Raw genomic sequence first — 60,948 nt, 5'->3', positions numbered from 1 at the left:
CTGTGAGGTTCAGCTTGTGCATCCTCACATGTATTTTCTTTGGGAAATGCAGTTGGTCTACTTTTAGATTGCACTGTGTCTCTCAGCGTCCTATAGATGGACATATACTGTATGTGACACATGGAAAGGGAGTAGCAGGATAGTTCCTGAGTGGGAGTGTGGCAGGAACAACAAAAGCTGACTGGGACCAGTTCACCACTAAGTGCTCATTCACATTCATTCATACCATCTGTATGAGCAGCCCCTTCTTTTTCATTTCTCTGGGTGTCTTTCAAACAACTGCGTCACAGTTTCCTGTGCAGTCCTTTTTCTTCCCCTCTCAGCTCGCAGTTAAACTGTTTTCCAGGGAAAAAGCATCGGGATTCCCAGACTTTCACAGGCAGAAAACAGTTCAACATAAAGAATGGCTCACTAAGCAAACACTGCGGTGCCTCACGTCCACAGGTAAGCTGTCACTTTCAGCTCTTTTCCTTTAGTTTCTACACTGGGATTCAATTACTTGTACTTTTTTTTTATTTACTGGAAGTAAGTTGAAGTATTTGACGCCGTCATCCAATAGATGTGCTGCTGAGAAGACAAACACAGCATTCATTTTTCTCTGTATTTTAAATAATGAATATGAACTGATGTGAAGCTGCTGACAGATAATGAACAATAATCCGTGTATCTTTTCTACTCGCTCTGTCTGATGGAGGCTCAAAGACTCACTTTTATCGCAGCATTTGCACATACTGGCCGACAGGGGGCGCTTCAAGCCTTGGTATTTAGCGGAACCAATGGGATTTGAAGAAATATTTTATTAAAGCCCGACTTTCTTCTCCTCTGTCCAGCTTTAGAACAATAAGCAAGTATGTTTCCTCTATGCACATTTATCTTCATCTTTAGCACACGGATTCTCATTTCTTGTGATTAATCTAGTCACAACAGAAATTGACAAAGCTTTTCACACATTGCAAAAATAAGATTTGCATTGGACGGTCATCGATAAAGTCATACAGCGCGATGGCCTTGGTCTTTCCATTATCAACAGTGATATGTGTTATCACAGTTCAGTTATGGTGCTTGGTAGTAATGAGAATAACTGACAAAAGGACGTTGCATTGGCCGGGAATCGAACCCGGGCCTCCCGCGCGGCCGCCGAGGATTGTTCAGCTAAACGGCCCTAAACCGTTTCCCATTCATTCTCTATGGTAGTGCTAAACCACTACGGATGTAATGCGCCTTCCCGCCACTGACCCTTTGTGGCGCTGTAACAGCTTCATTCAGACTGTCTAACAAAGGTAAGTGACTTTTTGACACATCATGGTTGGATTGTAAGCTTGTAAGATTGGATTGATAGTGGGATTTGATTTAATGTTTAAGATGTGGAGGTTTTAAAGTCGAATGAAAGATTATTTATTTTTTATTACAGTAGTATTAGGCAATATAAATAGACATATTATGTATGGCCTTTTAACAAAAATCATACTGATAGGTTAACATTAAATAAATAAATACATTCACATTTTATTTTATATTATATATATTCCCAAGGTTAAAAATGTTTTTAGAGATTTCTCTATATTCTAGTGGTTCCCAAACTGGGGTACGTGTATCCCTAAAACAGGGGTCTGCAACTTGTGGCTCTGGAGCCTCATGTGGCTCTTTGACTCTTTTGCAATGGTTCCCTTTTAGCTGTAAGAACATATTAAAATAATGAATTGTTATTTCTTACACAGGGTGTTAATGATAAATGACTGACACTAAATAAAATGGTGATAAAACAATTTGTCAACCTAAAAATAATAATAATAACTTTCATCAACCATAATCTTGCCTTGCACCTGTGGTTAACCTTACATTTTAAATCCCTGGTAAGATAACTAAACCAACTAAAAGACCCATGGAAAAAAAAGGCCCATATGAGTGTTATAAGTTTCTGAACATTAGTGGGAACAAATATATTAATAAAGTGAATAAATAAATGATGAAATGTAAAGTAAATAGAGTTTATTGGTTTTAATTGAACATATATACATTGATCTTTTCAGGAACCCTCCCACCTCCTGAGACCTCCTCTGCCCTTCATACACATGAGCCAACCAACACACAGTAAGATGTCTTCATAACTTTTTGTTACTGTGCCGCAAATGTGTCCTTTACTATACTGTCTATAATACCCAAATTTGTCCTTGACTGTGCCTATAATAAGAAGAATAAAGTGTGTAAATATTATGACATTTTATTTTTCATCCTTGTTCTCTCTGCTGGTCCTTCTGTTGTTGTTCCCCCACTGACACACAGACCAGACCCTCAGACACCTGAGACACCACACAGTAAGATGTTTTTTATGACTATTCTGAAGATGTAACTGTGGTCAAAATATGTTTTAAGTTATTATGTAATCTGTGATGATAATAAAAGATGTGAAAATGACGACACGTCACTAATTATGTTTTTGTTTTTCATCCTTGTTCCGTCAGCTGGACCTTCTGCCATTGTTCCTCCACCGACATGCAGACCAGCAGCAACAAAAACCCAAACCGACAAAAAAATGTCTCTCCTGTGGGCAGCCAAAAATCCCGCTACCAAAGTGAGGTATCATCAGTTCATCAGCAAGGGCCCATTAGATACTACTATTGCTCCACAAAGGTGTTTAAAGCCTATTCTGCAGAGGGCCTGACAAATCCTAGAATGGCCTTTGAAGAGTTTGCACAGACTGATTTCTTTCAGCGTGAACTTCAGCTAACAAAGCACAGAGTGGAGGAAAAAGCTGAAAAAAAGAGGAAACTCCCAGACCCTCAACCTCAGGGAACAATGTGCCGATTCTGTCGCACAGAGCTAAAGCAGGGCCCAAACAGCAAACATGTACACAAAGGGTTTCCAGGAGTTTCAGGAAAATACATTTACTGCCCACCTATAAGTCCTCGCCTTATATAAAGACAGAGGCATGACGAAAGAAATGACATGGAGGGAATTTCAAGCCTCATCATTCTATGGCATGGAAAAGGAGAGGTGGGCAGTAGAAGGAAAGAAGTAGTAATGCTGACGTTTTATGCATACACCTAATACATTTCATATTTTAATCACCCACTGTTCTCAAAACTCAAACTATGGTACAATTGGTGCATAATACTAATGCAGGCATAGTGTCAGGTGTCTAAATTGTGTACTGATTACTTTAATAGATTTAGTGTTTTTTTTCTTTCTTGTGTATATACAGTATATCGAATTGATGTTGTTTTTTGAGGATTCAATTCAATTGAACTGTATTTATATAGTGCAAAATACAACAAAGTCATCTCAAAGCGCTTAACAAAAAAAAAAAATGGAGTTCATAGTAAGAAAGAAAGAACCCAACAAGATCCACATGAACAAGCATTTGTATATTAAAACTGATTGTTATTACTCATAAACTTATTTTTATACTTGCTTGTTTTTACTCTCTCTTGTTTTACTCAGTATTCTTCTTGTTGCACCAAGTTACTGCAACTTCTGCCCAGTCCCATTGCTTTGCAGCAGCTACAATTTCCATAGTTTTCCTGTTCTTGTTTTTTTACCCGTTTATACTTGTTTTAGCTTTTAATACTGAAGGCTCATGTTTGAGTATTTTTAATAAAACACTGATTTTAAGTAAAGAACTTGTTTCACTTGATTCCATCTTCAAAGCACTGGTCAGCTTATTTTCAATATGAATAATAGGTCAAATAGGTTGTTTTTAATTCATTTCTGAATGGAACAGAAAATAAATCTTGATTACAGATATGATTTTTGCAGTGTAATATTACATATTATAACTAAATTTAGAAAAGTAACAAAGCAGTTCAGCACCATTGACAGGAAAAGTAAAATTCAGTACCAAGGACCGCGGACAAGAAATGCTGCAATCTGATTGGCTGTCAGTGTGGTACAACTATCCACGGCTGGCCCCCGCGTGGCAGGCGAGAATTCTACCACTGAACCACCAATGCTTGTGAAGTCATGTGATCCTGATCATGTGACAAATTACGTACGAAGAGTACTACCGATGCTTTTTCAATTCAACGGATTTTTTTGGGTAAATAATCTAGTAGTAATATATTAAACGCATGTTATATTATATACAAGACTAGTAAAGCAACTCTTTCAGTTAATTAGCTTACTAGGATATTAGGGTTGAAAGGTTTGAGGACCTCTGATCTGAGAGACTTCATCCATCCTGAGGGATATGGATTTACTTTATTGGCTGCTTTCATCAGTTTTGAGCAGCATAGCCTCTGTCTGATGTTGTATAGTATTGTTCACATATATAGTGTGAAAATGCTTTATTGTAATCTGAGTCCACAGCTAAGCAGCAGCTTGTAGGACAATCTTTACCGTGAACAGGATCACTGGTCAAAGCACTGGAACTGTGGTAGAGCTTTGTAGACTGGCTCTTTTTTCTCTACTATTATTAAATTTAGGTTTTGAAAAAATATGAAACCAGAGTCGTGTAAATTTCAGCAGCCCATAACCCGTGATAATCTGGCCTTTTGTCTGCATCTTTTCCAGTATCATTCTTGAGCTGACTTGTATCTCCCATATGTCTTGCTATCACAAACTTGTGCTTTTATTTTGTTGTAATTTATGCTAGCTTTTAAGTACTAGCCACTATCACAAGCTGGGTGAAATACACCCACACCCACAATTTCCACCCACTGCTTCCAATCTACTTTAGAGGTAACCTCCGCCCTGACCACCCTGAAAATGGTAGATGCCTAATGCACTGGTTGAACAGATTAATGTTCTCACACCAGACACAGAAAGACGTCAATGTATCATACATCACACCGCAACGGTGCATTCATCTTCAAGGCTTGGCAGTGGGCTTATGTTGTGGCGACTGTGTGGTTAAAAACCAAAATGCCAAATGAGATAAAGGAATGTCCTTGTGCTAAACTTGTGTTCTGCCAGCACAGCATGTTGTGAAATCTTCAGTGGCAATTCAGAATGTTTTTAGAGATAGCAACACAGTTGAGAGGACAAAGAAAACCTTTAGACAAAACTTCCCATTTAAAAAAAAAACAAAAAAAAAACACAGCAACTCCTCCATGGTTCAGAGAATGAGCTGGGAGAGTGTCACATTACCATGACTTCACTGTACTCCATGGTACATAAAGCCGCTACCCACAATAACTTTTATTGGATAAAATCAGAGTTTATGCCCCCTTGATCAATGAATCAAACAATAACTGCTTGAAAGTTTTTTTTTGCTCTACACTTGTTGTCATTTTCAGAAAAGTTTCACGGATTGCATTGTGGGATGTGGAGTCCCATGAACGGATGCATAGAAGTGTTTTTACCTCATTCTTACTGTAATTTCATATGTTTTTTTGCCAGACAAGAAATACACCTCTCTTGACATTTTTTGTTCTAGTTTGTTCCCAGTATTACCTGTAATATCAAAATGATGTAAACACACTTAGTTCTATGCACCGGTTTCCATGACATCACATCCCACAATGCAACTCGTGAAAATGTCAACAAGCAGAATGTTTACGGTGGAGATGAAAAGGTTTTTCAAGCAAATGATCTTAGATTTAGTGATTAATAAGGCCTATACTATGGATTTATCTAATAAAAATTAGTGTCCATCTGCTTTAATGTGGAAATACAGAAAAACTAAATACTAAAAGGTTGGTCAATAAAAAAAATCACTGAGGGGCTGTCCTGTACTACGAAGCTGGCTTTCCTCTTAAGGGGGCTTTTTTTGTCTGTTCCTGTATAGTTCGTAAAGTAGGCTCCTCTGCATGGTTTCCGTGTTTGTGATTGGTCAGATGCAACGATCCCCGCCTCTTTTATGTCTGTGCACGCATGGTTTAAGTTGAAGTGTTAAAAATCTTCTTTGTAGTACAGCTGCTCTGGGATTGTGAATGTTTGGTTAGGTGAAGCCCGCTAATGGAAAGATATCCCGAATATTATTATCCTGCTTTGTAGAACAGGCTCTGAAAGTATTCTTCAAAAACTCACGCACTGCCATATTTATTTTGCAGTAAAATATATTTTAGTGAATCCCAAACCCTTTCTGTTCTGCCTCCTTTGATGAATGAAAAACGGTCAGCGCCCCGATCGCAACATTTAAACAAAATGGGTAAATTTTTTCTTATTGTTTTCTGAAAAGATAACATTTTTTACTATTCTTCTTCAAAATCTAGAAAAATACCATAAAATGTGCAATCACGTTTTGTATTTTAGAATGCCCTCTTAATGAACAATGATGTCATGCTCTCAGATTGGGAACTACTAATATACTGTATTTCATACAGTGCACCATGTTTGGAAAAATAAGACAAACCAAAGTGTCAAATTTACATTAACACAACATTAATACTTTGTGTTTATTGGCAAATAAACTTAAAACCATTATAAACCAATTCTTGGAATAAAACCTTATTTTAAGTGAAAAGCCATGTCTAGAATTGATTACTATGTCTGTATATTTCTGGAGGCATAATTGTGTTGATTTGACAAGTTGTCTTCTCTCTCATGAAGGCTGAAGTCAGCCTGTATCTCAGAGTGTTGACAGGACACGTCACCTTAATACTGGGGTTTAAGAGCTGCCTCGGGGTCGGCCTCTGAAAGCTGATACGCTGCTCATCCAACAGGGTGTAATATTGGTTTTAGAGTATGGAGCTGACAATTGAGCAGTGACTTTCACTTTTTGCCTTCTTGACCCTTTAAACCTGGGAAAAGACCAGAGGCTGAAGGAATGAAGGAATTTTCTGAGCGTAGGTGGTAAAGGTTATAAGGAGCTGTGGAATAATGCACCTGAATGTCTGAGCATTTGTTGTCCGTGAACATGCAGAAAAAAAAAAGAAAGTGTATTTAAAATATGAAAGAAGAACCTGCAATATTTCTAATAAATACCCAACATGCATAAACCTATATAGTTTTAAATGTTTTCCTAGACTCTGTGGTCATAAAGTTTGATGTGGAGTACTTTGTTGTTAATGAGTTAATGCAGCTTCTTTAATTCCTGTGGTGACAGGTAACACAGGTAAAATTGTGAAATTAAAGAAAAGCAAAAAGCTTTATAGAGATAAAAATTTGACTCCTATAACATGCCATCCAAAAAGTCCACCAGTGTCTCCAGTAAAGTCTTTAAAATTAGCTCTTCTTAATGTTAGATCTCTTGTTAACAAGTCACTAATAATTAATGATTTTATTTTGACACATCACTTGGACTTTTTATTTCTCAATGAAACATGGTTGAATGATGGTATCAGTAATACTATTCTCAATGAAAGTGCACCACAAGACTTTATTTATTTAAATAAGTGTCGTACTTGCAGGAAAGGTGGTGGAGTTGCTGCCATTTTTAAATCAATATTTCAGTGCAAAGAAATAACATTTGGTGATTTTATCTCCTTTGAATATATGTCATTCTTACTGAAGGGTGATTCAAGAGTTCTGTTTTTAGTCGTTTATAGACCCCCAAAATATTCTGGAGAATTCATGGATGAGTTTGCTGAACTGCTGTCAGTTGTATGCACTGAATACAACTTTTTAATAATAACAGGTGACTTAAATATTCATGTAGACAATAACATGGACAATACTGCCAAAGAACTGTATGCTTTAATGGATACTTTTGGTCTTACACAACATGTGACTGGTCCGACACACACTCAAGGTCACACTTTGGATCTGGTTATCTCTAAAGGTGTTGATATCTCTGCTGTTGATGTAAGAGACTTAGCTCTATCTGATCATTTCTGTGTCTTTTTTGACCTAGAGACTGTAACATCTGTTCCCCCTAGTTATGTGTGTTTAAAGAAAAGGTACATAAATGAGAACACAAGTGCACAGTTTATGGAAGCCATAGCAATGACACCAACATTGAGTGCTGAGACAGTTGATGATCTTCTGGATGAGTATAATAGAAACGTCTGTAATGTCATAGATGTGGTGGCTCCAATCAAAACTAAGAGAAAACCAAACACACAGAAAACACCTTGGAGGAGGACTGAGATAATGCAGAATTTGAAATCTGACTGTAGAAGAGCTGAGCGTAAATGGAGATCAACAAAACTCCAAATTCATCTAGAACTGTACAAAATAAGTCTGCGGAAATTCAATGATGGCTTGTTCAAAGCAAGGCAGCAATACTTTTCTGAAATTATTGCCAAAAATGTCAATAACTCTCGCACGTTGTTTTCTGTAATTGAAAAGCTCACAACCCCCCCAGATCAGATAGCCCCTGAATTACTGTCAGCTGGAAAATGCAATGAATTTGCTGTATATTTCAATGAAAAAATACAATCAATAAGATCAAACATCAGAACAAACCAGCAAAATCACAAAAAGCTTGAACAGCTTCAACCACTGAGGGATGAGTCAACTACAATGTTAGAGTTTATTACAGTGAACCCAAAAACAATAGAGGAGACTGTTCAGCAGCTGAATCCATCAACGTGTTGCCTTGACGCAATACCCTCAAACTTCTTTAAAACTGTTGTAAAGTCAATTGTCACTGATTTGTGTCAGATAATTAACTGCTCATTCCAATCAGGCACCGTACCAAAATCCCTGAAAGTAGCTGCTGTGAAACCGCTGTTAAAAAAGAGAACACTGGATGCCTCTATACTGGCTAACTATAGACCAATCAGCAACCTTCCATTCATGGCCAAGATCATTGAGAAGGTGGTCTTCGACCAACTGAGTCAATTCTTAACATTCAACAAAATATTTGATAAATTTCAGTCAGGTTTTCGTTCTCATCACAGCACTGAAACTGCTCTTATCAAAGTGATCAATGACATAAGGTTGAACACTGATTCAGGAAAAGTATCTGTTCTCATTCTGTTGGATCTAAGTGCTGCATTTGACACTGTAGATCATACAATTTTGTTGCACAGATTGCAAACATGGGTTGGACTAAATGGAAAAGTAATGCAATGGTTTAAGTCATACTTGGAGGAGCGAAGCTATTTTGTAAGCATTGGAAACTTTGAATCTGACAGATTACCAATGTCCTGTGGGGTTCCTCAGGGATCTGTTCTTGGACCCCTTCTGTTTAACCTTTACATGCTTCCTTTAGGACAAATTTTACAGAACTGTAAGGTTGATTATCAGAGCTATGCAGATGACACACAACTATATCTATCACTGAACCCAGATGACCATGGTCCCATTGAGGTGTTGTGTGACTGTTTAGAAAAAGTAAACTGCTGGATGAGTGAAAACTTCCTTCAACTAAACCATGACAAGACGGAGGTGATTGTCTTTGGTAACAAGGAAAAGAGGACTGCTGTCAGCAATTATCTTGAGTCTCGATCTTTAAAAGCTAAAGACCAAGTCAAAAACCTTGGTGTTCTGATTGACTCAGATCTTACATTCAGCAGTCAGATCAAATCTATCACAAAAACAGCCTTCTACCACCTAAAGAACATCTCCAGAGTGAAAGGTTTAATGGCTCAGAAAGATCAGGAGAAACTGGTCCATGCTTTTATCTCCAGCAGACTGGACTATTGTAATGGTCTTCTGACAGGAATCCCCCAAAAGAGCATCAAACAGCTACAGCTGGTTCAGAACGCTGCAGCTCGGGTCTTAACCAGAACAAAGAGGTCAGAGCACATTACTCCAGTTTTAAAGTCTTTACACTGGCTCCCAGTCAGCCTCAGAATAGACTTTAAAGTTCTGCTGCTGGTGTATAAATCTGTGAATGGGTTTGGTCCAGAATACATCAGTGACATGTTAGTCAGGTATGAACCCAGCAGGTCTCTCAGATCTATGGACACAGATCAGATAGTGGAGCCCAGAGTTCACAGTAAACATGGTGATGCTGCTTTTAGTTGTTATGCTGCAAAGAAGTGGAACAAACTGCCAGCAGAGCTGAAGTCAGCATCCAATGTGAACATTTTTAAATCAAAGTTAAAGGCACTTTTTTTCTCTACTGCATATGATTGAGAGAGAGATTTTTTGTCATGTTGTTGATGTCATGATGATTTTACTGATGATTTTAATTGATTTTACTGATGATTTTAAATGTTCTTATTGATTTAAATGTTCTTATTGATTTTAAACAATTGAATGTTTTATCATGTAAAGCACATTGAGTTGCCTTGAGTATGAAATGCGCTATATAAATAAATTTGCCTTGCCTTGCCTTGTTCTTGTTAGGTTTTTGGATTCAGTTTAAATCAAGTTTCATTAGATTTCCATGCATGTTTCTTCATATGTTTCAGAGGTTACATTCTTGCAGAGGTGGCAAAAGTATTAGTTTTCAGTACTCAAGTAAAAGTATAGATACTTGAATACAAAATTACTCTGGTAAAAGTTTTAACGTTGCTCCCTTACTTGAGTAAAAGTAAAAAGTACATGCTACTGAATGTACTTAAAGATACACCGTGGACTTTGTAACCTAAAGAGTTGATCCATATGAGTTATTTTAAATGATTCCTCAGGCCAATATATAGCACTTGACAGTATCAATGCTCTGAGCGGGGCTTCCCTCTTGAAATACCGTAAGTTTGGAGAGACGCACCATCTTTCACCAGGTCATGTGACCTGGAGAATGCCTGGAGAACGTTTCACTTTACGGCAGTCAAGTGATCACAGGCTCGGATATACAGTATATCGTTCCCATGTGACGTCACAACATAGGGGCATTTCCCGACACAGCACCATTGCTGTGGGAAGCTGAAACGAGTTAGCCTCTGTTTACAGCCAAAGAGCACAATATGGTAGTTTTGTGTTAGTACAATGGTGCACTAATCGCCGCGATAGTTCAGGTAAACATGGATTCTTTAGTAAGGGAAGTCGGCAAGTCAGATCTGTAACTTCGGGATAATGATTGGCTCTTAGGGCTGGGGTGCAAAGCGGAGCTTGAAAATGTTAACCATTAAACTAAGGGACCTGCCTAACAGAAAAAAGCTCAAACTACCAACATTTTGTGCCTTTTTATGTCACAACGTCATCTTCGATGGTCTTAAAAGAAACAAGCTCATTTTTAAAATGTAAGGAGTAGAAAGTACAGATATTTCTTTTGTAAAGTAAGGAGTAAAAGTAAAAAGTTGCCAAAAAAATAAATACTCAAGTAAAGTACAGATGCCAGAAAAAACTACTTACCAGTAAGTACAGTAACTTTATTTAGTTATTTGTCACCTCTGCGTTCTTGTAAACATCAGTCATTGCACAAGTTCTTTCTAAGATGGTCACAAGTCTTCAGGAAGAATGGCCTTTACAAGACCTTGAAAGGTTTTGAATGTGTCTCTGAGAAAAGCAGCGCAGTGTCAGATCTATTGGCTTCCTGTAGACCTGATGTGGTGAATTATGATTTTGATGTCTGGGGTTATGTGACTTCCTTTCTACGTCTTTCCAAGCCTGTTGAGTGATAAAACGGTCTAAAAGTCAGCAAAGAAATGCTTTATGGAGAAGAACAGCTTCAGCACATTGTGTCAAAAGAAAAAAGACCAACATTTAAAAGGTACATTTACTGTAAACGCTGCACAATCACAGACACACAAGCACTCAACAAGTTGCTTTTAAATGACTCAGCCTAACAAATGAGGAGAAAACAAGTACGTGCGAAAAGCCAACACACTTGCATTCCTCTGAAAGACTGTTGTCACTGCGGTTTGAACTCACTATCACCATGCTGTGAGCTTAAATACATCATTTAATTGGTGGTAGAATACTGATGCACTATAAAGTCAAATGTAATATCAAGGATGGCTAATCTGTTTCCAGGAAACTCTAGTTTTCTATCTGCATTGTGAACGTAGTTTTTTGTGTTGAAGTAAACATTTTATAGGGCAGCACCACTGGTCCACATACCGTGGAGTTCTTGAATTCATGTGGCTTCCTTTAACTGTTGTTTTGGTGTTTTGAGTTGTTGCAATCCCACATTCACCCTCCCATCACATGCATAATCTGTTTCCCAAATTGTGAATTTGGTGAACTGCAGAAACTGAAACATACGAGTACGGGTAATTGCAATTGTAGAAATCTATAATTCAGTTTTGACATTCTGAATCAACAAATCCACAATGTAATATTGACTGTTGCAATTCTAATTCACAATTTCACAGTTCTATCCCCACTGGTCATAATGTAAATTTTGAATAACAACAAATTAATTATCACTGATGGAAATGTCCGGTTTGACATGTCAATGTTATTTCCACTCATGAAAACTGAAATTGCAACTATAAGCCCTACTGATTAAATGTTAAAACAGTTTTGCCATTTTTTAAAAAAAAAGAATATATTACTGATATATATATATATACAGTATATATATATCTGTGAATCAGTTCTGACTAGTTAAATTGTAATTACTTCCGGTATATGTGAAAATATATTGGAAACACGTGCAAATTGTTTTCCAGATATCTAAAATTAACATTTCAAAATGGGTTTTACATTTTGACATGCCAAAATGTCATTTCGACTAGTGAAAACTAAATTGCAACTTGTAAGCTCTACTGATTAAACCATTTTTATTTATTTTTCTACTGATTAAATAATAAAAGGACGTGCCATATCGATGCAACACTGAACACAGTGAAGTGATGCATCCGTGAGGCCGCAAGCCACACTTTGAGACCACTGCTGTAGTAAGTGAGCTCATTGCTTTCCAAACTTTTTTACCATTAGGCTTGACATACAATAGAACTGCATCATACATACAAACCGTTACATAAAAGCAGAGGTGGAAAAAGTACAGAAATATCCTACAAAGTGTAACTAAACCCTTTGGTTTTTGTTAACCTGCCACTAGGTGTAAATAATAATAAAAAAGACTTGTTTATGGAGCAGTTAAGACATGCCTAATCTATACTATAAAATCTCCAATGAACAATCTATGCTATATATACAGCATTTCTCTATTCACTCTTCTCTTAATCCAACCTACTCACCACAGATTGAAGAGCACACAGGTGCTAGTTTTTATAAAAGGGGTGGGGCTAGCAGTGCTTGTTTGTGACGCAAGATGGTCCAAAAACGTCACATGACCTTGTTCCCAGCCAATAGCAAAAATCAATTGCAGTAGCTGGGTTCAACCCATAGAGGACAGTCACTCTGACATTTTACAACAAAATACGCCAAATTTAAATACTTTGACTAAAATGTTGAGAGTTAGACCAGGATCAATCAACAGCACTACTTCATACCCAAATACATTGGTTTTCAGCAGAAAAAAGTTTGTTTTTTTTTGGGGGGGGGGGTTTAATTACTCTTTAAGTAATAGTAGCACTACTTGGTTGAACATTTACAAGCAAAAGTACCGGTCTAAAAATGTACTCAAGTAAAAGTTCTCATCTAATTTTTTTTTTTTTTTTAAAGTACAAGTACACAACAAATCTACTCAATTAGATAACACGAGAAATTGTAACTCGTTACTTTCCACCTCTGCAATGTAAAGAAATGACAAATAACAGTAATAAAGTGGAAGTAAAAAAAGCTCAGTGTTTATTCAAATAAATATGTAAATAATAAAAATGTGCTACTAATTCACAACAGATCAGACTGAGTAGTAGTAGTAGTAGTAGTAGTAGTAGTAGTAGTAGTAGTAGTAGTAGTAGTAGTAGTAGTATTCTCTGACATGGAGAGTGTTGGACACGTTCATGAAGAATCAAGGACTTCTTTGTGCGTGTGCGTGCGTGCGCATGCGCGTGTGTGTGTGTCCTCATCAGCCTTCAAACCTCGTGAATATTCAGCCACTCTCTGACAATAAACAAGGAGGGCTGAATGGCTGTCTGAGGATGGGGGGGTGGGAGGTGTTGTTGGGGGCAAATCCAAAGAAAAGTTGGGGGGGCAAACAACCCGTTACCATGGCAACAGGTCCTGCCTCTACCGTCCGCTGTAGCGGGCTGTGTAGAGTGTGAAGGCAGGAGGGGTCTGTCTTCCCCCTTGTTTCCCGTCCTTTCCCCCCCTCTCTGTCGGTTGCGGTTGGACAGACATGAGACGGAGTGTTGGGCTGTGAGTAGCGGCTCAGCCACAGCCTATAAGCATAAGCTAGCCTATCCAGCGGGACTCACAAAGGGACTTTGTACAGGGATTGTGCTCTGAAAGTGACATTCACCATGGATGTAAAGGGAAACTCGAAGGTAAAAAAAAAAAAAAAAGCCTTTTTTTGATAACTTGCAGACTGTGTGGAGAAGTTTAAATAGTTACATTGTTACAAAGCGGCTTCTGGAAACAAAAGGGTTATTAATGCAAAACAGTTCTCAGTGTGGTTTTTTTAATGTCTATGTGACCATATATGGTGATCGACATGTTTGACTGAAACACTCGAAACACTGAAACGTTTTCTGCCGCTGACCCTTTGAATGACGGACAGACTATACACACAGTTATTAGCAGAGGGCAAAGTAACGGATTACAAGTACTCACGTTACTGTCATTCAGTTGCGTTTATGGGTACTTGAACTTTTTTTTTGAGCATATCTCTAAATCAGTATTTTTACTTGTACTTAAGTACATTTTGAAGTAATTCGTTACATTTCTACACCTAACCGTTACTAAGTAAATTATATTTTATATATATATAATATATATATAATTTCCGTTTCATGACCTCTTCATAAACGTTTATAAATGTAGCTATACTTAAAGCCTGATCATTTTTTATTATTATTTTGAATTGAATTAATTGGTCTTATTTAATTTCATTTATTAAAGAATTGTCCATTTGACAAACTTTTTATTTTATACAGATGCCTTTGTGGAAAATAAATTAAATTCCAAATGTACAAGATTTGGTCTCTTCCTTATTAAGTTTATACATGAGATGTTTACTGTATGCAAGGGAACCGTGGCAAGATTTATTGCCAAAAATAAAAGTGGGGAGTGAGGAAGTGTATTAAAGCAGTAACTTGGATTACTATTTAATTGAGCTACTTTTAACAAATTTTTTAGTTGTACATGAGTATTTTATGCATGACTTGTCAGTGATGTCCCTAAAAAAAAACTAGAAAGCTTAAAAAAAAAAAGTAGAAGGCTAAAACGTGCAACGAGAAATCACTGCGGCAACGCCGCCGCTGTGCGCAGTAGGCACGCAACAACTAGGGGGGTCATTTTCCCCCGGAAAATGATGCTAAATGGTGCATTATATTAGTGTAATTGTGTTTTTTCTTCTATTTTGTAGCACTTTTCTTAGCATGATGTATTTTCTCACCTAGTTTTTGTTTGCACGTTGCATTTGCAAGTTAAAATCTGGTATCTGTGATAATGATGACAAAGAATTAAGCATCATTGTCAGTTTACCTATTTCCAGTTTAAAATGTACCAACTTATAGTATACCAGTAGTATGGGCACTTGGTCTCATCCTCTGGAGAATGCTGTCTGGCACTGTAACATATCTGCATGATTAATATCATTTTTGTGTGGTTTCTTGTAGTTCGTTTTGGTAACATATTTAGTTGTATCAATGCACATTAATATTCATAATTTATCTAACACAAGCACATTAATATTGATGTTAATATATCTGACATGGTCACATTTTAACGAAGCACAGAAGTTGATCATGGATATTTAAAGTCTGTGTAAAGGAGAAATACATTTGTGTTATGAGTTTGAAAGTAGAAAGGTCTGCTCTGCCCGAGTTCGAATGTGTATTGCTCCCGGGTAGAGTCAGAACTGCGCCCGCGAGAGGCAAAACACACAATCGCGGTGCAAAAAAAGTTTAATGGAAAATGTAGCACCAGCGGACGCGTTTTATTACCCCGAGTTCGAATATGTGGTTTGTTATCTGCTTGGGGTGGAATTGCACCCGCTGGAGGCCGCGGAAGTTTGGTGTTCTTCAGCAACAGGGTCGGGTTTATGCTAATGATGGCTGATGGGAGAGGCATGTAAAGCTGCTACTTTGTAGCCTGGAATCCATCCTAATATCCTTGTATTATTCATAGAGGCGATTAGTCTGGAAACGCTCAACAAGCGTTTGAGTTCTGGTGGTTGAGCAGAGTAACCAATCAAGCGTTGAGTGGACCTGGCCACAATAGCGTAGTTCGTTCTCCCTAAAAGGAGCCACCAGACAAAACCGCGTGTAGTACGGTACAGACTTACAGTTATAAAGCCTCTTCTTGTTGTGGTTTCAACAATATATCCAGGTCTTTTAAAACAGAGCCGAGCGTAGTTTCGAACGTCTTCTCCGTGTCAGCCGCCATGTTTGTTTTGATACAGCTTGGCACACGGGAAATGACATTTTTTCCTGTTCGGCTTGAGAAACGACGGCATCGCCAGACCCACTTCCAACAAGTAAGGAGTGGGTGTGGCTTCGCCAGGCTGGCTGCTTTATGAAGCTTGAGATGAACTCTCACGAGACATTGCGCAAGATTTAGAAAATGGCCACAGAAACAGCATTGCAAAAGTGGCTCAAAGTGTGGAAAAGTTCAATCTTGCATGGATTTTAACAATTCTTTAGGTGCGAAAGAGGTACGGAATCATTTATGAACATGTTTAAGAGTAGAAGGTGGCCAGAAAGAGAGTAGTAGGCGATTCCGCCCACCGCCTATGCTTGTTGACATCCCTGACTTATACTTGAGTACAATTTCAATCAAGTCACAGTACTTCTACTTGAGTAGAATATATAAGTACTTTTTACACCTCTTGTTATTAGCACACATTAGGGAACAGACACAGATTGACTAATCTCACGGTGTCCTGTTTCTGGTGAGGTTAAGATGAGATTAAATATTGGGTTCAGTTTTAAGTGTGCTAGAAAAAATAGGCTGTTTGTGTGTCATATACCTGTTATGGAACATTTTATTAATATGATTTTATGTAGTGATCTAATGTCAGTTGTGTGAAACATCTGGAACCTGGTCCACAACAGTCCACCTACTGCTCTACATTGCAAAGTTAATAGAAGATATTAGGAGTGTCCAAAATCCGATACAACTTTTTAACTTCCAACACGATACCTATTTTGTAGCCTTGAGTATTGGTCGATATCAGCATGAATCAATCATACTTTTATTACTTAATTTGTTGTGTGGAATGTTACAAAGGCTTGGTCAATGGATATTACAATAGTCAGCAACAGTAGTTATGAGAAAAACTCACCCATTTATTATCCAAACGGTTAAATACATTTAAACCTTAAACATAATAATTTACAATTGAATAAAATGAATACAAAAATAAATGAGAAGACCTTGAAAATATCCTCAATAAAAAAAAACAAATGTATGTATGAGAGTGCTTACAGGTACATTGAGATTATAGATGCAGGCTGATATACATTTAGATAATACATTAATTAAGCTTCTGTCCACCTTATTCCTGGCTGTGCTACTTTGGATTTTATTTTATTTATTGATAGTGAAAAACTGATATGTGCTTTTGTTTTAGATAACATATTAAAAACAAATATGGCACTTTTTCTATTACAGAAGTTGAATTATTCTTATTTGTGGAACACATCCTGTGGGGCATCACATTAAAAGTTGGCTTAACCTATATATAACCTCTATAATGTAACCTAAAATTTAGACTGGGAAGAAGGGGGTCAATGTATATGTTAGTATCAGTTCATATTGAAAAATGAAACTTTATTGTTGACAATTTCGAAAATCGGCAAAAAGCTAGATAACTGATCAATACAGAAGTGTAGACTACATCTGGGGCTTTTGTAATGAATGTCTAAAAGTGCAAGTTCCTGGCAGTGAGTGAAGAGAGTTAAGCTGGTGTGCTTCTGTATTTGTATTTTGTTATGTCGTGCTCTTGCACACAAAGGAACATCCATAAATAGGAGGTAGTGGCGACAGGAATAAGTAAGAGAGTAGCCATTGTTTATTCATTCTACCATAGTTTGATGCTTGTGTTAAAGAGCCCTGCAACAACCACATAACATTAACCCTTTAACATTAAAGTCAAAATGGATTGGGGGTTTTGCAAAACATTCCCATAAACATGTAACATCATACTTGTCATGCTCCCTGATATTTTAGCAATCTTATTACCTCACCTCTTACGGGTGCTAGTTTGAAAAGTATTAAGGTAATTTCAGCAGCTTTTTTTTTTAACCTGGAGCCGACATTGTTGGGTCAGTGTTAACCTCAATATTAGTGACTCAAGCCTTTGATTGGATGATTCTTGCTTTGAATTCTTGCTTCTAGCAGAAGAGCTTGTTGGAACAGGTGAAATGTCCTACCTGCCTCAAACACAGCATAGCAATGGAGGTCTATTTCAGTTACCAATACAGCATTTCCGGCACCATTGTTTATTGCTAGTAAGTGATCTCTTGGGAACTGTTACACTGAAACATGTCGAGACTGTTGTTTTACATTTCTCACTTAATCAGGTATTCTTCGTCGTAAGATCCTTAATGGTCTGTCTGCAAACTTATTTCTATGTGGGATGGAAGACCACCAGTTTATATATACTTTTATCTGAGACAAGGACAAATCTCACAGTGTGAACACACCTGCATAAGCAAACACACATTTACTTCAATAAGAAATTGATAGATTCCAATTATACCATCATACATTTGGCTCCAAAGCATATGTTCACCATTAAACTGACAAAAGATTGCTTTCATTGAGAATAGAGTAACGTTCTATTCTGGAACTTGTGTCTTAGATATTTGTTTACTAAACAAACCACAGCTTGAATTTCTAGTAGGGCCTATATTATCTCATGATATTTAAAACATTTTGCATCAACAACATTTTTGTCAGAATCCATTTAGCCTTCAAACTCTTTCTATTGTGTCAATCGAACAATGACCTTCGCCTTTCACTGGAAGAGACTGTCAGCACATGGCTATTGAGGAAGCTCTCCTCTGTTCCCTATTCAGTTTAGGAAGAGGGAATCTGGCTTTTTGCCATCTGCTTTTAGTTCAGAACGTTTTGCTCTGTCATCTTTGCAGTAAGTCTCTTTCTCCTCCAGATATTTTCTGTTGGGGTTTGCTGACGTTAGTCAGTGTACAGTACAACGTTGAAGAAAGTGAGGAGCCGATTTGCTCTAAGAGCAGCTCTGAAAAGCCTCATTCAGTATTGTACTACAGCAGCGGTTCCCAACCTTTTTTGTCTCATGTACCCCTGAGTCTCTTTTCAAATGATGAGTACCCACTCATCAACACTTGTAGGCTACCACTTGTTTGATTTACATGTTAACATGATGCCAGGCTAAGTTTCTTTTGCAGCTGGAACAACATAGTAACTCATACATGTCAACATATTTGTTTTACCCTCACCTAGTGGGGATTCTTGTCATTCCCATTGAATACGAGCATACTGGTAAATTACTACCATGTAATGACTTTTAAAGTAAAACTTTTTCCCAATGATTTATAAAATAAATGTTCTCAAGCATTAACTACTGTATCAACAATGTTGATCTTACATTGGTGTGTAGAATGCTAAGGTGGAAATGGCACTCTTTCATTGGTTGAGAAATTAGTTGAAACTGCCGAGTAGCCTTCTTGCATTTTCTAACATTTTGCGGCTAAATATTAATCATATTTAGGGTGATGCAACTTGTATCTACTTGTAAAACTAATGAAATGACTATCAAGTGTGTATTAATAATGTAAATAATTGCATGCATTTGATTAAATATTTGGTGAACACTGTCTGGGATTCATAAATCTTTCCAAGTACCGAGGTGTTCAAGTATCAAGTACCAAGTTTCCCAACCAGGGGTACACATACCCCTGGTTGGGAAACACTGTACTAAAGGTAAGACACTGTACTAAAGGGAAGACACTGTACTAAAGGGAAGACCTATAAGATTAGCAGATATCACATAAAAAAATAATAGAAATCCCAGTGTCATCTGATTTGCAAAGTACGGATGTACATGGTCTATTTTGCATGTGGCAGCGATGTTCAGTTGCAGTCCAGTGTTCTGCTGTTCCAGGGTTCAGTGGGTTTCATTAACATAACCCAAAGTTATGAACTTAAGGTTTAATTTCTATTGTAGATTTATGTTAAGTATGTAAACCAAAAAGGTTTATTGGTGTACCAATGTTGTCCACAGTCAGACATCCACGTAAAGACTATCAGATCCCTTGCATGTGATGGGATTATGATAGTGAGGATGTTATATTTCTTTCACTTCTGTGTGTGACATTGCAAAGGCTCCTAAGTGTTGCATGTGTAAAATCCTAATATCAGACAATTTGTTTTAATGTCAACTAAAACATTTGGACAAGATATATACACCTCTCTTTCTAGACTGATGTAAACTGTACTGGGTAAAATCTAAATAATAATCCATGTAAACACTGCAGAAAATGTACAACCCATTATATGGTTATTTTTGTACATAATCTTACAGTTTAAATAACACTTTTAATGAGAATTTTATCAATGTTTAACAAGGTAAAAGCCTTCCATTTTGATTTTACAACTAGGTGTTGAATATTTGAGAAATATTACGAAACGTTTTCTGGTTTCGAATGGCAGAGGAATTTGGACTGTTTTTACTGATTTCACTGTACAAGGGTCTCAGTCTTCTTGGACTCTTTTTTTGAACTTTTTTTTAATTACCTCAATTAGTTTTATATGAACCACTATACTTTCTTAATTTTTTTTCTCTTAAATTATCCTTGTACAGTATTGGCAAATTCCTAACTTTAGGTCTGATTCAAAGTGTTGACAGTCAGATTAATAAAAACTAGTTTAGTCTGTCTTAAATTTGCTACTTTTTAAATCTTTTTTGGGGGTTGAATAAGTCAAAGACATCTGTGTCAGAGGTCAGTTCTGCGACAGAAACCCAAAGCCCCCCTACTGCCGCTCGGATGGATGTAAGCCTGTTTTCCACATGCCTGCCTCTGCAGCTGTGTGTGCTCATATCTAGGTTACACCAAAGGTTTTTTCTTGATCCTTCTACAAAGAATAATATGTCATTATTACCCTGTAAAAACTAAAATGGCTAAAAAAGGAGATGAAAAAAGTTTCAAAGTACTGGTTCCACCTGGTCAAATGAGATTTATAATGGTGGTGTTGCGTACCATGTGGTAGGGTAATTATATAGGTATGGCTATGTAGAACTGCCAGTAGCATTGACCTTAGTGGTTTTCTTTTACATGGACCCATAGAGGCTTTCAGATCTCTGAAGTGATCTCCAGGGAGTCTGTATAGAAACAAAATACATTCACACTGCAAAGCCTAACAATATATAACACACCTCAGGTTTCTGGAGGGAAAAGTTGCTTTATTCAAAACACTTTTTCCAAACTAAACCTAACAGTATTAGTGTACTGCACGTAGAGACATGTATTGATAATGTGTCTAAAGGGAAACCTTTGCTGCTCTAACCCGGATCGAGTCTGTTTTTTACTCACTTAAAGAAAACAGGTCTTTTTGCAGGATATTCAAATGAAAAGATGGTGTGGATTACTGTGTGGGCTAATAATCTTGTGTCTAGCAGTAAGTTATGATGTCTGGGACAAGATGAAGAATTGGAAAATAAATGTAATTCTTTTTTCCCTTCACTTTCTGGCTGTCTGTGTTGGTTTCTAGAAAAACCTTGAAATCAGGTTGCCGACCAGCAGAAAAATGGGACTGTGTCCACAGAATCACCCAGAACACAGAAAAAGTACAATATTAAGCCTTAATTAGTTATGCTGCTGTTTTTTCCCTGATAATTATTTGATTATAGTGACTTTGTATACTTAACATCTTCAGTGAACTCTGTATAGACTTCTGCTGAGTGTACACACAGTGCAGAATCCTTGTTGAATGAAAACTAAGCTCTTGTCATTGGCTCCAGGTGTTTCAGCCTTTCTCTGCTTTTTTTTAACCTTCTAAAAACAGTCTTTAAGTTTGAACGCTACCATGCACTGATGGAGTGGGCAAATATTAGTACATTCCTACATGTGTGGTGAAAGCGGCGTATCAGATGATCTGTCAAACTTGACACTGCAAAGGATGTGTGGACTTGAACATATTATACCTGCCACGGACTTTCCTCCCTTCTACAAACTCACCCTCCCCACACACATTCACACGTACACACTGATAAAATGCTTACTTTTTAAACCATCTATCCCTCTCAAGGATGCCATGAACACAAAGGGCTCTTTTATTCCAGGCCAAGCTGTCTAATGGAGACACTGTCATAGCACTGGTTCATCAGCAAGCTCTTGTTCTAGAGGAGAATATTAGTCTTTGATATGCTGCCAAAGTATTTTTTTGGGGACATTATCAAAGCAGGGAATGTTTGAAATGGCTAAATTAGATTGTTGCAATCGTAGCAACTAAATTACATTAGTTATTGTTGTGAGTTGGATTTCTGTCAAAACAGAAGCTTTTATAGTTACTTTTCAGAGCTAAGTATGTCATGTGATAGGGATCTGTATTAAATTAAGGAGCAACAGCACTTTGTAGAACCAACAAGCCAATTAGAAACTCTTCAAAGCAGTAAGCGATGGCTACAAAACTACATTTTGCAGCAAAGAAACTAGTCAAGCTACTGGTGCAGTAAAGGATGACATTGTATTGTTGCTTTGCGGACCACTGGGGGTTCATTCGTTTCTCCTTAGTGGTTTGTGAAGCTAACTCTTAGTCTGCTCAAAAAGAACTTCACGCCTTATAGTGATGTCCACTAGCATTTATTTTCTCACAGCATTTTAAAACCATTGTGGAACAAAGTGAAAACTACAAAAGATCTATGTTGTGTTTCTCAAACTTCACGTGTTGTTGGTATAAACTTATCTGAAATGTTTGAATTTTTTGAACTTACAGTTTTGGAGAAAATCAGTTGGCATCTTGGTCTTATAAGGTTGAGAAACATTACTGGCAGCATTAATGGTAAGTTGGGGTCCTGGATGTGATGACATGCTTGAAGGAAAAATGATGTGGTTGAAAATGGATGCAAGTGCTTTTCAGACTTGGCTCGCTGTCATTACAAATGTGTTTCGTTGATACTTCGTATTTCAAACAATGTTATTTCCCCATCAGTCGATTAAAAAGATTAGTGTGGTCCTAAAATCTTCATGTGAGAATTCAGAGAACAACTTTATGACTCCTCTGGACTTTTAAGTGTCTCCTTTGTTTGTTTTTTTGACCATTACTGTCTGGGTTTGGTCTCATTGTTGTTATTAGAGCTGTTTTCAGCGGTACCTTTTTGAACTCCCAATGTACTGTCTACACAGTACAGCTGACTGACATTAAGCAGCGTACTGGTAAATAGAAGTGTTAAATATATATATGTACACAGTATATATATGGAAAAAAATATATGTATAAATGGAAAAAAACTCAACATTTTTACATCAACAGGCATAAGTAGAAACCCTGCTTAACCAGAGCAAAATTAGCTGAAGATGTCATCCAGCACTGCAGAAAGCCTTGTGACTAACAAGGTGTGTTAGAAGAAGGGAGACACCTAAAGGTGCTAGATCACCACCCTCTAGGACAAGATTCGAACACCCCGTCCTGGTACAGATAAATTACATCAGTCAGGATAAATTCATCAAGCCTAATCTGAGAATCTTAAATCAGGAATCAATTCCTGTTTGCTCAAATGTTATATACCTGCAGAAAACGAGTGAGAGTAAGAAAAGAGAGAGAAGAGAATACACACACAAGAAAATATCCCTTTTTAGGCTTCCTTGGGAGAAGTCAACAACAAAACAAAACACATACAACCACAAGGAGAACATGAAAACTCCACAGAGAAAGCTCCTAGGACTTCCTGTGCGTGCCAGATAATCACACTAGTGCTGATATTTAGCACAACAGCACAGCCTCAAGTGTGATATTACTTTAATACAACAGTTCTAGAAGAGCATTGTATTAGTTAAACTGAACAGTATACAGCGACAAGAGATTATGATTTGTTTATGTAAACATTTGTTTGGCTCCGCCAAGACAAATAGGTCCACAACTGAAAGGGAGAGAAGGCTGTTGTCAGGCAACACAAAAACATTTTCTAACTGTTATTAGAACCCCTGTACAGTGGAGTGATGCATCCATCCATTTGCTGGCTCACTTGCTCCTTCTATCAGGGTTGCAGGGGTTTGTTGGTGCTTATCTCCAGCTCTCATTGGGCATTAGGCAGTGATACAACCTAGACAGAGTCCAGTGCAGAAGAAAAGTCCCAGAGCTGTTGTTACTCTATAGCACTCGTGGAATGTCTCTTGTCCAATCAAATTACTTGGTTGGAACTAACTATTGTACAACAGACTTTAGAGGAACGGTTCCATTCTTCACGCTTCAAGTCGAGTGAAGTTATATTACACTTCAATATTTAGTTTTCATTGCTTTTCTTTTTGTCTCATATAGTCTCTTTATTTTTATTGACTAATGTCAAGAAAGTGGTTGTATGTCACATATTCACCTTAAGGTTGTTAAATTATTGACAGACATCTTAAAGAAAAGCTAAGAGCTTTGTAGTTCCCGTCTGTGATGTGTCATCACTGTAGTCTCTGGGTTTGTCTTTGCCTCTGACCTATCGGGGGAATATCCACTTTAAATTCACTTTAAAGGTACTTTGGAGTTTTCCTCCACAGTGGCTGTTTACAGGCTGTGATTTTGTGTTGCAAGATGGTATCGGAGGTCAGGAAGTCAGTTGGTCAACGCCTTGGTGTTTACACTAAAGACCATTTTGGTCCTTTGTGACCCATTTCTATGGATCTTGTTTCCTCATTCCAGAGCAAAACAAAACAAAAACAAACAAATATTTCAAAATGGTTTTACTGAGAAGCATGACTAAAGTTTTACATCTTATACCTTAGGCACTCATTATAAATGAAACAGCTGCAGGTCAGTTAGGATCTTTTCTAAGCAAATGTCTCTTTCTTTTTTTGACCATTGTTTTCTTAAAAAACAGTTTTATTGTTTAGAGAGACAAGGCCATGGGGCAGAGATCTGTGAGTGAAGGACAAAATGGTCCTTTGTGTCAGATGTAGATAATGATGCATGCCTAGTCCTCCTCATGATGTCCACACTCACAGGAAATAGCTGACAGCAGGAATGCTTCTCTCTCTCTCTCTCAGCTCATCTGTCTCTATAAGAATCAGCTCCACTAGTGGTTGTGCCTGGTTTCTTCGTACAAATACATCCTGTAAACAAGTCATGCTGCCAGGCCAGCACCCTGCTGTCCTAACCTCTGATCTGTAAGGATGTCCCTCTAAACTGCTTTATGCACTAGAACAATTCTTATTAGCATTCTTGAAAGGGTCAGTGCCCAGTGGTATGTTGGCCTTTTGCTTTCCTGGTTGTTTTAAGTTCCATTGCTTCAATTAAATGTTTACATTTCAACCATCAACATACGTTTACCTATTTCATTTCTTTTAGCTTTTTATTTATTTATATTTTCAGCAAATATTTTTAGAGATTGGCCGTGGTTTTTTCTTTAACTTGTTTTGACAGTGATATTAACAGGGTAGCTCACCTGTGGTAGCTTTATCACTATACTTTCTATTCTGACTCTGATCCAGACTATTTGCACAAAGCGTGCTAAAGTTATGCTACTTATATTCTAATGGTTATTTATACTGGAGATTTTATATGGCGTCGTGGTTCAGTTGGGCACTTTCTCGACCTTTTGAAAATACGTTTTTTATTAAGTTATCGAGGAAAAGGAGTTTGTCTTGCATTAACCTGTTCCAGAGAGAGGTAATCTGTGCCTGTATCTTTTTCCAATTCTGTGAAGCATTTTTGTGTCGAGACAAAGGTTTTATTGAAGGTTTATCACAAGACATTTTTCGATCACATTATTTTTCACACAATTCCTTTAATAGATAAATTTTGTCGCTTCTACTGTATCATATTACCATGGTAACCAGCCAAATGTGCACATTGGGGAACTCTGTAATGGTTGTATTTGGTCAATTCATTGTTCAGCAACCACACAATTATTTACAGTCTGCATTTTGTAAATAAAACTGGTGCAAACGGGAACATTTATGAACCCATTGCTAGCAATCCTACATTATTACTGAAAGAAATGCTGATGAGGACTATCACACTGTAAGATACATGTAGGTTCTACATATCTACAATACCAGGTAGCAAAACAAGCCCTAGAGGGTACGGTATATATAATTGTGAAACCATTCAAAATGTGTTTGGTTCTAAAATGGTATGGTAGTCATTTATTATTCTCTGTTACAAGTCACCATGCCAATTGAATTCTATTCTATCTGAATTACTTGCTTTGAGTGTATTGGTCAGAGTGCTGAGAGTGCATTTTACTTCATATTAACTGAGACTGCAGTAGTGAGACAAGGAAAGCAACAAACCAGACACAAGGAGGCATTTTTGATTTAGTTTAGAATTTTAGCTGTGTGCACATGTTGAAAAACAAATTTGGTCCATTCCTGATTCTCTAGGGTTTGTACGGCTTATTAGCGCGTGGAGTGACGTTTGCACACGTTTTAATACCCCTACCTTTAGTGAATCAGCCCCTCAATCAGGTGCACGAGGGACATGTGCCTAAGCTTAAGTTAAAAATATGTTTAATTTAATGAAATTAATTTTTTTTCCTTTTTGAATGGCCCAGTTGTTGGTGACCTCAGTATTATATTTATTAAAACTGTGCAAAAGAGAGAACAGGATCTGTGTGTAGTGCAGCACATGAACTGGATAGTTTTGTTGATTTAAAAAGAGCAAGGTCATCACACTTTAGTTCAATAAAAATACGTTTTCACTTTGTGGTTGACAATTCAAAATAAAATGTTCTCTCTATTTAATCCAGGTTTTTATATACCATTATGTTTTTTTTTTTAATGTCTTTGGGCACTTTTTAACTTATTTTTACACAATATTTCTCAATATCTAAAATAAAAATGACAATGCTCAAATCAAACCAAAATTAATACCCATACTGAAATAGAATCGCTGTTTTGTTTCCTGCTGTTTTAAGTATTAATTGTTTCCTTTTTTGTCCATTAGGTGAGTGAGCAGTGTGCAAAGAAAGATGACTGCCAACAAGAGTTCAAAGGCAGTACCTCATGCAGGAGGGGGTAAACCTCCTCAGGACGCCCCCAACAGGTCAGTGACACTCCGGACACAACGGGTTAGCTAATATGTTTTTCCTGTCGTCTCCTTTTTTTGAGTTCTCGCCAACCCATTGTACTACTTTTTATGAGCTCATTTTTCTCTTGCCAAGTTTTACCATCCAGTAATCAGTCTGGAGCAGTTTTTTTAAATAAATTTTGCAGCTAAGAAAAATGAGTCACAAGTGTCAATCATGACATGAAATCCAAAACATTTGCAAGTAGGATCTTGTCTACTGGACGTAGGCCAATTCTAGCACTACATTGTAAGTATTGCTTTCAAACTAATGTTAACATTTTGAGAGACCTTGTGAGAGTCGTGCTGACTGTGATCATACTGTTTATCGTATTTTCTGTTTTCAACATAGAATAGGGAACAAAGGGACTTAGAGAAGAGTAAAAGTGTCATTATGAATTCAGTCATTGCTTTACTTTGCTGGTACATCATTGCTGGTAAAAGGAACACATCTGTTTGACAGTTGTTGGCAGGGTTGCTCATTTTTGTGACACTGACTGAGCAGACAAGCTGCCCGTGGTGGTGATCAAAACATGTAAGGCAACAATTATTTAGTGTAGGAAGGACCGTGCAGGCCTGCGGTCAATCTAAGGCTGCGTTCACACTGCAGGCAAATGTGGCCCAAATCCAATTTTTTGGGAACACTCAAAGCCGACCCATATCTGATATTTTCAAATCAGATTAAGACCACTTTCATATGTGGTCCTGAATCAGATACAGATCAGATCTTTTTCAATGCGACCTCAGTGCGAATGGTCAGGGAGGATTTCATGCTCATTTGATATGTAGACGTAACAGCTGTAGGAGTGAGCGCAGCAGCTGCACGCTGTCCTCTGATCACCATGGAGTCGAGAGGAACAGGGACAGAATTGGGACAGGCTTGAAGCATCAACTGTTAAATCAATTCTTTCTCTGCACAAGAACATGGATAATTATTTTATTTGATACGTGGATTATGTAAATAGATCCACGTGTCTCTGGCACGCACTCCGCCTGTGTTTGATGTGCTCTTTAGAGATGTCCTGGTACAACTTTTTCATTTCCGATATGATACCGATATTGCAGCCTTGCGTGTCGGCCGATACCGATATTGATTCGATAATAGCATGAATCATACACACTTTTTTTAAAATAAGAAATTAATAATTACTTATTTTGTAGTGTGGAATGTTAGAAAAGGCTTGATCAAGTGATGTTACTCAAACAGAGAACAATACTCAGCAACAGTAGGTATGAGAAAAACTGAACCACTTATTATTAATCAATTGGCTACATAATTTTTAACCTTCAACATAATATCTACAGTTTTCTACAATTGAATAACATAAATTAAAAATAAAAAAAAAATAAAAAAAAATCCGGAAATTTGAATCCGATAATCGTTTTCAGGCCTATATCGGACCGATATCCAATTTCGATATTGGATCGGGCACTCCTAGTGCTCTTGTTACCCTGTGCGCTCATCTGATGTTGACATTAACAGTTCTGTTAATAAAAGCAGGGTTACCACTAAAACAAGCGTAAATATGTCAATTGTGTGAAGAAAAAAATAGGTTTTAATCATCGTTTCGGGTTGGGCACGGATACAAATATCTAATGTCTGTCGGACCTGTTGGTTTTGGTATTTCTCTGTTGGTTCGGGTCAAAGCTTGAAGGTTCATATCAATTCAGTTAAGATCAATTCAACTTTATAATTATATCATATATCTATTATTTATCATAAATGGTCTGTGTTTAAAAGCAAAACGGCACCACAAAAAGCCAAAACAAAATATTTGGCTGTCTTTTTCTTTCTCCTCATCCTGCTGCACCTGCTCATTCATTCAACGGCTCCGCTGCACAAGAACTTTGAGACAAATGCGTCAATGTGCATGCGGGTCACATTGGAGCCACAAACCGTTTACAATGGAGTCTGATACAAGTTACATTTGAAATGGTAATGTAAACAAACAAACAAAAAGTCGGATTTGAGCAAAAAAATCGGAATTGAGCTTTAGGTTTGCAGTGTGAACATAGCCTAAGAATGTGTGGAGAATGTGAACCATTGAACATTTACAAGCACTCTAATTGAATCAACAAGTTGACCTTTGATGGCCATGTGAACAGATTGCATAAGAAAGCTGGTCATGTATGTATTTTCAAATACATGATCAATATTTTAATGTTTACCCCCCACAAAGAATTGCAGTTCTAGTTTTATTAGATTTATTAAAGTGCTGGTTGGTATAACTTCTAGTATTTCTATTTCAGTGTTGGTATTTCCCTTTCTCCTCTGGGTGTACAGCCACTCCCTGTCTTGTCAGTATGTATACAGTATATGGTTATACCAAAATGCATTGTTGTATGCACTGTTGGTATATAGGTTTGTATATATACTTTAACTTTCCTTGGTATAATATCCCTCCCCACTCACAGGTTACCACCTCCTTCCTCTACCAATCGTAATATATCTATTATAGTCATCACCATTTAATAATATTTTACTGGTGTTAAAGGGGCTTAATTCATACAGTTAGTGTATTTATCACCAGACAACATGACAAACAAAAAGACACTTAATTGTTTTCCAAAAAGGAATTGTGAGCAAGTTGATAAAGTGTGAGGTGTGGAAAAAACTTGCTGAGTTTTTGTTTTGTTTTGTAAGTCCAAAAGTAGAGCCACAGATGTAGTTACAAGGACACACTCATAAAGGACACTTCTGCATGTACTTATAGTCAGAAAATCGTGCATTGCAATGGAAATTGGATCTGGTGGGGTTTATCTTGTTTTTTTGGATAAAATTATACAAGTTGTTTTAAGTGGTATAATCAGCAGTCCTACAGTCTAAAATTGAGTCTTCAAAGGTCTTCAAATGAATCACCAAGCAATTCCAGTTGCCTTCACTAAGTATCAGGAATGCTGTCAATAATATTTATACACTCGGACATTGATACTTGGAGTTATACCACTTCCCTGGCAGAAGTTAGATTTAGCACTTTGATGGTTAACAAGCCAGTTTGATTTGGATTTGGCAAGAAATTTTAAATAACTTCTTACATTTACCGTGATCTGCTTACCAAAATAGCAACTGCACTATAAACATAATCGTATTTGCTAAGGTAAACAATTATGTGTGATACAAAGCAATGATGCCCTGTGATGGACTGGTGCCCTGTCCAGGATGTACCCCCACCTAGAGCCCAGTGTGAGCTGGAGATGGGCACCGGCAGACCCCCAGGACCCTGAAATAGTACAAAGAGGGTCTGACAATGGATGGATGGACAAAGCTATGTTTGCCACAGTAATGTGACTCAAAATGACTATTATCATTTGGATTAGCCAGTTATCAGGGAGCATACTCAACTCATACTTAAATACAAATGATTGGAGAGTCCAGTCAAATCAAATTGACCAATCACAGTAAATTGATTTATGGTCTCTCAAATGACTATTTCAAAAATGTAGATCTCAAGTACCTCACCGAGTGTTATTCAGATTAGACCAGATTGCACATTTCATTATGATTTTTTGGGTGCCCATACATTTGGACCTGAAGTATCATTATTAATGGGAATATATTCTTATGAGCCTTTAAAGTGTGAATGATCATGGTACCACGATCAAGAATACTGATCCATATAACTGCCAATATCTGGCAGTGGATATTTGATTCTTGGCGGAGGTTTGCACTTTTCTGCTAAATAATTATTTGGCACTTTATCTCAGTCATCTTCAATAATCCCAGTATGTGGAAAACTTTTTCCTTCAAAATCTGTGTAAAGTCCAAATACAAGGTCTTGAGTGTGAGGTGTCTGAAATCAAAGAAGAGAGAAAGATGAGACACATTCGTAAGACTTCCAGCTTGCAGGCTCCATGCTGTTGTAAAGCGCTCTACCCTGGAGCATATGGAACGAAACTCGGCAAAGACAGGTAGGTTTAAAGCTGGATTTGTCCCAACCTGTACTGTTGGATCACAGTCCGCAGACTTCTGTTTCCTCCCCCATTATCTGTGTTATTCTCACCTTGCAGTGACATCAGATTTTTTGAGCTCTTCCCTTTTACAAGATTTAGTCATCTTAATGACAAGGTTCGATGATACAACGAAAGTAGAGGAGTGTCTTACATCTACATGAATGGTTTGCGTCTCTGTGAAATTCTTAAATGAGGTGAGCACCGTGAGAAAGAGTGAGTGCATGTGTGAAAAAAGTGTGTGACAAACAAATGTCGAGTCAGCAGCTTGTGTAGGACCAGCTGCATCAGGTATCACTTACCGCAGCTTTACCGATCAGAAGCAGCTTTGCCTACCTGAGAATTAGGACTAGGTAAGAGCAGTGTTATGCATTTCCTCTGACTCACAGAGTCTCTGTGTGCGGTCTATCGTTAGTCTACTTGAGTTATTTTGATTATGTGGAAAAATGTTCTGTGGCATTTTAAAGTTTGCTGTATTTCTTTTGGCCTATAGTTTGAGTCTCACACTGTAAAAAGAAAGAATCCTTTCCTGTGGTTCCTTTATACATGGAGCCCAGGTTTTTTTTGTTTGTCTTTGAACTTGGAGTTGAAATCAAAACCTTTAACTCAACCTTTACAGTTTCAGCCTCTCTGTCCCACATTGGGCTTCTGTTATTCTGTCAGTTGCAGGCTCAAGAGGACTTTGCTGCCTTGTATGATCTTCCCATGTTGGCTTTGCTACTTAGTCACAAAGTGTTTTCTCCATTTTATATGTCTTGTCACAGGTGCCAATCTTCATCACCATGTCCTGCTAGCTCAGGACAAAACCAGCAGTACCCGACCAGCCCTGAGAGCACTGAAAAACAGGCAAGGTACTTAAGAACTGACGGAAGGTTCTTGCTACGTTCTGGTTGGATCAGCAAGACAGCTAGCCTGTCCACTGCTGCATCCATCACCGGAGACCCCGATTTCCAAGGCCGTCTCTGCAAGTTGAAGAGCATTAGCTACCTGGATAACAGACTTTCCATCTATAAGCCTCCAACTCAAACCAAGGTCTTTCAGAAAAGTCAGAGCTTCGAGGAGCACAAGGAGGAACAAGGGGATGTATCTGTGGCAGATGGACCAAATGATCGGCCCTTAAGTTGGAGCACTCTCTCTCTAGGACCGTGCTCTAACCAGGGCCACAAACGCACCCTTTCTCTAACCCGTGCAGTAGCAGGTGTTCCATCCACCAATATTCGAAAGAAAATCTCAGAATGGGAGTGCAGAAGAGTTTCTCTTCCTAGAATGAGCTTGTGTCTGGATAAAAGAGGGGCAGAGCATGTTGGCGGTAGCGAGGGTTGCCCTAGTCGGCTGTCCTCGCCATGTAGCGAGAAGACTTTTGACTTTAAGGGAGTTCGTAGGATGAGCACAGCATTTTCTGAATGTTCCTACACAGAAGAAGAGAATGGAGTTTCAGAAAAGGATGGTGTAGGACGATTTCAGAAAAGGACAAGCAAGACAGAATCCTCAGGAGCATTTGCACGCTCCCTATCCGCTCGTAAAGAGAAATCAGCTGTCCTCAACAGGATACAAAAGATTGAGCAAGCTCTCAAGGAGAACCCAAGTCTGCCACCTCCACGTTATCTTACAAACTGCTATGCTCCAGACAAAACAAGACAAAAGTCATTTATGATAGTTGATGAATTTGACAGCACATGCACAAGTAAACGCAGCAGCATTTGCTCAGTAACCACTGAACTGGATACTGTTTTAGTGCCTGATAAGCTTTCAAAATTGAGACAAAGATTTAGCGTAATTTCAACCAGGTCTGAGAGCCCTGAGCCTCCTAGTCCACAGACCTCTGTTGGCATTCCTGTCAACCCCTTACCTAAACCTAAACGCACTTTTGAGTATGACGGCAAACGGGACCAGAAGGCTACGTCGCCCACCAATGGACTACCTCTAGATAAACTTTCTGAGTCTCCGCCGCCTCTGCCTTCCACACCTGCTCCCAGCATGACTCGAGTGGCAAAAAACACAGGGAGTGCCCCAATACAAATACCCAGGTGAGGTAAAAACCTCGGCATGATGTCAGACTAATTTTACAGTCTAAATTATGTGATACTTGCAGAATAAGTTTTGGTGCCTGGTTTTCTGCTTTCACAGACATAATCAGATATGCGTAGTATTTCTCTTCCTTCAACCCTGAACAAAACAATATCTGTTAGCAGTGCAGTTGCATTTGGTAATTAAGGCACTTTTATTAATTAACTTAGATGCTTTGGGATTGTGTTTGTTTTGAGAAGAAGTCCCTGGGTATTTGGTGGGTTGATGAAGCTGTTAAACCACTTGTAAATAGTGTTCTACAAAAAAAAAAGTTTTTTTACCGACGATAGTTTCATCGTTTAGTGTTTAGTTTGTTGCTTTTTGACATCATGCTTACTCTAACCATATGCATATCATGGAGAAAAAGTTTCCTCCTTTGAAAAATCTACTAAAACTGATTCAGTAAAGTTTACATAAGGTTTGAAAGGATAGAAAATGGACCAAAATAAGAAAATAAAAGAAAATAATCTGCCATATTCTTCATAGATAAAATGTGCATAGGTTCTCATACTAACAGAGCAGCAAGGAGTCTGAGAGATACCAGACTACTAGTTGACGTTCTGTTCTTTGTCTTCTGTTTTTGTCTTTCATGAGATAAACTCTCTGTGTTGTCCCTTTTTTGTCAGGGAGGGGCATATCCACACTGTCCCTGTGTAAAATGGGCATAAAGTCCTTAAACATTTGTCCCTGGACTCTTTGTTTAACATTCCTGTGGCCCTGCCAATTTCAGACCAGACTTAAAAGCCACAAGCCATCGATGCGTTGACACAACCACACTACGATTCCCGCAGTCATGTAGTCTCAACTAACATATTCTGCAGTGCCTTGACATGTGCTGTTTGACTTACACTGAACAGAGAACACTGGGGAATAGTAAGATATCTGCATGTTTACTTGGGACTTATCTGTGCTTTTCTTGTAATTGGAGCAGAATGTTGCTATTGAGCCCTTTAGTGTTTTATTTTAACATCAATCATCAGTAGATTTTTTATTCAGAAAAAAAACTTTTAGGTAGTCCAAAAATACTAGTATATAAAGAGTTTTGGCGTTTGTTTGAGAATTTGAAATGTAAACCAGGCTATTTAAAAAGGCCACTTAAACGTCTATATTTTCTTTCTTTGCTCTGTCATACATCTGCATCTTGGGAGTTGACGGATATTTACTTTTTCTCTGTGTAATGTGGTTTGTTCGACTTTTCCCCATGTGGGACCGTTAACATTTATTTTGTTTTCTAGAGAGTCTTGTGAGTCAGAGGATGCTGCAAGCTTGCCGTCTTCGTATCCGTCCTCGCCCACAGAGAATGGCACACTGACGACAGAAACACAAAGCCGACCAAATTCCAAAAGCACTTTTGAAGAGAATGCCTATGAGGATATTGTAGGTAGGCATTTTAAACATGGCTTTCATTGCACTAGTCTCTATTCCATAATCATTTCATCAAAAATAATACAAACAATAAGGTATCTAGTTTATTATGATTATTTGGTTTATTTCACTTTTTTGTGTCAGTGTCCTAGGCTTTATGACAAATGTTTTAAACTAGGAACAGTTTTTTAGAGATTCTTTCCAGACTTTAGTCCCCTACCCAGTCCTGGCTTCTGCTTTCTACACTGACAAGTGTTTAAGCACAGATTAGGTATATTATTACACATTATGTGTCCCATTATGTTATGTCAGAAAATGCTGTAACTTATTTTGTTCACAGTAAGTTTATGTATTTTTAAAAACTGTTTGTAAAGAGCTTAAAAAGTGCAGGAGTCCGACATTCTTCCTCTTGTGCAACAACATCAGTTGTTATGTAAAATGGAGAATGTGGAAATGCAGAGTGATACATTTTTTTTTTTAATACATTGAGTTTGAGGTGTTAGGGAAGGAGGTCTACGTCTTTGTCTCGTAACGATAGCTGCCATTATATGTGCATAAATCTGTGACAGTTAAAATCTGCCTGTCAAATGTGCTAAATAGTTCCATGAAATCATTTCGAGGCTTGGTAAATCACATCGTGTGTGCTAAATTGATCTATTTGCATATCTTCCTTCCAATATCAGGTGTGTCCTGGCAGAGATGCTCAGATAACATTTTCAATAGAAGCAAACGCTCTACATGGATTGTTTGTTATTTTGAACATCGGACAGACAATCCTCAGTAAACAGGGTTAGTAGGTCAACTGCGTCAAAGTTAGCACATGTTTTAAGTAAATCAGCCCCCAATTCTTCAACATAAAACACGGCTTTTACTCTTTTTTTCAAAAAATAGCTTTTTAACTGAATTGAAAAATCAAGATATCCTTAAACTCTAAGCTTGTAGTGTAAAGGAAAAAGAGTCACAATGGATAAATGAGATATTGTGACATTGTGTGACAGAAAGACAATAACCAATGCCTGGAACCTTCTGTGAATTTTGCCCTCAAACTATAAACTGTACATGAAACTGGCCCTGGAACCCAGCATTGTCAAAGAGATCATCTTGATTATGTTTTAAAGGTCACATGTCATGCTATTTTTCCCCCATCTCCATTTGTTCTAAGAACACCAATAAACAAAGTATTTGAGGTTTATTTTCCTAAACTTGCCTGTTTTCCAGAGTTTTAGCCTCTAAAAAGTCACTTTCTGAGCAACTCTACACAAGCAGGCTGATTTGCGGCCTACTTATGTATATTCATGAGTGGGCATGTCTATAGACGGGACACTGACTTCCTCCTCCCCGCTCGGTGACTTAGGGCCAGAAGACGTCCCACCATTCTCCCACCCACTCCGTAGCCGAGCTCATGCTGCTTTATAAACAGGAGACAGAGCGTGGGGGCGGGGCGTTCACCGGTACATACATAGACTGTAGAAAATACATACATAGCACTGCGTGAAGGACGCTGAAATGCTCACCTTCGTGGGCGTGTCTGTTTACATGTCAATCATGGCAGTGAGCTTCCTGGAGGCGCGGCTTTTCCAGCTCAGTGCCGCGTCAAATTTATCATCAAAGTGGGAACGCGTCATCAAATTGGAGCGAGGTGTTTGGGCTCACCCTGCAGTAAGAAAGGAGCAAATCACCCTCTAACTAATGATTGAGGGAATCAATGAAAAAAACACCCTGGGCATGTTTATGAAGTCCAAAGCACTTTTATGATGTTTAAAGCACAGAAAAGTCAATTTAGCTTAACATGGGCCCTTTAAACTTAAGATGCTAATATAAGAAGAAGTTGTGCTTGATATCTTGGTACTTGTTTAGATTACACCTGATGTAAAGATGTTGCCGCGGTGATTCATTGTCTAATATCATGCTCTTGTAGTAAAAGTATTATTGAAGCAGTGAGTACAGACATAATTAGCGTAGCTCTGTGGAATATCAGATATCCTCTGGTTATGAAGGTTGTTTTTGCACTACTACAGTACCTGATAACTGTTAAAACAGAATGCTTTATCACACCGTAACACACTGTATGATAGTTTTCAGTTGTTGGCTTGTTGAGCAGCAGTTTCTTCTCTCATTTTCCACATGTTTCCCAAACAGCAAAAGCTAGTACTTATAAGTTGTGTATGAAATTCTGGGCATGATGAAGAGTCAAATTCCTTTCCGCTAGCAAATAACCCCAATGACCTCTGCCCAGTTCAGCTGCCAGTTTCACAGCTGCATTCTTCATGTGGGAAATTTATTTATCAATGTTTGTATACAGTAAAAAATGCCCAAGGTTATAGTATATATATTTTAACAACTTTTCCCATCCTTCATGAGGGATCAGAAAGATGTGACAGAATCAGAACAATGCCCCCTTGTTCATCTAGCACTGTGAGCGCCGGGGTTTGGCCACCATGTAATTTAAAGATCAATTGAAATCATCCTGAGACCATCAGGAGTTGTGTATGAAAAGAAAATTAGTCTACTTGTTATAAGTCCTTACTTATTTTCCAAACTCTCAAGATATGCGGTATTGCCTCCTTGACTCATTTAATAAGCAAAACATTTTATGTAACACACTTATCTTTGATCATTTGTGACGTGTGCGCTTTCTTGCCCAACTGGCTTGTGTTTTTAAATGGGAAATTCTACCAAGAGAACCTGATAAAAGCAATAAAAGTGAGTGATCGTCTACAGGCTTCTGATTCACACCAAATGCATCAGTTATCCTGTTATTCAACTGTCTGCTTTCAGTTGTGACTCATTTTGGAGACTCTGATACAGAAACTGGGATTCAACAGCTGCAACTAACACACACATGATGGTCTTATGGTTTTGTTAACACTCACTCCTAAAATACTGTATGCTCTCATGCAATATTTATGTTGTGTTGTTAGGGATGCTGAGGATTCATGTTGTCTGCCGGGTTTCAGATAATACAACCCATTTTTGTACAAGCCACAGTTTGAGGAACATTCTTCCTATACCTCGACTCTCCACTTTATAGTGTAACCTGATACTGGTATTGTTGGTATAGTTTGTTCTGTGCCTCGCCCAGCACAGAAAGTCCACAGTATACACTGAAATGTTCTCTCGCTGTGTGCAGCAGAGGTATGCCCATTGCCTATATAGCACCATGTGACTGGGAGTGTAAAAGAGGGATGGTGATGTTTGCAATCAGAGGAGTAGATTAGTAGCCTCCAGTGCATAAGCAGCTTCACAGACATATCATTTTCCTAGCAGGCTCTCATTACAGTATTGCTTTAGTTTAATGGAGTAGCAGCACAACGTGGGGTTGGTTTAAGTGCTTACCAGCTTTAATGATGCTCACAAAATAACTCCGCTGAGATAATATACTGTGTGACAGAAAAATCCCCATCAGTGTTTGTATGTGTGCAGGAGTGTGTGCACAAGTATGCTAATTGGCATAAATATACGTTCTCAAACAAAGCTCAGACTGCATTCCGCTTGGATGAGAACACAATCAGGTTTTAGGAACTGATATCAAGGAGGAATAAGATCTGCTCAATGAATTCCTGTTTTCTAACCTCCATGGACCAAAAGTGTCCATTGATTTTTCTTTTTTGAGAAATCCTCTCATGCATTTTGACTCCATCTGGCTCTGTTTTTTTTCTTCGCCGTGGTTTCTTTTTCTCACAACCTTTTTCAGACCCTGCCAAAGAGCTATTCACAGAGCACATGTCTATGTCTGAATAGACATGGACTGTGGTGTTACACAAGTTTCTTCCATATTGATGTTGGTTTTTGGCCAGATGACATCAGTGTGTGCAGTGTAAACGCTCTGTAATGTTCCTTTGCTTTTCAGCCATCACTTATTGGCTGAAAATCATTGATCAAGCAAAGGGGAACAGTTAGTCATTACATTCACCTATTTTATAGAGTTTTCAGTGTTAGTGTTTCAATGTCACCCTTTTAGGGACATTTCTTGATTGATTTATTGTGATGATGTTGTTCATTAGACATTTTAGCAAAAGATAATAAATAAGAGGAAAAGATTTGCACCACAGAAAAAGTCTATGGATTTAGTAAAGGAGCATATAAAGATAAACATTATTTTTACTTAAAAAGGTAAAAAAAATAGAAGAAGATGGAAGAAGAAGATAACTGTGGTGACTCTTAGGGACAGCCAAAAGAAGAAAAAGGAAAAGACAAAGCTGTCCAAAACAATACAACTAGGAAAATGTCAGAGAGGAAGAATGTTAGCCAGAAGGGATTATGACATTATGTTCTCAAAATGGATGAGAAACTGTAGTTAAATCTTAATTTTAATGCATTTCTTCAACACTAAATAACATTATTTCAAAATACCAGAAAAACCTGTTGCCTGCCTACATATACAATTTGCCGGTTATTCAAACGAACATTATCTAAAAACAATATATTTGTTATAATAATTGTGTAATTACCTTAATCGATCACGGGTCATTGCCAGAATCACTGAAAAAGTGACGTTTTTCTGTGATCACTTTGCATGCCTGGACAATGACTCACCTCCAGTGTTGTATCCAGAAAGCTCAGCTGGTCTGTTGGGGCCTCCAGGGCCCTGGTCCAACAGTAATCGCTTCAAAAAAAGGGAGTTTACTTCAGCCAGTTGAGAAAAACCTTTGACTTACCTTTAATGAATCATCTTTTCTTGAACTAGCCTAGGGACGTACTTGGCATGACCTTGACACCATCCGCAATCCTGAGTTTTCTCTGTTTGACCCCTTAGAATGATCTGTCTTCTGTTAGAAACAGCCTCTGTCCACAAGATGGCTTGCTGCTAAATTCACTAATGACTGAATTCTCTCTTTATGACCACAGAGAAGGAGAATCCATATGAGGATGTTGACCTAAAGCGAAGGAGTTTGGGTCGTAAGTCCTGGACCACGATGGACAGAAAGCTGAATGCTCCACCTGAGGTAAGTCGAAGGCTTGATGCAATCATCTGTGATAATGTGCTTCCTACAGTAAACAGATAAGCCATTCGTTCCTGTGGACATCCTCTCTCCTGGTTTCAGTGCAGAGGTCTGGATAACGTCATGTAAAGAGTCTCATTTGACTCCAACAGGAAACACTTTGACATATTTAGGAACTCTCACACTCACAAAAATCCCCTGCACATTTGGCTCACTCATTTTAAAAACTGAAGCACTTCATTGGGCAATATGAAAATAAGAAAGCCATGGCCACAACTTGTAACAACAAGTGTTTGGTCAGAAATTCTTGCAGCCACTCCTCGAAGGAATTGTGTGTCTATTGAGCTGCACCAAAATTATGTTTTTTTTTTTTTTTATTGTATCCAGCTGTTAAAAATAGTAATTATAAAAGGTATGACTGCATAGTTTGGGAATCTTACCGTTCTCATTTCAAACTTGAAGTTAAGGAGCTATATAATTGTAAATCATGTACATAACTACACAGTTATGTACATTATTGGTGGATCATTTCCTTTTTTTTCTTACAAAATGTTATTATTATTATTATTATTATTATATAGAACAATTCAAACTGCATTATTACAGGTTTTCAGCATCAGGTAGCATTTGATTTCCTAAATATATTTGATAGCCAGAGGGGTTAAGCAGAGGTTACTCCCCCTTAGCTTAAAGACAGGATACCAAAAACATGTGTAATCTTCTTGAGCATGCATGGGTTCTCATTGGTTTTACCAAAGTCAAAAAAAAGATTTACTGTATGTTTTAACTGGAGTCTATAAAACCAAACTCAAAATGCTACTCTTGCCTACTCTTGATATCCACAGAATATGAGCAAATACAGAATAAAGCATCCAGCCAATAAAAGGCTGTGCTACAGTGCAAAATATGTATAGCTGATGCTCTGATTTTTCTCAGGTGTGGGCCTGTGCTGCTCACGCTGTTAGACAGAGGTGTGGCTGACCTACAGTCAACGGGAGGGACAGAATTTCTTGTTATCTTCAGCTGATTATTATGTTATTGTACATAATGCTAGGGTTTGGGTGGTCTGACCATTTTGTCAAATTTCCTCATGAAGGTGAAACAAGTTTCCAACATGAATTTGAAGAGCCATTTAGATTAGAGCAAGGATATACAGTAGTTTCCACGGTAGCTCAGTACTGTGGAGTTTTCAGTTTTGTAGTACTTCAAAAGGAGAGACTTTGTTTATTTTTTAACTTTTTACCAATTAAAGAAATTTAACATTTTTTTTCTGTTATCTGTGCATTTTATGCGTGTGATTTTGCTATGAACTAACCTCTTTTAACCGGTGTTGTTTGAATGCAGAAATGTGATGCGTTTCTGAAGTTGTTGCAAAGTGGATAAAAAAAAGCATTGAAGAAGTCTTATTCTTAGTTTTTACATCATCAAATAATACTCCCTTATATTGTTGTATCTAGTTGCCGTCCAAACCCAGTAGCCAGTCCCTTCGTCTTCCTGGACCGTGTGAACGAAAGAGCCACCGCTTGTCTCAGTTATCCAAGCACTACAGCCACGATGAAATGCTGCTCCTTCCCCAGATTGGAGTATCAACATCTCCTTGTGGGCTGCTGGATGATAGCCTCTGTAGCAGTGGTGATACTTTGGCCTCACACAGGCACTGGAGCGTCCCTAAGGTACACACGGCTAGATCCTACACAAATACTCACTCTAAGCCCTTGCAGAGCCCCGGCTGTGTTCACTTTCTGTTCCTGCCTCACTGATCGGCTCAGGTTTCTGTTGGGACCAAGTCAGGATCAGTGCAGCTCCAGAACATCTGTAATTCCCCAGTTTGTAAAATATCTTTGAAGTCGCACCGATTTGATGGAATTAATTATGATTCCAACTTCAGCTTCTGTAATGCTTGAAATTTGTGACTCTCGTTAAAGTTTTCCCACATTTTCTGGAAACCCCCAACACACAGAGTGCATTACACTATTACTTTTGGCTCGGTATACTTTAGGCATCTCATTATCAAGATTTGAAGAAACAAGCCCTCCGACTCACTGTTGAGATTTCCTTCTTGTTCTGTTTACAGCTGGTCCAAAGGATCAACTCCATTTACTGCACTAAACGTGGGAAGAAGAGGCTAAAGAAGCTTTCCATGTCCAATGTTGAGACTATGTCTTTAAGAGGTAAGACCTCTTATTCCTATCTCATCTAGTCGCCAGTTGATTGAGTAAATATTTGTCTCAGCCACACACAGCGTCCTTGTTGTGTTCTCCTTGTGAAATCAACACGTTAACTTCCCACCCTCTGAAAATGTGTCTTGTCTTTTAATCTTCATCTTCAGATGACAACAGTGAGAGTGAAAGTGACTCTGATGACAGGTTTAAAGGTGAGTGACCACAGCATTTATTTGCTTCAACAGTTGAATTCAACTAGTAACTGATCAGATTTGAAAGCTTTAGATGCATAGTGGTGAAGGGCATTACATTTAGAGTTTAGCTGGCTGTGCATTTGTTATAAGACTATGATTATTATTTTGATTGCGCGACCTTAATGTCACTCATGTCTACTCTTCCCCTCAGCCCACACCCAGAGGTTATTAAAACTGCAGTCCATCCTTCGACGAGCTCCTAGCTACCGAACACTGGAGCTTCAACTTATTGAATGGCAGGAGCGAGAGCTCTTCGAGTATTTCGTTGTTGTTTCGTTGAAGAAGAAACCCACCAAGAACTCTTACTCTCCAGAGGTCACCTACCAGTTCCCCAAGGTACGAGCACTGGTCAAAACTAAATTTGGTCTACACACAACAAAGAATCATCATTAGCTAAATTATTTTCTCTCATCTTTGTCAAATATTTCAATGCTCCTACATACTTGAGACAACCGTATTTCAACAACATTATCACAGTTACGACACAGTATTACTTGTTCTCTCTTCTGCTCTATGAGAAATCAAACTACAAGCTGGTTAAATTGGCATAAGTTTTTGAGTAATTTGTAATGTTTAATTCTACAGAATCATTTGAGGTAAGATGTAGATCTGTGTGAAACCAATGAAAACTCAAGTCTTCTGTTGGGTCGATGACAATGGCAAGACTCAAACTGTTAGCCATGTGATAAGAAAATGATAGCTAAAGGCAGGCATACACTGTGCGATTTTTGGCCCATTTTGAGACGATTTTCGACTTGTGCGACTATTTTGTGGGATCATGCGAGTCTCTGCTCGATTGTGTGTCGTGCATTGTGTAGTATACATGGGGTCACGAGAAGCGATTAACACCACACGACCAGCTCCCGATCAGCAATCATAGGTCGTAAGGATTTCAAACATGTTTGAAATCCAGTCGCTCCTCGTGAGGTTATCTCACAGTTGAAGCAGTGCCACGGACCGGCTTACCGTAAACGCTCACACTGAGCATGCGCGAACACCGTAGGACTGCTGTAAAATTGACGGACTATACTGCCCACGTCTGTCTAGCCAGCTCCTGGTCCATCACATCGCCGTCTTTTCTTTTTTAAAGCTCTTTTTGCTGAGATTCGCTCTCTACTTCTGGGTTTTTCTTCTTCGTCTGTTGTAATGGCGACGCTTCAGTGTTCTTCTTCTTCTTTTTCTTCTAATTTGTACATTGCATTTCCGGAAACAAGACCCCAACGTGTCGCGTAGGAAAGTACAGTGTGAGCAGTCATATCGTGTTAGAGTGTCAGTCCGTACAGTGTGAGAACATGAATCGTGAGCTGCGCACATTCGGGCTCTACGTCTGAGTCGCACAGTTTGAGCTGGAGCTGAGTGCAATGATTGAAAAAAACGCACAGTGTATCTCAGCCTTTAGTTACTTATTGGTTTGATAAAGATGCATTTTAGAAGAAGATTAGGGTGGGTGAAAGTTCTTTTCTGGTTTTTATTTCACAGCTGGAACGACCCACCAAACTAATGAGAGAGGCCGAACAGAGGCTCAAAGCTATTCCACTGTTTTGTTTCCCTGATGCAAAAGACTGGAGTCCTGTTTCAGATTATACAAGGTATGATGTGAAATTATCTGCAATGTGCCAATTGATTTAACCTTTTATTGGATGTTTGCCAAAATTATGATTTAGCTACTTTTTGGAGAGATTTTTCTCTAATGCTTGTGTGTTTATTTACACATTCATGCCTATGTGTCTTTATTTTGATCCTCTTTTTGTCCACCCTTGCTTGTGGCTCCCAGCGAGACTTTCTCTTTTATGTTGACTGGTGAGGACGGCAGCCGGAGGTTTGGTTACTGCAGACGTTTGCTGGTAAGCCCTCGTCAAACTCGCTGCTCCCTGCAGACATCCCACTGTGTCGTGTTTGTTGTGACAGACTTTTTTTATTTGAGCACGTGATACAGTTTTCCTTTGAACCTGGCAATATGCTTCATGGTCCCTGTAGCAACAGAAAACACTAAAAGAAAAATAAAATGCTGAACTAGCATGGAGCACATTTTTAGATGATGTTTTAGATAATTGATGAAAAATAGATACCAATCAATGCCAGCTTTTTAGTGTTGTAGCAGCTGACCAGAATTACTGACAGGCCAGGAAATAGTTCAAGGTGGTGTGAGCCAGATAGTCACCTGGAATAACAAACATCCAAGCCACACAATTAAAAAGCAGGAATTCAGTCAGCATAAAAAATGTGGTGGAGTCATTTAAAACATACTTTGGTAATATATTTGATTCGAAAAACCCCATCGTTCTATGTAAATACAATCAAAATGTATATATAGTCACAAATGACGAAAAAAAAGCATGGAACATACATTCAGTCTTTGTTTAAACATGTCAAGACAGAAAAGGCAAGAGCTCGCAATGAAATTCCAACAACTACTGCAATTTTGGAGCCACTACTGAGTGTGTTTTTAACAATACAGTATTTCACTGGGAATATTTTTTTTTCTCCAACAAAACACTATCAAACAATGATTTCTGTGATGATTGAGCGGCTCTGTCGATGTGTCAGTAGAAAGTGAAGTTAGCTGAGCTGCTCTCCTCCAGTTGTTTCCTCTCCACTGTGTGTCCACCAGTTGGCAGAGAGCAGGCATTCCCCAGGACTTGAATCAAGCTCCACATATTTGATTTAATCATCCATTTGGAAAGCAGGAGGAGAAACAAGGGGAGAAAATTGTATACCTAATATGGACAATTGGGTCAGCGTTTGTAGCTTGCCTGTGTTCGTGTTTGTTGTGTGTGTGTGTGTGTGTGTGTGTGTGCGCGCGTGTGTGTGTAACTGTGTATTTGGGCGTGTGTGCATGCGTGCGCACATTTTGATCCATAGCCACACAGTGGCCAGGAGGAGTTCTCCACTAGATAGGCTCTCAGCTCTGATTATAGACCGAAGGGTAAACATCTGAATACCTTGTCTAATGTTATGGTTTAACAATAATCTGATCAGAACTGTTTTGTTTTGATAATTTTAATATTTATACAGCATTCGCCAAAAATATGAAACAATGTGAAATTGGAGGAAGAACAACACTGATGCATTGTTTTTTTTTAGGCACCTGCAGCAGCTCACTCATTTTTGCATCTCCGTGTGGACACAGCGTCAATGTAGACTTGAGTTTTCTTGGAAATAAATCTGTCTCCATGTGTGATGAAATCATTTTTGCTACATCACACAAAACGTAATCATCTGTAGTGTCTGAATGTTTTAAAAATGTTTCCTGATATTGGAAGCGCCAGCAAAACATGGCCTAAATGAGCAGTAAATCGACCTGATTTTAAAGTGTAAGGAAACTGGTTTCTCTAACATTTTACTAAATGGACATTTTATTTCTCTCACAGCCAACTGGGAAAGGACCACGCCTTCCTGAAGTGTACTGTGTCATCAGCAGGCTGGGTTGTTTTGACTTGTTCTCTACAGTGAGTTCAACCTTGTCCTGAAGTCACTTGCGCACATTTGCATGATTGCAGCCGCATCACACGCTAGAGAAGCAGAAAAAGCCATTTAGCATTGTCGTTGTGTTTAACCCACCTCAAAGCTGTAGGTTTCTCACATAAATTATTTTAAATACTTATGCGGTAACTAATCTAATCTGAGACTTTTTTTTGTGTGTTTTTTACTGCTCAGTCATTTTTAGGCATTTTTGTCATTATGGGATGTTACAGCGGATCATCTTTCTAACAACCCATTGTCTCCTGTCCTCCTGTGACTCTTCTATCATAGATCCTTCCTGGCACTCGTCTCCATTCAGTCCATCCAGCCTGTTCTCTCTTCTTCACCTCTCTGTTATTCTACAGCTTTGGTCTTTTGACCCTCAGTATTAGGCTCCTGTTTCTTAGCTACCTCCAGTCACTGGCTCACCATCCTCTTTCCAATTCCAAAACATCTTACTCAGTTTTACTCCTGCTCACCTCCATTCTCTTCCCTCTCTCCAGGTTCCCCTCAACCTGCTCCCGACTCTTGCTACAGATCATTATGTCATAGTTTTCAATCCCCTCTGACATCCTTATGTAGTACCACACCTTCTCACTTGGCACCCTATCATATATGCTCAGCTATTTGTCAATATATTTCATGTGCTCACAATAGGGCTGACACAGAGCAGAACAGCTACCTTCACTTCTTTTTTTTCCCCTGCCATGTCTGATTACTTTATTATTTCAATGTGAGTTAACCCAGACTGTTGAACAAAACTATCTGCGATATTTCCAGAAAATCAAATACAGTGTTACATGTGATCTTCTGTTTTGTTAAAAAAAAAATTAAATGAAATACCAGAAACCTATTTGGTGGTTAAGTTAGGGTGGAATAGTTCTGCAAATGTTCCTGGAATGGTTTGAAGCTTTCCTTTAAGACATATCCAGGAGATGTCTTGATGAAAAGACATATTGCGTGAGAGGGAAATATTTTACAAGAGACCTTTTCAGCAAATCCAGTCTCTCTTATTAACTTTACTAAACCTTAGAAAAAAGCAAACATTTCAACTATAAGAGCTGTCAAGCAGTAAAATACTGATTTGAAAGATTTCTGTATCAAGCTGGTATAAGGAGATTTATGTGAGAAGAAAGAGTCTTTCATATGAACACAGATAGCTGGTATCGTGTGACTCTAAAGCGAGTAATTCTTTTATCAACCTTGGAGCCAATAGGAAGTTTGAACAAAAACATACTCACTGGGTGGAATTTTCCAGTCACAGATGCATGAAGATTGCTGAATTAGCTATTTTTCAGAACAGAAATTGTGAATCATGAACTAGAACTGAAGCACATGATATGTACTCATGATTTCTCTGAGGCTGCGGGGCCAGACAGCTGTTAATGTTAAAAAACAGCAACTAAAATGTTCATCCAAACTAAGCGTGATCTTTCTTTTCCTTTCAGATCCTGGATGAGGTAGAGCGACGGCGTGGCATCTCAGCAGCCCTGGTCTATCCCTTCATGAGGAGTCTGATGGAGTCACCCTTTCCCGCACCAGGAAAGATTATCAAAGTGAAGACCTTCCTGCCTGGAGCAGGAAATGATGTGAGTGCAGCTTTAGCACCTTGCAAAAAATGTCTTCTGATAAAGTCATTCTGAAAGAGTTCAATAGTTTAACTCTCTTGTTGTTTTTTGATACTTTAGGTCATTGAACTGCGGCGGCCCACTGACTCCAGACTGGAGCATGTTGATTTTGACAGTCTTTTTAAATGTCTCAGTGTGCGGCAGGTGATCCGAGTGTTTGCTTCGCTTCTGCTGGAGCGTCGCGTCATCTTTGTGGCTGATAAACTCAGGTGGGTTGTTCTGTCTCACTGTGTGTGTATGTGTCTGTGTGACAGCCTGTTTGTTTACTATGATAATCAGGTGTAGAAATGGTGGTTGGCTGATAGTGTTGCATTGAATGTGATGCACCCTTTCTGTAGACTTACACATATTGACTCCTTCAGGCAGGTTTAATCAGAAAAATGATGAATTCCAGCAGTTCTACAGTATAAAACACACTTACAGATAAAGGCATGCTTAAAAGCAGTAGATGATTATGAATACATTTTCAGTACAGGGTCCAGTTTGTTTTGTGGTCTTATGTTCCGTGCTCTCTTTTGCTTTTTAGCTTCCTTTGTTTGCATGTAAACACTCCATTCTTTTATACTGAGGTTAGATAGTTTGATGGAACCTGGAGACCTGATGGCATGTAGCGTTATTCCGCCATTACAAGCAAGGTTCTAACTATGATCTTAGAGAATATTTTCACATTGTCAGTTTGAATGTTGGCACTTCACACAAATCAGTAGCATTAGGAGGTTTTATGAGCTTGAGCTCAGCAGATCCACCTGCACAGAGCTTTCTGATTCAAGAACTCTGATTTTGCTACCACCAAGCTTAGCTCCAAGATATTCCAGTCATCTTTAATAGGATTTACCAAAAAGGGCATTAAAAGGTCAAGAACCAGGTCAGTCAGTCAGGAAGCTGACTGTATATATACCACATGTAACTCTGGCCTCAGCAGAGCATATCAGAGAGTAAAGGCTGATAAGACGTGAAGTCTCCAAGGACTCAGTGTCCCAGTCTGTACTGCTGAGAAAGGAGAGCTACTTTTTCTGGACACGAGGGTGGAGTGGGAGGAGATTTGAGTGGAGAACTAATCTCTGCATGTATCGGAGCCCAGTTTAAACAAACATCAGTGGGGGCAGTGACTGTGACAGGAAGGAATGCACTTCCTGTGTACGCGACTGCCCTCTGTGATCTGTGGCTGGACTGTCACTCTTTGACTTATGATGCTAAGTTCACTCCCTACACCACAAAGAGCTCACTCTCTGAGTCCTATGGGAAGACACAGCTCATTACCAAATGTATATGCCTGATTGAATCGGAATTAAATCCGTGCGTCAGCAAGAATCAGGTATTTCTTTAATAATGAGCATCACTATGTAGGAATTAGGAGTGAGCTCATTACAGCATATGATTTAGCTGTCGTCATTTCTTGTCACCAGATTTGTAACAATGGGTAAAAGCTAAAAGCTTTACTGCTACAAATATGGGGCCAATGTCAACATTACAGATCACACTTTGTGCTTTAATAATGCAGTGTAAAACCCATGTGGTCGGGTTTGTGTGATGCTACAGTCTTCGGCTTTCATTTAAAACACTGTTGCAAACTATTAAGAACATGTGTTTCTCCCATTTACGAAATACCATGGTTGCACAGCATGATGCATGTTTATGATTACAAAAATGGCGGTGGACCATCACTGTGGGATTAACCCTAACTGCTTGTGTTGTACGTCGTTTGGATAAAAGCGTCTGCTAAATTAAATTGAATCTTGTTAAAAAGACATGTAAACATATATTTCTGCTTCTACTTGTATCTCTTTCCAGCAATCTTTAATCATCTGAAAGACCAAGTTGGGAACTAATCAGATAAATTCATTATCAGCGATCTTACTTTCTAATTGTTGACCTTAAATGACCTGCAGCAGCTGAGTAAAGGCTGTTCGTGCAGCACATTTTTGTCAACACTTCTGTGAGGCCTCTAGCAAATTAGATATGGATCTCTCTTTCTTATGCTAGTTTCACACCGCCCCAACAATGTGGGGGGGGCAGCGTTCAGACTTTCCTGATTTGGAGAAGTGTATTCCCTAACCTTTTCACTTCCAGTGTGTAAGCTGTGATGCAATTGAGTATGTTAAATAATCCCCGTAGTACCAGAAAATAATGATCGTCATCGTTCTACATTACAGATGCATTGATACTATATTATTGTCCATACCAGTAGTTCTCTAACTTTTCTGTTGTGCTGCTTTTATGAATCATGAGAAATGTTCGGCCACCCTCATCGCATTTAAATGTCAACAAAATAGGTAAAAAATTGAAAAAATGATTGAAAAAGGTAACAATGAGCAATGCATGATGTCAGCTTTTTGCCGATATCTTTCCAACATCAAGTATTAGGCGATACAGATATATATATACCCTTTTGCCCCCTTTTGATACCTCACTGAATGCATGCCACAAATGAACTTCAGTGCAAAAAAAAATTCATTCAACTTTAGTAATTGGAAAACAATGTCAAATTCATTTTTAATATGTCGTCTCAAACAACAGCACATACTGTTTTTTCCATATCGATGGAAAAACCGAAACTGACGTCGGCCAATATCACATTTGATGCCTAATGTCGTCTGATGATATCGTTGGGCTGATAATATTGCCCAACGCCCATCTCTAGTAAAGATTATTACTATTCTTCTTCAAAACTCATAAAAAATAACATTGAATGTGCTATCACATATTTTTAGAACAATAATATAATACATTTCTTTGAGTGTAAAGAAAAAATATTGTTCTATTTTTAATGTACTCCATCATAATGTCACACAGCCCAGTTTGGGAACCACTGGTCTTTACTGACATTGTGGATGCAGGAAAATGTGAAGAGGTTTAACTCTGCCAATGGATAGCCTGGTTGAATCCACTACCAACCCTGCTACTGTTGTAGGGCCACATGTTCAGAGGTTGGTGTGAAAGCACCAATTAAAAGAAGTATTATTAAAAAAAAAAAAAAAAGAAGAAAAATTACCTAATAGTTTTTTTTCTGGAGAATAATGTGACCTTTGTAGAAAAGCTTGAAGCATGGTTGCAGTATAAATTATTCATATGTGCTACAAAAACAGCATTTAGTGCAAATGTTGGTTTTAAAATTCTCTCGTTGGGAATAACCCAGGGAGGAATTTCTGAATGTTCTTCCATCACTTCAAAGTTTGAATGCTGAAACACATCGCTATGGCAAACATTGCTTTGAAGTAACAAAAAGAAAATGGATAAGAATGAAATATGAGGGCCTCTAGGTTTTAGAGGGAAGAGTGGAAGGAAATCTCAACAATAGCTGGAAGCTTTTCTCACAGTCATGCTGAATTAATCAAGCTCACTTGTCATTGGTACGCCAGGCTGGTTTGCATTTGGCACATACTCACTGGTGCTTTCCCATGTGGGCAAACGACAGGATGAGTGCAAAACTATTGCCTCCATGTGGAGTACATAGTGTCATAGTTGTTTATAATAAAATGGACCATCTAACAATGAGTTGTGGTGTAGAAGCCGCAGTTACAAGATTGATGCTCACTCTAATTCTCAAGAGTGGTTTGATTTCTGTGATTATTCTTATGTGCGCTCTCTAACAGAGCTAGAGTTGGTACGAGGCCCAAACCCCACTCAGCAGCTCATCCTGTTTCCCAGGTGGTTTTTAACTCAGTAAAATTGACAGTGTGCACACACACACACACACACACACACACACACACACACACACACACACACACACACACACACACACACACACACACACACACACACACACACACACACACACACACACACACACACACACAAACTGTTTCTGTTTTTTAAAGACCTTGGAAAGATGTGACCATTTCCAAAGTCCAAGCAGCTGATTTTCCCATCAGTGTCAGGCTGGTGAGCCTTTTAATACTCAAACAGATGCCCACACACAAACACCTGTGCCTATCATTTGATGTACCGACGTCTTCCATTAAACTCAAGGTGTTGAATGAGGATTTAATGAGAGCATGTGTGGCATTCTACATCAGGAGGCTCTTTCTTCTGCTGCTAAAATGGAGATTATAGCTGGAGGTCCTTACAGACAGGAAGTGAAGGAAAAGCATTTTGGGATTAAGGGAGCAAGGAAAGAACAGGATTAAAATACACTGCATGGAGCTGTTCCATTAGGTCTGCATGTGCTCTACAACCTGTCCTTATGATTTCTCTGTTTTACTTTGAGCTGTAAAGTTGAATAACGGTTTAGAGGAACTTTGCAGCACAACTGGTGTCTGGCAGCTGTCGTTGTCGCCCTCTTCGTCTTCTCTCTCTTAAGTTTCAGCCACATCAGGACGAGTCATCACTGTAAAGCACCGGTGATACAAGATTATTGTCCTCTTTTTTTCACTCTTCCTTCATTTCTATTCATCCTCTTTGAGTGTCTGCCACACACATTGGCGTCACATACAATGAATCAAGGTTTGGCCGAATGAGAATCAATACGTCACAAACCTCAGACTCCCCCTCTGCATTTACATATCCGTCTTAGGTTCCGTTCTTTGACAAGGAAAGTAAATCATTTTTTTTTTACCAAATTCACAGATTAGCAATACAATTAGGACAAGGTAGATAACTGATAAACGTCTGGTCATAAGTGGAACATATTAAGCAGAAAATGAATGTTTTGCCTTGTAGCACGAGAAGCAGGAAGATGAGCACGGATAAGGATTCTAGTGCGTTTAGCAAGAACACATTTTTTCTCACTGATGACATGTTTGAAGCCTCTCTAAATCTGTGGCTCATGAAGGGGTTTTTCCATTCTGCAGTGCTCATCATCTATCAGAAATAATTCAGCGAAATAAAAGCACTAAACAGTAACAATGAGAGTCAAAGATCATCGTTGGACACGAGGAACAAGCCTGACATTTGACAGATAAGGAACTTTAGTTAGAATTGCTTTCGATGATACGGGATACAAAGTGTCAGCTTATCTAATTCAGTGACGCAATAGAGTATTACTGTAGTATAACATGAGGGAAAGCTCTTTTTTTGTCCTATCCATGGAAACATTGCACGCTGCTTCTCTACCTTGCAACCATGCTGCAGTGTTTATTCTTATCTCCATCCTCAAACACCACAAATTAAACTGTTTTCAAGCTCAGAAAATAACGTGTAATTTTCCACTGCCTACACAATCTAATTATATTGTCATTGTTAGTTTTTTTTTTTTACTGTCATTCTGTTGAACGTCGGTTTGTGATCTAATGGGAATGTCCCTCTCTCTTTCCAAAGTTGAGTGGCAACCACTGGTAGCGCCGAGTGTTTTCCTTGCAAGTTGATTTTCTCTCAGGTGTGTGTGGCTGGGGAACATGTGAAATTGATCCTTTTGGTATCAATGGCATGTACCTTGTGGCGAAGGCTTTCTGAAATCTGTGCCCCATTGCTCCCTGTTAGAACTCGTAAAACAAGAAGACAGGATCTGTTAGGAATTATCACTGCCTCCTTAGGCAAATACAAATCAGACCTGCCAAAGTTTCTCATGTTGAGAGTAAACTTAGAGAGGCCAAAGAAGTGCAACTACTGGGGTATTTTAGCCTTTGGGTTCCAGTTGTGTAATTCTTCCTCACTCTGAGAAGAATGCACACTTAAATCAAGCTATGTTGACTCGTGGGAAATTTAACAGAAAGACCTGTGGATAACAGTTAGCAAGAGTGTAAAAAGGTTCTTTGGATTATTTCTGATCCCATTTTTTCATGGCGTGGTTTAAACTTCTGCTCGTAAAGTGCTGCGGTAAAACAAATTTTGACTTTGGCATAGACTGTTTACAAAGTTTCTGCCGTTGATGACAGCAACCTCAGAAAACATTCCTCCCTTTAAAGTTTAAATTGTAATTAGGACGCGTTCACATACCATGTTTGATCCTTGGTTTTGCTGTTGATCCCAACAGATTTCGCGGTCCTTTGTGTGTATGTGAGTGTGATTGGACCCACAGTTTATTTTCACTCTCTTAGTGTACATGGACTGGATAGTATGTGGAAGACGGAGGGTAGGAGGGTCAGCCACTGTCAACAAGCGATGGATCGTGAGAAAGACATACTGCTATTTGTGCGCTCTATGTTATACTGCAGCTGTCGGAGTTTAAACTCAACTACTACCTGATTTTCTGTATTGCATCAACAAGTGTCCAGATTAACTATATAGTCACGCCACGCCTGTAGACAGAGAAGAATAACGGGATTTAAGTTGTGTGTTTGATAGGCATTAACCTGGCTTATTTTGATTTGGGTTGGCTTGTTTTGGGCTCTTGGTGGAAGAAAAGGGTGAGCTTTAAATTTAAGCCATAATTACAAATGTCTGGCAGTTGGTATCGCTGGTATCTTTGAAGGTGTGGGATCAGCTGAGAACTGGTGAAGCAGAATAAAGATTCTGCGCTGTTTTGTCTCAAATAAAGCATCTGCTTTTAGGAAGAAACGTTTAAAGGTTCACTCAACCCAGGAAAAGAGCTCAGGGGTAAAAATACATTCATATTTGGCATTTAGCCCAGTGGATGATTTATATACATAATAATTTCTAACACAGCTGGACTGCAGGAGTGTGTTCAAGGGGAAAAAGATGTTTTAGCCCCTAATCCAATCCTATTCCTTTATTTAAATGTGTTAAATAACCGTCATATGTGTGAGTTTGATTCATCCTGTTGTCTTGTTAAAGGGACTAATGAGGGTGTTTTGCTCTTCTCTATTCAGCACTCTTTCCAACTGCATCCATGCAGTGGTGGCTCTGCTTTACCCCTTCTCCTGGCAGCACACCTTCATCCCTGTGCTGCCAGGGTCCATGTTGGACATCGTTTGCTGTCCCACTCCCTTCCTGGTGGGGCTGCTGTCCAGCTCGTTGCCCAAACTTAAAGAGCTTCCTGTAGAAGAGGTGAGATTGAACCAAGTCTGAAACTCATTGATTATTGTTCCTCAATCCATTTTTTTCTCACTGATCTCATTACACATAATTCCCCTTTTCTTTTTGACAAATAACGAACTGAATTAATTAATCGCAAAAACTTTTTCCCAACTTCTCGCCTTTGACAAAAAAAAACAAAAAATAAGATAATTCTGCGATTTTGACTGTTTGGCCAAAACAACCAAGGCTTTTAAAGTTGTAAATATTGACCAAAGCTATAATTCAAGCAGTTGAAGAAGGTAGTTATGCCAATATTGGGGTTTGATAAGTTTAGGAGGACAGGATACATTTCTTGCCACCTAAACAGTCTTTCAAAGGAATAAATGTTGTGTTTTTGATTAGATGTTGTACGTTGTCTTCCATATCCATGCAAAACCAAACTATTAATAATTAAAGTGGAAAATATGGTAGTTGTGTGCCAAACTTTCAGTTCAGATCAGTTTGTCAGGTTATTTTTGAAGTATGTAATGCAAATTTACAGGAATTGAATTTATTACACAGGAACAATGGTGTTTTACATATTCTTCTAAGTCAATTACAGTTACTTATATAACCACCTACTGTTTAAAAATCTCATATGGCCATCAGGCCAATTTGTGTTAAAAGAGCCTGTCAATCACTGTTAACATTAACACGCTTTCTATTTACATTAGGCCTCCTGCTTATTATTATGACTGACTCATGAAAAACAATGACTGGTTTTACAGTTGTGCTTTAATTTCTCTCAGGCTTTGATGGTGGACCTTGGAACTGACCGTTTCATCCGGCAGGTATGACACATGCATCTGACAAAATCTTTGTTTTTCTATATTGGATTTACAGTATCTGAATAGGTATCAATGTGGCCTCAACTTTGTAAAAGTTTTGTAGTAATCTGGAACAGAAAAACATTACTATTATTATAAGCAGTGTATTATGCTGCATGGCCTGGTGTAATGTGACATAGAGCAAGCTAAAATCGATAAACCGATGTGATGTGACATAGAGCAAACTAAAATCGATAAACCGATGTGATGTGACATAGAGCAAACTAAAATCGATAAACCGATGTAATGTGACATAGAGCAAACTAAAACCGATCAATCCCTAAGAGTAAATAACCCTGAGGACAGTGGCTGAGCAAAAGGACAAGATTGTTACACACGTTTACCTCTAACATGTTGTTAAACGTTTGTTCACTGCTGTAAATTCTTGAAATATACGCCCCAAACATTGTTGTTTATCGATTGTGACCGCAGTGTTTTCAATTGTTTATAGATGGATGACGAGGCCTCGCTGCTGCCGCGCAAACTTCAAGCAGCTCTTGAGCAAGCGCTGGAGCAGAGGAATGACATCATCAACCAGGACTCCGATAGCGAATCAGACGAAGGTGAAACATTGCCACCTCTCACAAACATACCATGTTCTTCCTGATTTTAAAAACCCGACATGCGGTGGAACATGTTCAGTCAATGCAAGAGCGATTCTCGCAGCAAAATGCTGACCTCTGTACAGATTTCTCATGGGAGTGAGTCACAGGTATTTTACATTCTAGGTGAGATCATTATGAAAACACCCACTTTGAGCTTGCAGGCTTTTCCATTAATGAGGTTTTCAGTTCTGTGAGCCATCCAGTAAAGTCTGTAGTGCAGAGGTGTCACATTAAAGGGCCCATGTTAAACTAAATCGACTTTTCTGTGCTTTAAACATCATAAAAGTGTTATTTGGGCTTCATACACATGCTCAAAGTGTGTTTATCATTGATTCCATCAATCGTTAGTTAGAGGGTGATTTGCTCCTTTCTTACTGCAGGGTGAGTCCAAACACCTCGCTCCAATTTGATGACGCGTTCCCACTTTAATGACAACTTTGACGCGGCACTGAGCTGGAGAAGCCGCGCCTCCAGGAAGCTCTTTACCGTGATTGACATGTAAACAGACACGCCCACGAAGGTGAGCATGTCAGCATCCTTCGCGCAGTGCTTCCACAGTCTATCACTGCTGCCCATTGAAGGCTGTTGTTGTTTCTGCTTATTGTCAGAGTACCGCTATGTACCTGTGAACGCCCCGCTCCCACACTCTGTCTCGTGTTTATAAAGCAGCATTAGCTCGGCTACGGAGTGGGTGGGAGGAGGGCGGGCCGTCCTCTGGCCCTACGTCACCGTGGAGACGCTTAAATAGCCATGTGTTTTACTATAATGTGCAGTTTTTTGCCAGAAAACAATCACAACTGTGTGTTGGTAGCAAAAATAAATTTGCTTTGGTGATTACTGATCCCCCTCGTAACAGAGCAAGACATGCAGGGAAGTCAGTGTCCCGTCTATAGACACGCCCACTCATAAATATGCATGAGTAGGCCGCAAATAAGCCTGTTTTTGTAGAATTGCACTGAAAGTGACTTGTCAGAGGCTAAAACTCTGGAAAACAGGCGAGTTTGGGAAAATAAACCTCAAATACTATGTTTTTGGGGTTCTTAGAACAAATGTAGAAGGGTTAAAAATGATATGGGACCTTAAAAGGATGTAAAGGCTCATTTATACTCACATATCTTTCTGACACTGCTAAAATACTTAAAGCTGCCGGAGACGATCATTTTCTATCAGATAAAGATGAAGTCTAGACCTCATAGATCAATAATTCAAAGGCCATTTGGTCAAGAAAAAAATTTAAATTGCTGTTTGAAAGTTTGTTTTTACTTTAAACAATCTCTTATTGGCATTGTTGGACAATTTTCATGCATTGCATTTTGGGATGTGGAGTCCCATAGATGGATACATAGAACTAATTTTTTTTTTCTTTATTCTTACCCTGACTTCTTGTGTTTCTTTGCCAAACAAAGAGGACAGTGATTGGCTTCAAGCTTGACACCATTTTTGTCCTCGATTGTTCCAGCTATTTCCCGTGATATCACCTCACTACGTGAAACATTCAATTTTGTCTGGATTTGGATCTTTTCATGTAACCCCTTAAACAAACATTTGCCATTGTTTTAGTGAACACCAGAAATGTGTGGGTAAGTGACTTTGGCTGAGTTTTGGAGGGCAACCACTTCAATGCTTCCATCTATTGGACTCCTCATCCCACAATGCAATGCTCAAAACTTTTCTGACAATGTCACAAAACCAGTGTTTACAGTGGAGATTAGAAAAAAAGAAAATTTTTTTTAATCTATGTGGCCTGCACTATGGATTTATCTGATAAATTTTTTTTTTTTTTTAGTAGCTTTAAGTTGCAAAATTACTGCTTTGTTGGAAATGCATAAATGGGTGCCCTCAACTTGTGCAGAAATATAGAAAACTTTATTGCAGGTCATGGATAACTTTAATGGGTCTTAAGCAAGAAAATAAAACTATCTTTCCAATAAATGTGCAGAGTCATCATTAACTTCACAAGACAACAAACACTTCACTATTGTGCAATTGTGTTATTGTTTGAGATCAATTCCAATTTCCATCACTGTCTGTTATGGAAGAGAGCTACTGTATTACTTTGTGATGCACTTAGACTCATTTATAGTGACTATTTTTATAGCCCCTCCCCCCGGCCCTGCTAACTGCTAACTGCTAGCTGGGAAAAGACAGACATGATTACTGGAACACTGTACTGGAACTCTGGAAGTGCTCTGTTGGTTCACAGGATTCTTAGAAACATATTTCACAAACATCAGAGCTGTGTCATCAACATGGCAGCTGCTTAGCTCTCAGGTTTCTTACTGCACTTTTTAAATGAAATTCTTTAGAAATGATCAAACGTAGCGTACAAGATTCCTGATTTTCACCCAGGCTGCAAAAGTTTACTTGTCATGTATTTTCCAAAGTTTTCCTCCAGAGAGATCACAGAACATAAACAATCATGAACAATAATGAGGATAATCATCTTCACAAACGAAGAGGATGTTTCTAGTAACTGCAACATTCTGTGAAAACACACAGCGGTGAAACATGTAAGGTATTAAAAAGTGTCAGTGGTTATTTTTCACCACAAACAATGGTGTTGTTGCTTTGAAACCAACTCAGTCTCCTGTTCACACACTGGTTCTCGTGAGTCTTTCCTTCAGCTCTGTCAAAATTTCTACATTTGACAAGCAAGCAGGTTCTTTTTAGAAAATCGGTTATTACCGGACAATTCCAGTATTGGTGTTGTTTTTTAATAATGGTTTTGTTTTTGTTACATCATCAGAGTACAACTCCTTGAACAGTCTGGTATCAGAGGCCTTCCTCCGCTTCTTCCTGGAGACGATGGGGCATTACTCTTTGTTCATTACTCAGAACGAGCGTGGAGAGCGCGTTTTCCAAAGAGAGGCCTTCAGGAAATCTGTGGCTTCCAAGAGCATCCGTCGCTTCCTTGGAGTCTTCATGGAGTCCCAGATGTTTGCAGGATTCATTCAGGACCGGGAGCTGAGGAAGACACGAGCCAAAGGTACGCCGTTGTTCTCCAACTACTGCATGACTGCATGAAGAGTATCTCCTTATAAAGATTAGGTGGATGTTTTGGTTCTCTACCTTCACTTTTCATTGTGCACTGCCCTCTAGTGGCTTACATTGTTTTGTCCAATAAGAAAGAAATATCCTTTTTTTCCCTATTCCTATTCTTTTGTACCCTTGTTCTAGGACTCTTTGAGCAGAGGGTGGATCAGTATCTGGAAGAACTTCCAGACACAGAGCAGAGTGGAGTCAATAAGTTCCTGAAAGGCCTTGGTAAGTCAAGCTGTGCTCAGGTCACTCATAAATCTTTTGGATTTTCACACATTTGGTACTTATTGCACTTGTTATTATCCCCCGCCACAAAGTGTGGAAGGGGGATATAGGTTTGAGCTCTGTTCGTCTATCCGTCTGTCCATGTCAGAAACTGTTTAGGATAGGATAACCAAATTAGGTGTGTGGCACCAGGGTATCAGTACCTTGATGGAGTTCGAAAATGAGAAACGCGCAATTATTTTTTCCGGAGTTATTACCCTTGTTCCGTTTTTTTTTTGGCGGGGAATGTTGATGACTATGTCTTCTTGTTGAGGTTATTGCTAATGCAGTCGAAGGGACGTCTAACCTATTATGTTTCTTTAGCTTAGCATTATATGAGATACTGTAATCACATTGTATAATCTTGTAAAGGTTGTACTTGTTTCACTGTGCCCTTGCATTAACAAACACAGGAACGATAACCGTAAATTCAGTCACAAAAATGCCTTTTCAGTCATGCCATGCAATGCTTTAGTCAGTGGTTCCCCCCCTGCATGAATCTGTATTTCCCTGATGAGATCATGGTAGAAATGCCACTGCACAGGTCCTCATCTGATGCTATTCTGCTGTTTGTTTTCTGTTTTTTTTAGGAAGTAAAATGAAGTTTCTTCACAAAAAAGAACTGAGGAAATAACTGAAGACATGAGGTCCCAAGTATCAAGACGATTCCCAACATTTTGTGTCGACCAAATTATTATTGTGAAAACGTGTACATATTCTTTCACTGTGAGCTGTGATACACTTCAGCATTATGTTTATAGTATATAATGAGACAGCACCAGCAGGACGGTACAGAGCAAGTGAGTCACAGAATAACCACTGAAGTCCTGGTGTGCTTCTGATCAGCATCGATCAGCCTGTGTGTGTGTGTGTATATCTCTCTAACTTGATATGGGTGGAGATGTACAGTTTGTATGTCGATATTTTTTTTAATAAGTTTTACTACAGTGTTGTCGTTTTGTTTAAGAAGTGTAGAATCTATTCAGAAGGTCTACATGTAGGACAATGAAGAAACTGCTTTTAAATCTTCATAGTCTTTGTAATCTTTTATTAAAAATGAACAATAAAGCGCTTTAAGAAGAAAAAAAAAACACTTGCCTGGTTTGTATGTATGTTTCTGTTCTGTAGACATTTCCTAAAGGACATTTCGGCCACATCTACACTCATTCGCTGAAGGTAAGACTTTTCAATAACAGTACGACAGCCTGTGCTTCGGCCTTTTGCTAAATTTCTTTGTGTCTGCAAAGCTACAGTTAGTTTTGCTAATTGCTATAATAAAATCCCCTCCTTTTACACCTGACCTCTCAAAGACAGCCTTCCCCAAAGAGATACATTGGGTACAGCAGCCTAGTTCCAGTCACCACCACATGCTGCTGGTAACCTAATTATGTCTGCACCCATCACTCTGTGCGCTGTCACTGCATGAAGAGGCCAATGCTAATGTTAGCACACCATACACAGGCTCACTGTTGATGTCAGGTGTTGTGTTGCTCTCTCTGTCTGCCTGTTTTCTATAGCAGCCGCGACATAGTCACAGCCAACGTCTTCTTTGTGTGGGATTAGAAAAAAGATGTACATCAAAAATCATAACTTAAGTTAAAAACCTGAAAATATTAAAAGTTTTTAATTGTTGTCCCCACTTAATTCAAAAGAAATAAGTCCCCCTGATCTTTACCACCACATCCTTATTATTACATTTTTATTTACGGTATGCTAGGCCAAACCTCATTGAGCTCCTATCAGGGAAAAAACACATTTATTAATCTAATCTTGTTGGGAGGGGGTGAAAATGTTTATTTTTTCAAAGCTCAACAGAAAATAAATTTGTTGTTTACTATAATTTTTTTTTAGGCTTTGAGAATTCTGAGGTGCAGACGTAGAGGAATGTGTCCTACATTATTATCCTTAGTTTGTATTGTCCTTTCAGTGCAGATCTCTATATATGTTCATGTATGCAGAGGAAGCAATACTACATCAGGCAGCTGAACCACTCTCAGTAATAGTTTTATTAAACCATTTCTGGAACTGGTTCACTTAGGGCTCAGCATCCTGAGTCTCATTGAATAAGCTTTGTGACATATTATAGTCGACCATTATGAACACCCACTACTGTGCTGAGATCTCTGTTCCTGCTAAACTGTCTCACTTTGGTCTCCTCATGTTTGATTTAAGAGTTTTCATGTGTCACACTGAACTTTTTAAAAAGATTGACTGTTCAGTGTATTACTACTGTTTGTTGTTCGTAAAAAAAAAGGCCAGTGCCTGAAAAAAAAAAAAAAAACTATGGAGATTAGATACACTGTGATTTACTTAATCCACTGTTTTAATTTGGCACAATAATGAAAAGAAAAAAAGAGGCATTTATGATCTGTGCTGTTTTCCATCCATCCATTCATCCATCTTCTCCCGCTTAGCCGTTTCCGGGTCGCGGGAGCAGCATCCTCAGTAGGGAGGCCCAGACTTCCCTCTCCCCGGCCACTTCCTCCAGCTCTTCCGGGGGGACCCCGAGACGTTCCCAGGCCAGCCGAGAGACATTTGTTTTAGTCTATGAATATTCATCACGTTTTC

General features: G+C 38.6%; 1 protein-coding gene across 4 annotated transcripts; it reads left to right on the top strand.

Moving 5' to 3' along the window:
* The first annotated feature begins 274 nt into the window (after positions 1-274).
* dennd2b (DENN domain containing 2B) lies at positions 275-59,471 on the top strand. Of its 4 annotated transcripts, none has more exons than XM_028437121.1 (20): positions 275-444; positions 26,800-26,898; positions 31,632-32,894; positions 34,170-34,315; positions 39,148-39,245; positions 40,700-40,915; positions 41,317-41,413; positions 41,572-41,616; positions 41,810-41,994; positions 43,138-43,247; positions 43,433-43,502; positions 45,030-45,107; positions 46,569-46,709; positions 46,809-46,957; positions 53,459-53,636; positions 54,395-54,436; positions 54,924-55,035; positions 57,824-58,063; positions 58,255-58,341; positions 58,971-59,471. In XM_028437121.1, exons 2-20 carry the CDS (start codon positions 26,825-26,827, stop codon positions 59,012-59,014), a joined length of 3,375 nt encoding a protein of 1,124 aa, XP_028292922.1. In that variant the 5' UTR covers positions 275-444; positions 26,800-26,824; the 3' UTR covers positions 59,015-59,471. The 4 variants fall into 4 exon arrangements, with proteins under 4 accessions (XP_028292922.1, XP_028292912.1, XP_028292939.1 ...); XM_028437111.1 differs by lacking the exon at positions 275-444 and adding an exon at positions 13,815-14,051; XM_028437138.1 differs by lacking the exons at positions 275-444; positions 31,632-32,894 and adding an exon at positions 13,815-14,051.
* The last annotated feature ends 1,477 nt before the right edge of the window (positions 59,472-60,948 follow it).

Source organism: Gouania willdenowi, chromosome 3 (assembly GCF_900634775.1).
Source record: "Gouania willdenowi chromosome 3, fGouWil2.1, whole genome shotgun sequence".
NCBI lineage: Eukaryota > Metazoa > Chordata > Actinopteri > Blenniiformes > Gobiesocidae > Gouania > Gouania willdenowi.
Note: the sequence above shows the minus strand (reverse complement) of the source record. Positions and strands in the feature narration are given on the sequence as shown.

Excerpts from the sequence above, each read along its gene's own strand:
- dennd2b (XM_028437121.1), top strand. The coding sequence starts at position 26,825 with ATGACTGCCAACAAGAGTTCAAAGGCAGTACCTCATGCAGGAGGGGGT. Across the intron at positions 34,316-39,147 it reads TGCCTATGAGGATATTGTAG|AGAAGGAGAATCCATATGAG; the intron begins GTAGGCATTTTA and ends TTATGACCACAG. Across the intron at positions 55,036-57,823 it reads CGATAGCGAATCAGACGAAG|AGTACAACTCCTTGAACAGT; the intron begins GTGAAACATTGC and ends TTACATCATCAG.